At 43.8% G+C, this 72,089-nt stretch overlaps 1 protein-coding gene across 4 annotated transcripts; it reads right to left on the bottom strand.

Moving 5' to 3' along the window:
* Positions 1–29,634: 29,634 nt before the first annotated feature.
* Positions 29,635–65,402, bottom strand: ccdc9 (coiled-coil domain containing 9). 4 transcript variants are annotated; one of them, XM_068018853.1, is made up of 15 exons: positions 65,347–65,402; positions 60,270–60,323; positions 59,416–59,523; positions 58,865–59,008; positions 57,785–58,129; positions 54,984–55,067; positions 50,221–50,391; positions 49,075–49,262; positions 47,747–47,799; positions 43,572–43,677; positions 39,489–39,558; positions 37,744–38,275; positions 37,071–37,331; positions 34,939–35,010; positions 29,635–29,883 (listed from the first exon to the last, which is right to left on the bottom strand). In XM_068018853.1, the coding sequence occupies exons 2-15, from the start codon at positions 60,270–60,272 to the stop codon at positions 29,879–29,881; spliced, it is 2,142 nt and encodes a 713-aa protein (XP_067874954.1). In that variant the 5' UTR covers positions 60,273–60,323; positions 65,347–65,402; the 3' UTR covers positions 29,635–29,878. The 4 variants fall into 4 exon arrangements, with proteins under 4 accessions (XP_067874954.1, XP_067874952.1, XP_067874955.1 ...); XM_068018851.1 differs by lacking the exon at positions 65,347–65,402 and adding an exon at positions 64,942–65,213; XM_068018854.1 differs by lacking the exon at positions 65,347–65,402 and adding an exon at positions 64,942–65,213 and having other exon boundaries at positions 49,081–49,262.
* Between the last annotated feature and the right edge of the window lie 6,687 nt (positions 65,403–72,089).

The raw sequence follows: 72,089 nt of genomic DNA, 5'->3' as shown, positions 1-72,089 counted from the left end.
TGCAGGTGGTGGTGTTCCCATGTGTCTGCTGCCCTTGTCCTTCCAGGTGGTAGAGGTCGCGAGTTTTGGAAGCTGCTGTCGAAGGCTTGGTGAGTTGTTGCAATGCATCTTGTAGATGGTACACACTGCTGCGTCTGTGTGCCGTTGGAGATGGAAATAAAATTATTAAATAAAGGGAAGCGTCAGCTGATACTAAAAACTTCATCTGTGCTTTTGTTACCTCCAGACTCGACTATTTCAATGCTGTCCTGGTGGGTCTCCCTTGTTCTACTGTCTATAAACTTGAGCTCATCCAAAACTCTGCTGACTATATCCTAACTCATACCAAGTCCTGTTCATTCATTATCTCTGTACTTGCTGACCTACATTAGCTCCTCATCCAGCAATGCTTCAAATTTAAAATTCTCATTCTTGTGTTCAAATCCCTCCATGGCCCTCACCTCCCCTCCCTATCTCTGTTACCTCCTCCAGTCCTGCATCCCTCCGCGATCTCTCCACTCCTCCAATTCTGACCTCTTGTGTATCCTCCACTTTCTTCTCATGACCATTGGCAGCTGTGCCTTCAGCTGCCTGGGCCCTGAGCTCTGGAATTCCCTCCCTAAACCTCTCCACCTCTCTACCTCTCTCCTCCTCTAAGGCATTGTTAAAAACCTACCTTATTGATCAAGCTTTTGGTTACCTTAATATTTCCTTATCTGGCTTAGTACCAAATTTTGTCTGATTACTCTCCTGTGAAAAACCCTGGGAACTTTTTGTTACATTAAAGGTGCTATATAAATGCAAATTTTGGTTCTGAAATAGACGGAGCTTTGCATTCGTTACATGCAATCACTCCTTTCTAATGGAATCCTCACTTTCTCCGCAAAATTTGGTCCCGTTCACGTCACTTGTTATACTACAATCGTCACTGCAAACAGTCACAAATACTTACATCAGTTTATTTTATTTGAGGGCAAGAGAACAGGTTTGATCCTTAATTCGATTGGTCTCTTGATTTGAATTGTTAATGGTGACATCAATTGTAATGGGCAAAGGTTTCCTTCTATTCGCTACAAACACATTTTCCATTTTGAATTATTTTTTCACAATAAACAACAGGCCCACTAGTTAGGAAATTTGTCTTTTATATCTTTTACATCCACTTAAGAGAATAGACAGGGCCTCAGTTTGACATCTCATCCAAAAGACAGCACCCCTGACAGTGTTGCACTTCCTCAGTCCCACACTGGGAGTAAGTACCAACCTAGATTTTTGTGTTCAAATCTCTTGAGTGGGGCCTCTGAGTTACAGGAGCTGCTGTTGAGAGAGGAAGTGCCTCTATAAACACCATAAATTGCAGTAGGAGGTGTAATTAAATATGTCGGAATTTTTATTTGCTCTGAATGCACTTTCTGTTAAGGTGTTTGTGCTCTTTGCTTAACGTTTGTGATTTTAGAATTGTGAAAGTTGAATGGAAATTGTCCCCATCAACAGGAAGTACAGAGATTGTACAGAAGGACCCAAGGCTTTGGGGGTTGGTAGTATGATGGTAATGTTACTAGAGTAGTAGTTGAGATGCCTGGACTAATACTCCATGAGTTCAAACCCCACCATGAGAACTAGAGGAATTTAACTTCAATTGAAGTAAAAGTTTTGTTACCCAGCACGTTACCAACTGGCAAACTCTATCATCCAGAATTTCCAAAATCTCCCGAAACAAGTCTCAATCGTAGTAACTGGAATCATAGAAAGTTCATGACACAGAAAGAGGCCACTTGGCCCATCTTGTCTGTGCTGGCTGAAATACGATCCACACACTCTAATCCCACCTTCCAGCATTTGGTCTGTAGGATTTCTCCTAAAATTAAAACTATTGTATTGTATTGCCTTGCTAATTGGAATTTTTGATCATCTGACACGGCTCAGGTACCAACACTTGGCCAGTCTGGACTTAACAGAGGAAGCCTTTCCCATGCGCTTGTTGATTTCTGCATCGAGAGACAGGTTACTGGTGATAGTTGAGCCTATGTAGGTGAACTCTTGAACCACTTCCAGAGCGTGGTCGCCGATATTGATGGATGGAGCATTTCTGACGTCCTGTCCCATGATGTTCGTTTTCTTGAGGCTGATGGTTAGGCCAAATTCATTGCAGGCAGCCGCAAACCTGTCGATGAGATTCTGCAGACACTCTTCAGTGTGGGATGTTAATGCAGCATCGTCAGCAAAGAGGAGTTCCCTGATGAGGACTTTCCGTACTTTGGTCTTCGCTCTTAGACGGGCAAGGTTGAACAACCTGCCACCTGATCTTGTGTGGAGGAAAATTCCTTCTTCTGAAGACTTGAACGCATGTGAGAGCAGCAGTAAGAAGATCCCAAACAGTGTAGGTGCGAGAACACAGCCCTGTTTCACGCCACTCAGGATAGGAAAGGGGTCTGATGAGGCGCCGCTATGCTGAATTGTGCCTTTCATATTATCATGGAATGAGGTGATGATACTTAGTAGCTTTGGTGGACATCCGATCTTTTCTAGTAGTCTGAAGAGACCACGTCTGCTGACGAGGTCAATGGCTTTGGTGAGATCAATGAAAGCAACGTAGAGGGGCATCTGTTGTTCGCGGCATTTCTCCTGTATCTGACGAAGGGAGAACAGCATGTCAATGGTCGATCTCTCTGCTCGAAAGCCACACTGTGCCTCAGGATAGACACGCTCAGCCATCTTCTGGAGCCTGTTTAAAGCGACTCGAGCGAAGACTTTCCCCACTATGCTGAGCAGGGAGATTCCACGGTAGTTGTTGCAGTCATCGCGGTCACCTTTGTTTTTATAGAGGGTGATGATATTGGCATCGCGCATGTCCTGTGGTACTGCTCCCTCGTCCCAGCACAGGCATAGCAGTTCGTAGAGTGCTGAGAGTATAGCAGGCTTGGCACTCTTGATTATTTCAGGGGTAATGCCGTCCTTCCCAGAGGCTTTTCCGCTGGCTAGAGAATCAATGGCATCACTGAGTTCCGATTTTGTTGGCTGTATGTCCAGCTCATCCATGACTGGCAGAGGCTGGACTGCATTGAGGGCGGTCTCAGTGACAACATTTTCCCTGGAGTACAGTTCTAGGTAGTGCTCCACCCAGCGGTCCATTTGTTTGCATTGGTCAGTGATTATGTCCCCTGATTTAGATTTGAGGGGGGCGATCTTCTTGATGGTTGGCCCAAGAGCTCTCTTCATGCCATCATACATTCCTCTGATGTTTCCAGTGTCTGAGGCCAGCTGAATATGACTGCATAGGTGTTGCCAGTAGTCATTTGCGCAGCGCCTGGCTGTTCTTTGTGCAGCGCTTCTGGCTGTTTTAAGTGCTACGGATGTTAACTCGCTGGGGGCTTTCTTGTAGTTCAGCAGTGCAATGCTCTTAGCAGTTTGACAGTTTCCAGCTCTTCAAAGTGAGATTGAAACCAGTCTGCATTCTGCTTCACACGTTTGCCATAGGTGGTCATTGCTGAGTCATAGATGACGTCTCTGATGTGGGCCCACTTGGTCCCTGCATCCCCTGCAGGAGTATTTTGAAGGGCTTTTACAAGTGAATTTAGAAATTTTTGTAACCAAGACAGCATGGAGTGGGCTTCGCCATCAGAAACTCCTTGCTCAGCATGATAGAGCCACCCTCAAATGGCTCAGAACGCATACTGTCCATCCGACTGTTCACCGCCTCTGGTCCAGTACACCTACTCAGCATCTATGCTCCAACACTCTGCTCCCCACCTGAAGCTAAAGACCAGTTCTACGAGGAACTCCATAATATCATTAGTAGCATCCCCAATACCGAACATCTGTTCCTGCTGGGGGACTTTAATGCCAGGGTTGGGGCCGACCATGACTCATGGCCCTCCTGCGCTATGGCACTGGTAGGATGAATGAGAATGGACAGAGACTGCTGGAGTTGTGTACCTATCACAACCTCTGCATCACCAACTCGTTCTTTCACAATAAACCCTGTCACCAGGTTTCTTGGAGGCACCCAAGATCACATCATTGGCACCAGCTGGACCTCATCGTCACAAGGCGAGCCTCTTTAAACAGCGTTCAAACCACACGCAGCTTCCACAGTGCGGACTGCGACACCGACCACTCCCTGGTGTGCAGCAAGGTTAGACTCAAACCAAAGAAGTTGCATCATTCCAAGCAGAAGGGCCACCCGTGCATCAACACGAGCAGAATTCCTTATCCACAGCTGTTACAATAATTTCTAAATTCACTTGAAAAAGCCCTTCAAAAAGTCTCATTAATAATGATCATGAATTTATTTAAGGCTGAGTTAGGCACATTTTTGATCTACAAGGGAGTCAAGGGATATGGGGGGCCTGGCAGGAAAGTGGAATTGAGGCTGCATTCAACGTTCAGCCATTAACTCTCTCTCTGGACTAATGCTTTGTCTTTTATGACAACTATTTGCACTCCCTTTGTCTTTGTTCCATGACATCTTTGTCACTTTACCTCCCTGCCCTCTGCCCTATCACACACATTCCCTTATGTTCTTATTCCCCCTCCCTCTTTTCATTTACTCAAAGCCTATTGCATTTCTAACATTTGCCAGTTCTGATGAAAGGTCACAGACCTGAAATGTTAACTCTGTTTCTCTTTCCACAGATGCTGCCAGACCTGCTGAGTATTTCCAGCACTTTCTGTTTTTATTTCAGATTTCCAGTACCTGCAGTATTTTGCTTTTATTATATGAATCATAGACAGCTTGTCTGTAATGTGATCAGTCTTTGAAACAATGTGTTGGAGCTTAGACCACCTTAAATGATGCTGTGAGTTTTTAAGTCAGGACTATTGATTGGTGATTTAACAAGCTATTTGTGTTCAGCCTATGATGAAGTCATATTAAGATCTTGGGCCCCTGATTATGCAGGCTGAGCCTTTTAAACTCTCTTCATGACACGTGGCAAGATATGTCCCTTTGAAACAGACTCACAGCTGGTTACTAATCGCTTCAGGTCCGGTCTGTTCAGAATCTCCTTCCCTTACAGAACAATAATGTTAAAAATAATCATTGTTGATGCCCAACTTAATAGGCAGGCAATTAAAGTCAAGTAGAGTTCACTTAATGTGTTGCTGCAAGTTGCCTTTAGCAGGTTTTTATAAAAGCTTGGATTAATAAAACTCAGCCAATGTTTTGTTGACCTTTATTCTTGTTGTTCAGTTGTCTGGTTTGGCCACATTTTTTTTATCCTTCCCTCTCTTGTCCACTGAACACTTGCAGATATCTAACATCGTCCCCTCCTCCCCTCACTCACTGGCCTCCCCCCCTCCCCTCCCCACACAGGTTAGCCCTTGGGATAGGGGATGGGACAGGAGACCATCGGAGGGCAAAACATAACAAGCCATTCTGATAGATTCGTTAGCCAGTTAAAGTTAAAAAAGAAAGGCAGACTTAGAATATTACAGCACAGAAGGAGGCCATTTGACCCATCAAGTCCAGGCAGGCTCCTTTGAAGTGAATCCAGTTATTCCTACTCCTCCACTCTTTCCCCATAACCCTGCAACATTTCCCCTTCAAATATTTATCCAATTCCCTTTTGAAGGCTCCTATTGCATCTGGATCCACCACCCTATCAATCCTAACCACTCGGTGTATAAAAAGAGTTTTTCTCATGTCGCCTCTGATTCTTTCGTTAATCACCTCAAATCTATGTTCTCTGGTTTTATGAAACAGTTTCTTTTTATTTACTCTATCTAAACCCTTTTAAACACCTCTATCAACATCTCCTCCTAGCCTTTTTTGCTTTAAGGAGAACAACTGCAGCTTCTCCAGTCTCCCCATGTAACTGTAAACCACGCCCCCCCATCCCAGGAACCATTCTAGTAAATCTCTCTGCACCCTCTCCAAAGACTTCATGTCCTTCCCAAAGTGTGATGCCCAGAATTGGACACAATACTGCAGCTGGGGCTGGACTAATGTTTTTTGAAGATTTAGCATAACTTCCTGACTTTTGTACTCTATAGCTCTATAATCCCACATGCTTTAATAACTGCTTTGTTAAACATCCCTCCACCTTCAACAATTTGTGCCCAGTTCTCTCTCTTGTTACATCCTCTTTAAAATTGTATCATTTAGCTTGTATTGTCTCTCCTCAGTCTTCTTACCAAAATGTGTCACCCCATGCCTGCATTTCTACAACACCACCATGTTCCAAAACGTTTAACAGCCAATGAAATACTTTTCTGATGTACTTTATACTTCTACAGCGCCTTTGACATTGAGAAAAGTTTTGATACTTCACAGTGTAAGGAGTAATTGGACACTGAAGGTGAAAGTAGAGGGAGTGACCAAAAGCTAGGGTTTCAAGGAGGGTTAAAGAAGAAGAGGGAGGTTTACAGAGAGAGGCGGAAAGGCTTAGAGAAGGAATTACAGGGTAGGGTTTAGGCAGCTTGAAGGCAAGACCAGCAATAATGGTGAGGGGAATCTACACAGATCAAAGTGGCCTTTCACCGGTGAGGACTTGTATGGAATCATAGAAGCATAGAAAGTTATGGCACAGAAGGAGGCCATTCAGCCCATCGTGTCTGTGCCAGCCGAAAAAAGCTATCCACCCTAATCCTACTTTTCAGCTCTTGGTCTGTAGCCCTGTAGGTTACAGCACTTCAGGTGCACATCCAAGTAGTTTTTAAAATAAGTTGGGGGTTTCTGCCTCTACCACCTTTTCAGGCAGTGAGTTCTAGATCCCCCATCACCCTCTGGATGAAAAAAGTCCTCCCCAACTCCCCTCTAATTCTTCTACCAATTACTTTAAATCTCTGCCCCCTGGTTATTGACCTCTCTGCATCGGGAAATATGTTCTTCTTATCCTCTCTATCCAGGCCCCTTCCTAATTTTGTAATTTTGTAGAGTCGGTGAGAGAAAGAGAGAGAAATGAAGCTGGTACCATTTCTATGTGTGAGAAATTTTGGTTTCAATTTTGATGTGAAAGTCGATTTCTCCAATGCAACACTCCCCGCCTCTGACTGAAATAACTAACTTTTGAGTGAAGTCTGGAAAAAAAGGCCTAATGTGTAAATGATGAGCAGTCACGGTGTTTAAAACCCCATTATGTCTAGGATTAATGTTCCTTAATGGAACACTCCTGCTGCCTGACCTTCTCACAGAATGAACTCTGCCCTCTTTGCCAAAATTACTGCCATCACCATGACAACTTGTAATTCATGTCTCATTGTGACATTCTAAGAGTTTACATGAACAGATAAAAATAACAGCTCACTGCAGCGCTTTATCCAGTAATGGCGAAGAAAATATTAAGAGATGGAACTCTGAAACCTTCACAGATCTGTTTTTCAAACATTTCTCTTGGACTTGATTTTCCTCCTAATGTCCGGAAGGCACTAACTCTTCGCTCAGATACAAATCCACCAAACACTAGTGACCAATCTTTAGAAACAAGTATTTGGCCAAAGTATTCTTTTCTGTCTTTTTTTTTGTAAAAAGATCTCTGCAGAGAAAACTTCTTTATTTTTTCTTTAACTGGGTGTGTGTGTGTGTATTGGGCTAAGGTAGAAGGGCATTTTAATATTTCAATCTGTGTGTTAATGCTTTGCATCTTTACTGAATACGTCTTGTTTTATAATAAATTGATAATTTTGTTGTTTATTAAAGAAACCTGGTTGGTGGATTTTATTCTGAAATAAATAGAGTATATAATTGGCTGTATTGGTAACTGGGTAAACATTTAACTATATGTTGTGACCTGTGCAAAAGTGGAACTAGAGAAAGACAGTGCACTCCTCCCACCTCGATCGTAACAACCCGCTTATCATCGCACATACACACCCACACATAGCACACATGCACACGTATACACACCCCACGTACACACACACGCCCCCTCTGTACATACACCCACACTCCACCCCCACATTCACACATCACTGCGCACACGCACACACACACACATCCTCACCCCCACAGACGCACACACATGTACACACACACATACCCCCCTCCCCCCACATACCCATCCCAATCGCACACATTCTCATTCACACCCACATACCCAAACCTCCCAACTCATCAGTAATAGAACTTTCAGGCACAATTCTGGGCGATGAGGTGATGGCAGATGTAATGTGGGGGCTCCTCCCAATCGTCTCCCATAACCTCAATGGAAGGTCAGTGGAAACCCTGGAGAAACAGCATAAATCAGTTTTTATGGAGATTCTCCCCACCCCCCCCCCCCCCCCCCCCATTCTGCAGAAATCACACCCCACAAAATAAAGCCTGAAATCTTTGCCACTGATGGGGAGGTAACGCAGAGTCGGAAGAGCAGATATTTCATGGGGGGGTTCGCGGAGACTGAATGGAACCGAGTCATGCAGGGATTTGGAAACCAGGCTATTATGAAGCTGGGAGTCACCCTCTCTTCCCCCTCAGAAATTCTACTCCCTGAACCTCACCACTTCTCAACTTCTCTCTTCATTCCAAAGTTGCCACATCCTGCCCAATGCTTCCCCTTTTTTTGTGACGTAAAATGCTTGGTTTAAATGTTGTTGTTCAACTGAAAGGTTCAGTTGATTGTTTTGTTTTGAGTCTTTATGATGAACAACATGTACTGATCACTGACACTCTCCTCTCCATTGTGAAAGGTCACATGTGTGTAGGAGAGCTGCAGCCAAATAATTCCCTGGGTTAAGTTGCAGCAGAAGAGCTCTCCTGATTCTGGTTTCCCGGCAACGGGAATGTGCATGCTTTGTTTATCTTTTAGTAAATGCAGGAGGTGCTATGACTCAGTTATGTGTTGCTTTTGGGTACATGTTGACATCAGTGACTGAGGAACAACAGTCCTGGACTCCACATACAGAGACTCACTCTCAGCTCTCCTTGAATGAAGGCAAATAAAAATTAGGCTAAAACAACAGCATTAGTAGCACCATCAGGGAGGAGATGTCTCTGAGCAGTCGTCCTGCGGAGGAGATGGGAAAGAGTTAAAGGAAGAGAGGGGAGGCAGGTTTGTAGGAGAGAGGTTTGAAAGAAAGGGTATGATTTCTAAGAGCAGATGGTGTAGTGAGTGTAAACACCTATTGTGTCATCGTCAAACTCTGTTTTATGAATACAGCCCCATTGCCTTATGCCACTCACATTTATCACAGGCACCAAATGATGGAAAATAGTGCTAAACATTTGTTGTTATCATAAGAGTTCATTAAAAAGGCACCATTTAAAAAGTATTTTTAAAAATTCTTTCATGGTTTGTGGGTGTCGCTGGCAACACCAGAATTTGTTGCCCATCCCTAATTGCCCTTGAGAAGAAACACGCTGGCTATTTTGGACAGTTTAATGTGTTCCCTATATCTTGTTAATCCCCTCATACTCAACACCATCCAGGTCAAAACAGCCCATTTGATTGGCACCTTATATATTCACTGCCTTTACCAACAGTGCACAGTGGCAGCAGTGTGTACCATCTACAAGATGCACTGCAGCAACTTGCCAAGGCTCCTTCAACAGCATCTTCCAAACCCACGTACTCTACCACCTGTCTGGAGTTTGCAAGTTCTCCCTGTGTCTGCGTGGGTTTCCTCCGGGTGTTCCGGTTTCCTCCCACATGCCAAAGACTTGCAGGTTGATAGGTAAATTGGTCATTAGCAATTGCCCCTAGTATAGGTAGGTGGTAGGGAAATATAGGGACAGGTGGGGATGTGGTAGGAATATGGAATTAGTGTAGGGTTAGTATAAATGGGTGGTTGATGGTCAGCACAGACTCGGTGGGCCGAAGGGCCTGTTTCAGTGATGTATCTCTAAACTAAACTAAACTAGAAGGACAAGGGCAATAGGTGCATGGGAACATCACCACCTGCAAGTTCCCCTCCAAGTCATACACCATCCTGACTTGGAACTATATCGCTGTTCCTTCAGTGTCACTGGGTCAAAATCCTGGAACTCCCTTCCTAACAGCACTGTGGGTGTACCTACACCCCAAGGACTGCAGTGGTTCAAGAAGGCAGCTCACCACCACCTTCTCAAGGGCAATTAGGGATGGGCAATAAATGCTGTCCTGGCCAGTGACGCCCACATCCCATGAACAAATAAAAAAAACAGATACACAAAAAAGGAAGAATGTTCAAAGTAAATTAGTCACAGTAATAGTGAACTGAAATTAAAAACACACAGAGCAAGCATTTCAAACACAAAGGGCTGACAATGCCATTCAGTAAAAGACAGGGTAGGTTTGTTGACTCATTACTGACAATCACAAACCCTGGAGTAGTAACTTGCTCAGACACCATTGTCATGCAGGCCCCAACCAGCCAAGAATGAGGCATATGAATTTCACCACATGGACATTAAATTTCAAACTGTTGTTGAAGTGAAGAAAGGACTTGCTTTAAACAATTGCTAGATCGTGGCTGGAAAGACATTTTCATATTAACAGACAGTATTTGGAAAGACAAAGCAGCCATTCCCTGACATTCAACCCACAATGGACTTTTGATCACCAGACGTTGAAGGTGGGGGAGCTCATATTCCAGGTTGACTGCTAAGATGGCCGAATACACAAACGGACATGGTCAAACCAGCTAGTCACATGACTAACCTGCTGGGCAACCTGAGTTTTTTGAATTTGTACAAACAGTTTGGGCAGAAAGCAGAATGCTCCTGGACTGAGAAGATCTCTCCTGGCTGCCTGCTCCCATCTCTTTCTCACGCCTCTGAATCCACTGAAGACACATGAACCCCAAGAGAGAAAAGTCTCCTACAACGAACAAGGTTTAAGAAGAATACTGGGCCCCAACGAAAAGCAAGGTCTACCTACAATCAAGGACTCTACAGTGAGCGCGAAGAACCGTAACAAAAACTCTTCAGATATTGCCTCAAACTTTTCCGCTTTATTTTTCTTCTGCTCTTTGCTGTCTCTATTTGCATGTGAGTATCATGTATGCATACTAGCGTGGGCACGTCATGCGATAACTGAATTGAGTTTAAGTTAAAGTTTAATCAATTTCAACTTCTCTTCTTTAAACCTAAGAAAGCCTGTTTGTGCTGATTTCTTTGCCTTATAATTGGAAAGTGGTGAACAAGGATTCACCAAGGGGGAGCTAAAAATATAGTGTATTTAAAAATGAAACCCTGTTATGGTAAGACCAGGTGAAGGCTGAGAGGGAACCCGAGACCCCTTTCCCAACTGGTCGTAACATCTTTCTCATAAATTTACTAGAAAACAATACAGTGTGCTTTCCTTTTATATCACCCCTGTTTATACCAAAGCTGATGGGCTCTGGGTTCAGACCCAAAGATACATAAAATTCCAGGGCAGAAAAAGAGGCCATTCAGTCCATTAATTCTGTGATAGCTCTCTGGAAAAATTATCCCATTAATCCAATTCCCTTGCCCTTACCCCATAGCCTTCAATTCTTTTCACAAATACTTACCAACTTCCCTTAGCCAATTATGGATTCTGTTTCCTTCACTTTCAAAGGCCTAGTTTGTATCTAGAATACAGAAGCAGGTAAGTGATATTGAACTTGTGCAGGAAGATAGTTTGGCTGCAGTTAGAGGATTGCATACAGTCTTGGGCACCGCACCAGTAGAGCAAGAATATAAAAGCAATGGAAAAGGTGCAAGTTACCATGGAAGCATTACAGACAGGAAGAGGGACTTGAGGCTTTTTTTAGACTAAAGTTGGATAAGTTAAAGGATGGGTGATGTCTTCAAAATTGATGCAACAACAAGTTAAAATTATATAGCACCTTCAACATGGTAAAATAGCTAAATAGGCTTCACAGGAGCATTATGAAACAAAATTTGACACTGAGCCGCATCAGGAGATATTAGGACTAAAATGTTAAGGAGCGTCTTAAAGGAGGGGGCGAGAGGTAAAGAGGCAGAGAGGTTTAGGGAAGGAATTCTAGAGCTTAGGGCTTCAGCTGCTGAAGGCACGGCCACCAATAGTGGAGAGATTAAAAATGGGGTTGTGTAAGAGCCAGATTTGGAGGAGCGCAGAGATCTCAGAAGATTGTAGACATGATTACAGAGATAGTGAGGGGATGAGGCCATGGAGCAGTTTGAAAACAAGGATTTGAGATTTTTAAAATTGAGGTGTTGCCAGGGAGCTAATGTAGGTCAGTGAGCACAGTGGTGATGGCGCGGGCTAGTTGAACTCAGGTTTACGCATGGTGCAAGGTGAGAGGTGGGTCAGCAGAGGATTGGAATAGTCGATTCTGGAGGTAACAAAGGCACAGATAAAGGTAATGATAAGGTGACAAGTTATTTCCACTGGTCACTGCACAGATACAGGACCATTGCAAAAATAATTGAAGGCTATTAAAACGAAGAAAAGTTTTTTTGCACAGCGACTGATCAGAATGTGGAATTCTCAGCTACAAACTTGTTCATCGTCCATAAATTCTTTTGAAAGTAAATGGCTTGACAAAGAGGAATATTAAAGGTTATGGGGAGGGATCTGTAGAGTGGCATTAGACTAGGTAGTTCACACAGAGAAAGACATTGGTCAGATTGTGCTCTATCACTGCGTCATATATCTACAATATACCTGCTGTAGACTGGAGTTCAACAGTGCTCTTACAATACTCATTGCTGCCACAAGGTGGCAGTTGGAACTACACCTGCACAAATCTCCAAAGGGGTGAAAAGAGCAATTTCCATCGACACAGGTATGTGAGCTGGCTGAAACACTCCTGGGCATGAGATCATGGGGGGGAGTCACAGGCCATATGAATGCAGAAATTTGCTTTTCTATAGACCCTTTCACAACCACAGGATGTCCCAATGAAGTACTTTTGAAGTGCAGTCACTGTTGTAATGTGGGGATATGTCCTTGTGTTTCTTCACATTAATAACACAACATGGCCAAAAGGCGCTGAGCTGTTCCCATTCATTTCTGAGTGTGTTGGAATAACATCAGTGTTATGTGGGGAACTGGTCATATTTCTTTCAATAGAAAGACAAGCAAGCACACTCTATATATATATATATATATATATATTTGAATTTTAGCATCAAATTCTGTTAGACCAGGTGAACAGTTGTTGGGTTCCTGAGTGTTGAAGATTTCTCTGTTTAATTATTCATGAGATTCTTATGTGTTTCAAATATTACTAAATATTGCAGCTCTTTACTTTGACAAGCTGAGCATAGACTAGCACATTCTGACAGTGGTTAGATCTCAATGTCTGACTGCTCAGGCTGGTGACATGCAGCCTTATCATTCTGTCTTCATCTTTCTATCAGACATCCAGACATCGGCACCAAGACTATTCCTGCCCAACATTCATACCTCAACTAACACCAAATATGGTCTCTGTGGTTTGGGGGATCTTGCTGTGCCTAAGTCGGCTACATTACAAAGGTGGCAACACTTCAGAAAGTACTTAATTGGCTGTAAAGTACTTTGGGACCGCCCAAGCTTGAGAAAGACTCCAGTGCTTTACTTTGCTCGTGAAGGGAGTGTTTTCTTGTTTATTTTTCTCCTAAAATCCTTGACTACCAATTTTGGTTCTTCCTTTTCGTGGTGATCACTATCACAGTGCTGTAAAGGCATATGATTGAGTCTGTATAGGAAGCTGTGTCATCACATCTATCTTGTGAAATAATTGACTGTTCCTCAGCATGGTCTGTGACAATCAGTCTTACTGCCAGGATATGGAGATGAATCTAATTATGCACCAGAAACTGTCAAAGATGGAGTACACTGCCAGAACAAAGATCGAGAAATGTCACCTCCATTCAGGGTGACTTTCAGCAGTGTTAATGTACCATATTTATCCACCCAACATTGCCTTCCTCTGCTGAGGTGTGAAGCTACATGAGTCACGTGGACATGACTCAAAGAATAAATAAGGTACAACTGTTGACTCATGGGCCGAATCTGATGGTCATTGGAAATGGAGGGTAACACTATGGGGAGGATAAGCTTTATAGATAATTATAGATAGAAGGAAGCCACTGGGCTAGTGGTTGCCCTGAAACTGCTGCTGTCTCCTCTAATCCCATTTCTGTTAATCTGTTGGAGCACTTTCCTTGCCTTCTCTATCTCCATTTCTGGAGATCAGCTGACGTCCATTATCTACTGTAAGCCCACTGGCTCCAAGAGCTACCTTGATTACACTTCCTCTCATCCTGCTTCCTGTATGGACTCTATTCCACTCTCCTAGTTTCTCCGTCTTTGCCCGATCTGTACTGACGATGCCACCTTTTATTCCAACATTTTTTTCCTTTCTCCTCAATCAAGGATTTGCCTCCATTGTAGTTAACAGGGCCCTTGACTGTGTCCATCGCATTTCCATGCACTTCTGCTGTCACCCCTTAACCTCCCTCCCAGCAACATGATAGTGTCCCACTTATCCTCACCTTCCACCCACCCCCCTTGCATTCAATGAATCATCCGCCATCATTTCCGTCATCTCCAGTGTGATGCCGCTACCAAACGCATCTTCCCCTGTACCCCCAGCAGTCCGACACCCTGGGCCACTCCACAATCACCCCCAACATGCTCTATCCTTCCCACGGCACCTTCCTGTGCAAGAGCAGGAGCTGCAACATCTGCCATATTATCTCCTTCCTTCTCACTGTTCAGGGCTCAAAGTACTCCCTCCAAGTGAAACAGCAATTTCCATGTACTTCTTTCAATTTAGTATACTGTATTCTCTGCTCAAGATGTCACCCCCCACCCCCCACCCCCCCCACCCCTCTATATTGGGGAAACCAAGCGCAGATTGGGTGATCTCTTTGCTAAATACCTCTGCTCAGTCTAAGTGTGACCCCGAGTTTCCGGTCGCCTGTCATTTTAATTCTCCACCCCATTCCCACTCTGACCTCTCTGTCCTCGGCCTCCTACACTGTTCCAATAAAGCACGACATTAGCTCGAGGAACAACACCTCATCTTACAATTAGACACTTTACAGCCTTCCAGACACAACACTGAGCAAAACAAATTTAGATCTTAACCACCATTGCCATTTTCTTAGCTAGCAGATGCTGATAATGCAGAATGACTGCACCAGAGCTAGTGGGAGTGGAAGAGGTATGAGCTGGTGCTGGGGTACAGGGCCGCTGGGGGTAGGGATTTCTTTGCCACATTCCTGGCCACAGAAGTCCTCTCCTTTGCCTAATTTTCTGTGCTTCTCTCCCCCCCCTCCTCTTCTGTGACCATTCACGCCTCCTCTGGCCGCATCCTTTTTTTTCTTTACCTGTCCTATACCATCATTCCTGCTCTCCACTCTATCACAGACCTTCCCTTTTGCTCTTCCCACACCCACCACCCTTTTCCCTGCCTCTCTATTTGCTGAAAAACTTCCATCTCTCACATTTTTGAGTCACAAACCTGAAACATTAACTCTGTTTCTCTCTCTAAAGGGGGTGCAGGAGCAGAGGGACCTGGATGTCTATGTTGTTACGACTGAGGTGGGAGGAGTGCACTCACTTTCTTTAGTTCCACTTTTCCACAGATCACAACATATATTTGGATTGTACCCAGTTACCGATGTGGTTAATTATATATTCTATCTATTTTAGTTTCAGAATAAAATCCACCAACCAGGTTTCTTTAATAAACAACAAAAGTATTAATTTATTATAAAACAAGACTTAGTCAATAAAGGTGCAAAGCTTTAACACACAGTTTGAAATATGACAGTAAATATATATATATATATATAATTCCCTTCTAAATATCTAACATACACACACAAGTTAAAGGAAAAATAAAGATGCTGTAGCCAAAGTGCTTGTTAATTCTTGAAGAAAAAAGAAACAAGATAAGATAGGTCATGTTCCAGATGGTATACAGTCTGGCATCCGAGTACACGTAGATGGGTCACTGGGATCTTTTCAGAAGCAGTTCGCTCAGAAGATGTTAAGAAGATGTCTTCCAAATGCTTCTCAGGCGAAGTGCAGCATCAGACGTTACAGCTATCACACACTGGATTTTTTTGCAGGGTTTCTCAGAGAGGTGGAGAGAATATGAGCTGGGTGTTTCTTTCAGCAGGCTTCAAACCCAACCCACTCAAAACAGTATTCAAAAATAAAACCCACTCTTGAGCACCTTAAATCTTGACATGTTACTTCCCTTGTAAACAACCCCCATAGTCAGTAGGTACCTGTACTTAGCTGAAGGTACTTAGCTGAAGACATGTGACATCCAGTAAATGGTTTTAAACAGAGTCCTTCTAGTGACCCTTTTAAAAAAAAAGTCCAGCATCTATGGAATCACTTCAGTCCATAATGAATTCATCTCCACAATTCTAAAACACAAGTCCTCAAAATTAATTTAAAAATAGAAGCACTTTGATAACTATCTGCATAAGTCATTGAAGGTGGCATGATAGGTTGAGAGAGTGGTTAATAAAGCATACAATATGCTGAATTAATAGGGGTATAGTGTACAAAGGAAAGGAGGTTATGTTGAACTTGTATAAGACACTAGTTCGGCCTCAGCTGGAGTATTGCGTCCAGTTCTGGGCACCGCACTTTAGGGCAGATGTGAAAGTATTGGGGAGAGTGCAGAAAGGATTCACGAGAATAGTTCGAGGAATGAGGAACTTCAGTTATGAAGATAGATTGGAAAAGTTGGGACTGTTTTCCTTGGAGAAGAGAAGGCTGAGAGGAGATTTGATAGAGGTATTCAAAATCGTGAGGGGATCTGGACAGAGTGGTTAGGGGAAAAGTGTTCCCACTCATGAAATGATCAAGAGTGAGAGAGCACAGATTTAAATGCAGCGAGTGGTTAAGGTCTGGAATGCACTGCCTGAGAGTGTGGTGAAGGCAGGTTTAAAAGGTTATCAGACAGTTATCTGAAAAGGAAGAATGATTAAGGTTACGGGGAGAAGGCGGGGGAATGGCACTGTGAATTGCTCACTTGGAGAGCTGGTGTGGACTTGATGGGCTGAATGGCCTCCTTCTATGCTGTAACAATTCTGTGATTCAGACGCTGCCTGACCTGCTGAGCATTTCTGGCAATTTCTGTTATCACTTCAGATTTCCAACCTCTGTAGTATTTTGATTCGGTACTTTCTTCTGAGTAGTGGTTGTTTTTCAGACTGGAGGAAGGTAAACAGTGGGTCTCCCCAGGGGTTAGTATAACTGCTTGGGTGTGCAGGATTCAAAATTTGCGAATGACAAAATGCAAGTATTGTGAACTGTGAGGAGGATAGCAATAGAACAAAGAACAAAGAACAAAGATAATTACAGCACAGGAACAGGCCCTTCGGCCCTCCAAGCCTGCGCCGATCCAGAGCCTCTCTCTAAACATGTCGCCTATTTTCTAAGCTTCTGTATCTCTTTTCTTCCTGCCCATTCATGTATCTGTCTAGATACATCTTAAAAGGCTCCATCGTGCCCGCATCTACCACCTCCGCTGGCAATGCGTTCCAGGTGCCCACCACCCTCTGCGTAAAGAACTTTCCGCGCATATCCCCCCTAAACTTTTCCCCTTTCACTTTGAACTCGTGTCCTCTAGTAATTGAAACCCCCACTCTGGGAAAAAGCTTCTTGCTATCCACCCTGTCTATACCTCTCATGATTTTGTACACCTCAATCAGGTCCCCCCTCAACCTCCGTCTTTCTAATGAAAATAATCCTAATCTACTCAACCTCTCTTCATAGCTAGCGCCCTCCATACCAGGCAACATCCTGGTGAACCTCCTCTGCACCCTCTCCAAAGCATCCACATCCTTTTGATAATGTGGCGACCAGAACTGTATGCAGTATTCCAAATGTGGCCGAACCAAAGTCCTATACAACTGTAACATGACCTGCCAACTCTTGTACTCAATGCCCCGTCCGATGAAGGAAAGCATGCCGTATGCCTTCTTGACCACTCTATTTACCTGCGTTGCCACCTTCAGGGAACAGTGGACCTGAACACCCAAATCTCTCTGGACATCAATTTTCCCCAGGACTTTTCCATTTACTGTATAGTTCACTCTTGAATTGGATCTTCCAAAATGCATCACCTCGCATTTGCCCTGATTGAACTCCATCTGCCATTTCTCTGCCCAACTCTCCAATCTATCTATATTCTGCTGTATTCTCTGACAGTCCCCTTCACGATCTGCTACTCCACCAATCTTAGTGTCGTCTGCAAATTTGCTAATCAGTCCACCTATACTTTCCTCCAAATCATTAATGTATATCACAAACAACAGTGGTCCCAGCACGGATCCCTGTGGAACACCACTGGTCACACGTCTCCATTTTGAGAAACTCCCTTCTACTGCTACTCTCTGTCTCCTGTTGCCCAGACAGTTCTTTATCCATCTAGCTAGTACACCTTGGACCCCAAGCGCCTTCACTTTCTCCATCAGCCTGCCATGGGGAACCTTATCAAACGCCTTACTGAAGTCCATGTATATGACATCTACAGCCCTTCCGTCATCAATCAACTTTGTCACTTCCTCAAAGAATTCTATTAATTTGGTAAGACATGACCTTCCCTGCACAAAACCATGTTGCCTATCACTGATAAGCCCATTTTCTTCCAGATGGGAATAGATCCTATCCCTCAGTATCTTCTCCAGCAGCTTCCCTACCACTGACGTCAGGCTCACCGGTCTATAATTACCTGGATTATCCCTGCTACCCTTCTTAAACAAGGGGACAACATTAGCAATTCTCCAGTCCTCCGGGACCTCACCCGTGTTTAAGGATGCTGCAAAGATATCTGTTAAGGCCCCAGCTATTTCCTCTCTCGCTTCCCTCAGTAACCTGGGATAGATCCCATCCGGACCTGGGGACTTGTCCACCTTAATGCCCTTTAGAATACCCAACACTTCCTCCCTCCTTATGCCGACTTGACCTAGAGTAATCAAACATCTGTTCCTAACCTCAACATCCGTCATGTCCCTCTCCTCGGTGAATACCGATGCAAAGTACTCGTTTAGAATCTCACCCATTTTCTCTGAGTCCAAGCATAACATTCCTCCTTTGTCCTTTAGTGGGCCAATCCTTTCTCTAGATACCCTCTTTCTCCTTATATATGAATAAAAGGCTTTGGGATTTTCCTTAACCCTGTTTGCTAAAGATATTTCATGACCCCTTTTAGCCCTCTTAATTCCTCGTTTCAGATTGGTCCTACATTCCCGATATTCTTTCAAAGCTTCGTCTTTCATCAGCCGCCTAGACCTTATGTATGCTTCCTTTTTCCTCTTAGCTAGTCTCACAATTTCACCTGTCATCCATGGTTCCCTAATCTTGCCATTTCTATCCCTCATTTTCACAGGAACATGTCTCTCCTGCACGCTAATCAACCTCTCTTTAAAAGCCTCCCACATATCACATGTGGATTTACCTTCAAACAGCTGCTCCCAATCTACATTTCCCAGCTCCTGCCGAATTTTGGTATAGTTGGCCTTCCCCCAATTTAGCACTCTTCCTTTAGGACCACTCTCGTCTTTGTCCATGAGTATTTTAAAGCTTACGGAATTGTGATCACTATTCCCAAAGTAGTCCCCTACTGAAACTTCAACAACCTGGCCGGGCTCATTCCCCAACACCAGGTCCAGTATGGCCCCTTCCCGAGTTGGACTATTTACATACTGCTCTAGAAAACCCTCCTGGATGCTCCTTACAAATTCTGCTCCATCTGGACCTCTAACATTAAGCGAATCCCAGTCAATGTTGGGAAAATTAAAATCTCCTATCACCACCACCCTGTTGCTCCTACATCTTTCCATAATCTGTTTACATATTTGTACCTCTATCTCACGCTCGCTGTTGGGAGGCCTGTAGTACAGCACCAACATTGTTACCGCACCCTTCCTATTTCTGAGTTCTGTCCATATTGCCTCACTGCTCGAGTCCTCCATAGTGCCCTCCTTCAGCACAGCTGTGATATCCTCTTTGACCAGTAATGCAACTCCTCCACCCCTTTTACCTCCCTCTCTATCCCGCCTGAAGCATCGATATCCTGGGATATTTAGTTGCCAATCATGCCCTTCCCTCAACCAAGTCTCAGTAATAGCAATAATATCATACTCCCAGGTACTAATCCAAGCCCTAAGTTCATCTGCCTTACCAACCACACTTCTTGCATTAAAACAAATGCACCTCAGACCACCAGTCCCTTGAGATTCATCATCTGCTCCCTGCCTGCTCTTCCCCTTAGTCACACTGACTTCATTATCTAGTTTCTTACAGGCTTTTGTTACTACCTCCTCACTGTCAACTGACCTCAATTGGTTCCCATCCCCCTGCCACATTAGTTTAAACCCTCCCCAACAGCGTTAGCAAAAGCACCTCCAAGGACATTGGTTCCAGTCCGGCCCAGGTGTCGACCGTCCAATTTGTAATAGTCCCACCTCCCCCAGAACCGGTCCCAATGTCCCAAAAATCTGAACCCCTCCTTCCTGCACCATCTCTAAAGCCACGCATTCATCCTGACTATTCTTTCATTTTTACTCTGACTATCACGTGGCACTGGTAGTAATCCTGAGATTACTACCTCTGAGGTCCTACTTTTTAACTTGGCTCCTAACTCCCTAAACTCTGCTTGTAGGACCTCATCCCTTTTTTTACCTATATCATTGGTGCCTATGTGCACAATGACAACTGGCTGTTCACCCTCCCCCTTTAGAATGTTCTGCAGCCGATCTGAGATGTCCCTGACCCGTGCACCTGGGAGGCAACATACCATTCGGGAGCCTCGTTTTCGACCACAGAACCGCCTATCTACTCCCCTTACAATCGAATCCCCTACTACTATAGCCCTTCCACTCTTTTTCCCGCCCTTCTGAGCAGCAGAGCCAGCCACGGTGCCATGGACCTGGCTACTGACTTCAAGAGGACGGAAACAGGCTGGTGGAACGGGCGGACACATGGAAGATGAAATTAAATGCAGAGAAATGTGAAGTGATGCACTTCGGTAGGAAGAATGAGGAGAGGTAATATAAATTAAAGGATACAATTCTAAAAGGGCTGCAGGAGCAGAGGAACCTGAGGGCTATATATGCACAAATCGTTGAAGGTGGCAGGGCAGGTTGAAAAAGAGTTAATAAAGTTTATGCCTTATAAATAGGGTATAGAGTACAAAAGCAAGGAGGTTATGGTGTACCTATATAAAACACTTGTTTGGCCTCAAACTGGAATATTGTGCCCAATTCTGGGCACCAAACCTTAGGAAGGATGTGAAGACATTAGAGAAGGTGCAGAAAAAAATTATGAGAATAGTTCCAGGGATGAGGAACTTCAGTTACATGGATAGATTGGAGAAGCTGGGTCTGTTCTCCTTGGAGAGGAGAAAGTTGAGAGGAGATTTGATAGAAATATTCAAAATCATGATGGGAGGAGTCTGGACAGAATGGATAAGGAGAAGCTGTTCCCATTGGCAGAAGGGTCAAGAACCAGAGGACACTGATTTAAGATGATTGGCAAAAGAACCAAAGGCGACTTGAGAAAAAACCTTTTTACGCATTGAGTGGTTAGGATCTGGAATGCACTGACTGAGAGTGTGGTAGAGGCAGATTCAATGGTGGCTTTCAAAAGGGAATTGGAGAAAAAATTTGCAGGGCTATGGGGAAAAGGCAGGAGAGTGGGACGAGCTGATTTGCTCTTGCTGAGAGCTAGTATGGACACAACAGGCCAAATGGCCTCCTTCTGTACAGTAACCATTCTCTGATTTGATCTTCCCTTCTTGTCTTCTTGTGGAGTACATTCCACAAGCATCATCTTGTCCAAGCTAATGCACAATCATAGCCAAGTCTGATCCAGTCCTCACCCAATATTCATACATGGATGCAGGGGATGGGGGTCAATGGATAGTAATTAGGAGCAAAAACCCTGTCTCTAATCCCAGACTGCGGTAATCAACAGATGGCAGCTGTTCATGATTTGTTCACACCTCCTCTGGACAGATCTTTACTTGTCCCATTACCACTTCCTTTCACCTTGCATCATCAACTCCTTTGTCATTTACTGTCTCTTGCTTCACCCTATCACAGACCTTCCCATTTGTTCTTTTTCCTTGTTTAAAACCATTTACATTTATTTTATTTAGAGATACAGCACTGAAACAGGCCCTTCAGCCCACTGAGTCTGTGCTGACCAACAACCACCCATTTATACTAACCCTGCAGTAATCCCATATTCCCTACCACCTACCTACACTAGGAGCAACTTACAATGGCCAATTTACCTATCAACCTGCAAGTCTTTGGCTGTGGGAGGAAACTGGAGCACCCGGAGGAAACCCACGCGGTCACAGGGAGAACTTGCAAACTCCACACAGGCAGTACCCAGAATTGAACCCAGGTGCCTGGAGCTGTGAGGCTGCGGTGCTAACCACTGCGCCACTGTGCCGCCCAACATGTCTAACTGTTCCCAGTTCCGATAAAAGGTTATCGAGCTGAAAAGTCAAATCTGTTTCTTGCTCCACTTCTGGACCTGCTGAGTGTTTGCAGCATCTTCTGTTTTTATTTCAGATTTCCAGCAATCCACAATATGTTTCTTTGGTGTTGCTGTGATCAACCTACTGCCACAACTTTTCTGACCTGTACTGAAACTGAATTAAATGTAAAATGTAACTCAGAGAAACAATACAAATCTTGTCAGAATTTCTCTTGTAATTGGTCAATTGTCTTCTTATTTTTTCATGACTAAAAACCCTTCCCTATTTTTCTAACTTTCTCATGATAATGAGATGGTGTCATTTTAATAGCTCATCCACTAAGAATCTTTTACAGATTCTAGACTTTGGGTCTTTTTATTTTGTGTTTTTCAATGTACCATTTAATTTATCCAATTATTTTGTTTATTTCTTATTTTAATTACTGCAACATAAAATAACAAAACACTAAAACAATGTTTAATCCTGGAATATTAAGACCTTGAAATTACACTGAATGAGTATTAATGTCCAAGTAGTCAATATATTTGTATGAAATCCCTTGCCTGCTATTGTGACAGAGGCATTACACAATCGGGTAACACTTTCACTGAAATACCAGAAAACAAAATTTGATAATAAAGCGTTAAACAACCAAATGTTATTATTCACACAACCTCATTTTAAAGACCTTACTCTGATTTCAAAATTTTCAACAGCCCAATAACTGGAATATCAATTAGGCCACTGAATTCCCTATTGATGCATTAGACACTTTAACCTGGAAATTATATGTATGAATATTTATTGTATTAAACTCCTCCTCTTCACTATTAACTGGGGACATTAATTTAATGCCTCCTTTAAAATAATGGGCAAAAAGATTTGATAGCAATGTGTTGCATATTCTTGTGGTAATTTTACACTGAGATCTTCAGTTTTTTGTCTGTGTTCCCTTTCCATCTTTCTTACAGTTTTTAGTCAAAATCTGGATGACAGACATAATGGGCTGATTCTGTTTAACTGTGATACTGTCAATGAAACAGAAGCACCAATAGGAGGAGGGAGATTTACTCTGGTTTCTACACAACAGGAAGATTTCTGAGGTTCACTGTTTCTTGAGAAATTAGAAAAATGTTATAAAAATATACTGTTCTTTCCCACTATGTCTACAGTGTTTCTAATCCACAGCAATAGGAGAAATCTCTCCCCCAAAAATATTACTGGTAATGAAGAACAGCAGTCACATGTCTGGCAGTATTTCATCTCATTCAAACATATTTAAACACACATTATAATTGTTTAAGAACATCGTATGTTTAATACATTTTAAACCAGTCAACAAAAGAGGAAGATGCAGTTTAGAAATCTTTCCATATATGTTATCTTAAAAGGTATTGCAGCTGAATTATTTTGAACACTTACTATTGCACACTGCATGATTAGAAAATGTTTATATTCTTGCAAAATGTACTTTTTCATATATTCTACTCTGCTGTGATTATGGGGAGAGTTGCTATGTGTAACTACATTGTAAATGTGTTTGTCAATATTTTTGATGAAATAGTAAGGCCAAATATGTTCATCATAGGGTCAAAATGGTACAGAAGGCGGCCATTCGGCCCATCAAGTCCATGCTAGCTCTCTGTAGAGCAATCTAATTAGTCCTATTACCCTGCTCTATCCCTATATCCAGCAATCATCCAATTTCCTTTTGAAAGCATTGATCATCTCCACTTCCATCACCCTCATAGGCAGCAAGTTCCAGGTCATTACCACTCGCTGCGTAAAATAAGTTTTTCCTCACATTCACCCCCCCCCAACATGTCTTGCCCAAAACCTTAAATCTGTGTCCCCTAGTCCTTGTACCGTCAACTAATGGGAACAGTTTTTCTTTGTTACCTTATCTCTATCAAATCTCCCCTCCATCTCCTTTGCTCCGAGGAGAACAACCCCAGCTTCTCCAACCTAATCTTGTAGCTAATATCCCTCAACCCTGGAACCATTCTGGTAAATCTCCTCTGCATCCACTCAAGGACCCTCACATCATCTCTAAGGTGTGGTGACCAGAACTGGAAGGAATACTCTAGTTGTGGCTCAGCCAGAGTCTTATAGAGGTTCAGCATAACTTTCCTGCTTTTGTACTCAATACCTGTATTTATGAAGCCCAAGGTCACATATGCTTTGCTAACCGCTCTCCCAATATATCCTGCCACCATCAAAGATCTATTCACAAGAATCTCTAGGTCCCTCTGTTCCTGAACGCTCTTTAGAACTGTGCCACTAAGTCTATACTGCCTGTCCCTATTCCGTCTGCCAAAATGCATTACCAGAAATATTGACCAGAGGAAGATTTCAGGCATGCAATTGCAATATCATTATACATAGAGATCAAAGCAATTCTTCCTTTGATCTCTGGCATTAGTCATGAGGAATCCAGACAAATTGCAGTCTTTGGATGGAGTGGAGTTAGAGGATGACGAAGATAATTGGACCTGAGTATGTAAACAGACTGCAGTTCCCATTTTAAAGCCATAATTCTGTCCTCATGTTTATATATTTTCACTATAAATGACAATGCTCATATTTATAATGGAAATTGACTATTCAAACTTGTCATGCTGTAATTACAGCCTCCTGCAAGAGTGGTGCTGCACTGCCTCCACTGTTGAAGGGTGTAATTACAATATGACATGTTGACATAGATAATTTCGATTATAAAGGTGGACACCGAAGTTTAAAATGGAAAAGATTGACAGGAAGCAGAGACAGATAAGTTGTTTAATGTCTTATAGATCTGTAATACAAAATATTTTAAATGTGTGATATTCTTCTTAAATTACACTAAAAGCATGTAAAATGATACATTTGAAGCATAATAGTGTATCAGAAAATATTTCAGTTAAATAAACGCTATTGTGTTTTCCAGTTTTGTAACCTATAACTTTTCTTTAAATTCTATTTTGACACAAAAGGGGAACATACCACCAAGATTATTATAAATTAAAATATATTGCAATATATATTTTATAGTTAATTAAAATATATTGCAAAGTATCTTTCTCCTAAGATAAAAAATATTTTAAGTGCAAAGCTATGTTATTGGGAGTGTTGGCAAAGAATTAGTTACATTATTTGTATATGTGTCCTCTGCATCGGCCTGGCTTTCCTTCCAAGTGGGAGATGGCTGTGTCTTGTCCTTATTGAGGCTTTGTCGGACGTGATGGGCTTCACGGTCAGATGTCCCGGTGTGACCCGACTGCCTGTTAGCCCAGACCTCTGTTGGATTTGTAGGGTCAGATGATGATAGCTTTGGCGTGGGAGTAACGGTCCTTGCTGGGTTTCTGGTGGGCAATCGATCTAAACTTTCGCCGTCTAACCCAATGGAATTTTCCCTTTCTCGGTTCTTAGGCGTTGTGTCCAAAAACCTTAGCCGAGCGAATATATTTTGTATCTCTGTCAGATTGTTGGTGCTGGTTTTGTAAGAGCGCTGATGGTCCAACTCGCTATTACTCACCCGAGTGGGGGTAGCCTTAAGTACGCCTGGGTCTGTTGTCGGTTTGGAAGTAACCAGAATGTTCTTAATTCCTTTGGATCTGCTGGAATAGTGTACAATCGACCCTGCATCATCGTCTTCATCCATTTTACTTCTGGTTATCTCATCCTGCAAGTCATTATGAGCTGCATCTGTTGACATGGTCATAGCATGGCTGGTCTCCCTGTCGCTTCTGCCAGAAAAGCCATGTCTCGATCTCACCGTTACTATTCTATCCATTTTAATGTCCTTCAATTTACTGTCAGTATCATTTTTTAAATGTTCATTCAGCCCTAGCAAACCCGGTGCAGTTCCTAAATCCTCTGAATTGGAGGGACTGATTATCCAGCGGTTGGATCCCACGTTTGCTACATTATCCTTGTCAGCTTGATTCAGGTCAAGAGAGGCAGAGTTTGTTGCCTGATTTTGTCCGGCTCCCTGGGGCATTTGCAGCGTGGGGATCACCGGAGTGCTGATGCTGATGTCGCTGTCCGCGGTGCTGAGGTTTCCTCTGTCTGCAGCCGTGCTCTCCCCATTGCTGCTGTTCGTAGCCCTGAGATTGTCGCTGTCCGTGGTGCTGAACTCCCCACTCTCGGTGGCCGCTCTCTCGCTGCCGGTAGCCCCGAGGTCGCTGCTGCTGCTCTCCGTGGTGCTGAAGCCGATGATAGCGCCGTCCACGATCCCGGAGCTCCCCCTCCGACTCTCCAGCTTCAGGAAATCGCCAGCCTCACCGCCTGTGATTCCCAAATGGCTCCTCTCGTACCGCTGGCTGCTGAGAGCTTTTGGTTTGCCTCTTACAGCGTTGAATGCGCTTCTCCGCCTGTGCCCGGAGCTGAAGTTGCCGGTTTCTGTACTTATTACGGTCAAGTTGCTGTTGGACGGTCCTGGTTTCGTCCGGACCGGCTCCCAAATTAAAGTGTAATAGATCACCAGAATCACAGCAGTCAAAGATACACAGAGCAAATAAGCAAAAACCGTTCCCAGTCTCATCCACATCTTTTGGGTCTTAGCTGCAATTTTTGCTTTCTTGTCTCCCGTGAAGCTGGGACCACTGCTCTGCTTCCCAATCCCATCAGATGCCCGGTTTTTCATTTCGGCCTTCGAGCTTTCCACAGCAAAACAAAGTAATAACCACTTTATTGCTCGGAGAAAAATGCCGGGCTAATTCATCATTTCTAGCATGTTCTCAAACCGAATAGCCTATTTTATCTTTTCAGTCTCTCCAGCGACACTGATATAGAAACATGCTTTTGTTTACAGCGCCAGCCGGAGAAATTGTCCCGCCCCCTAACTCCACCAGTTGGCTAGCATCAAAATGAGGAGTCTTTCACTAGCTCGGCAGCATGTAATTTAAGAAGTTTCAACCCACCTCTGCTTGCTAAAACTAAAATGCAGTGATTTATTTTAAAGGGCAACTAACTCTCCGACTATTTTTCCCCCACAAATGGCGGACAATCTATATTTGTTGCCTCTAGTAATTAATATACAGAATGACGCAGGACAGCAGGTGGGCATTCGGCCCATTGTGCCTCTACTAGTTCTTTCCAATCTTTCCCAGAGCTCTGCCTATTTTCCTGTTCAAGATTTATCTAATTACCTTTGGAAAGTTATTGCTGAACCTGCTTCCACCACTCTTGCAGGCAGTTTATTCCAGATCCTAACAACCCGCTATATAAAAAGTGATTTCCTTCAGTCGCCTCTGCTTTTTGTGCTAATCACCTTAAATCTATCCCCTCTAGTTACTACCACTTTTGCCACTAGAAACGGTTTTTTATTTACTCTATCAAATCTCTTCAAGCTTTTGAACGTTTCTATCAAATCTTCCCTTAACCTTCTCTGCTCTAATGGAAAACAACTCCAGTTTCTCTAATCTCTCCCTCTAACTGAAACAGCGCAGGCTTGGTACCATTCTAGTAAATCTCCTCTGCACCACCTCGAAGGTCTTGACATCTTTCTAAAGTATGCAGCCTAGAATTGACCACAATATTCCAGCCGGGTCCTAACAAGTATATTAGAGGATTAGTATAACCTCCTTGTTACTGTACTTTGTCTCTATTTATAGAGCCAGGCTTGGGCTGATAAATGACAACAGTCATGTGACAAATACCAGGCAACAACCATCTCCAACAATAGTCATCCCAACTGCACTTCAGAAGCTTGACATCATCCAGGCCAAAGCAGTCCACATGCTCAGCACTTCAGTCACTGGCATAAATCTCTCCCTCTACCACTGGCACCCTGCAACATTCAGTTAAACATCCACTCCCTCCATCAACAGCATACCACAGCTGCAGTGTGACCAGCTACAAAGCAAGCTTACTCAAAGAATAAGAGAAGGGAGACAAAAATAAATTAAATAACTAGGCTTGTGCATTTGTTATCAAACTAATACTCTTACAAACTAATTTTTTTTTTTTAAAACCTTGCCCCAAGTTTACTTTAATAGGTTTCATTCTACACCTGGAGCCTAATAGGAATGCATTTGCGAAATTTTAATGCATCAGAAATTCCTAACAATAAGCTGACCCTCAGGAATCTTGTACCAGACTGACTGTTTATTTAGTGGTATGAGCTGGCATGACAGGACGATGAATACAGAGTGCTCACGACACTAGTCCGTGTTGTCATTGATGAATCCACTTCTTTCGAGCAGAAAACACTTCCAGTGAGAGGACACTTTAAAATAGCTCAAAACAGTGTGAAGGTGATCGGATCCTGAACCAGCTCTTGGTGGGTTTAATAGAATGACAGGACGGGGATGTGGAGCAAACGGTTACACATTGGATGAATATTTTTAATGACGTCAAGCTGGAATAGCTCTAGTGCAGACATTTCATGTCATTCCCCATCTGATGCTGCCAGAAGCCAACCCGATTTCACAAGGAAGAGGAGGAGAAATCAGAGCAAGGCTCAGTCAGCCTGATTGGTTACAGGTGCGGATACTTGCACAATGTTAATCTGTCCTGCATACAATGCAAAACTAGTAAAAAAAAAAACTATACCATTGGATTTATTGGTATGAAACAAAGCAGGTGGATGAAATTAAGATACAGATCAGCCAGGATCTCACACTGACCTACTCCTGTTCCCATTTCAGGATTGGAAGGTGATAGAAGACACATATACTGCAATAGTTCTGGCATCAGACAGTGCAAATAAGCTACATAGATTTCTGTGCATTGGAGTTTTCCTGAGAAGTGGCCTATTGCAGTACTATTGATTGAGGCAAAGTAGAAGACAGTGAAATAATGGCCAACATTGGAAAAGAAATATTGCAATATACAACAGTTTTTTGGTGAAAACACCTCATTAACCTCCAAAACCTAGAAGGACAAGGACAGCAGATGCATTGGAACATCTCTTCCAAGTCACATACCATCCCGAGTTGGAGATATAAAAATCACCATTTCATCCTTGCTGGGTCAAAATCCTAGAACTCTGTACTGGACACAGACTGCAACGATTCAATATGGTGGCTCACCATCACCTTCTCAAGGGCAATTAGGTATAAACAATAAATGTGAACATTTGCAACAAAATATTTGTGCAAGTAGCAAATTAGATGCTTAATTTTTTAAAGGAATATCTTCAAAAATGTGTTCAGTAAATCTTTTCCATTGCCAAGCATTCAAAAGAATGTAATTTGGTCCAGAGCATTTTTATTGTTGCAAAAATAATGTACAACTTACCGTTCCCCTCTCCCACAGCAAAAGACACAACTCTAAATCTAATTTGTTAAATTGTGTGTGGTTGGGGGAGGTTGCAGTTTAATTTGCAACCAATTGAAAAAAAAAAGAGTTCTCAAATCCTTTGGTGCAAATTTTATAGCCATTATAGCCATTCCTGATGTCAAGGAATTGCTGATTTGACACTTCAACCCTCGGCCCACTAATTTCTTGCACTGTACAATGCACCAGATTCCCACAGCCTCTGCTCTGAAAAGAGCTGAACTCATTAAGTGATAGATTTCGATAAGTTGTCAATTGTCTTTCATGTATGGATTGTTGGAATTTTCCTCCTGGGCTGAAAGTCTTCATTCTGGGGCCTCAGTCAACCTGCAAGTAACACGGACACTGGTCAGTAGGAAATGCAACAAAATCGATAACCTGTTTGCTTTCAGAGTAAATCATTTGCTGCAAAAAATTCAAACTCTGCTTAAAAGATTTCCATCTCTTATCTCACCATCCCCAATACCAATGGGCTGGAGACTGATACATTTCAGGAAAGCTATTTGGCTTATTGCAAGCCATCCTTCCTGAACGAACAGACACAGTACTAACATATGAATTAGGAGCAGGAGTAGGCCACTCGACCCTTCGAGCCTGCTCCGCCAATGTTAATAGCTGAACTGATTACTCCACATTTTCACCTCTGCCTTAAAAATATTCAAAGGATCTGCTTCCACTGCCATTTGAGAAAGAGAATTCCAAAGACTCAACCCTCAGAAAAAAAAATTCTCATCTGTCTTAAATGAGCAACCCCTTATTTTTAAAACAGTGACCCCTAGTTTGAGATTCTGCCACAAGGGGAAATATCTTGTCCACATCCACCCTGTCAAGACCCCTCAGGATCTTATATGTTTCAATCAAATCATCTCTTAGCCTTCTAAATTCCAGCAGATACAAGCCTAGCCTGTCCAATCTTTCCTCATATGATAGCCTGCCCATTCCAGGTATTAGTCTAGTAAACCTTCTTTGTACTCCCTCCAATGCATTTACATCCTTCCTAAAATAAAGGAGACCAGTACTATACACAGTACTCCAGATGTGGTCTCACCAATTCCCTGTACAGCTAAAGCATAACCTCCCTACTTTTGTATTAAATTCCCATCATTGTGTTTGCTTCTTAGAAGGATTTCAGGATTTGTGTAGATCTTTCTAACTCACTCCAAATACAAGTACACAAGAAATAGGAGTAGTAGAGCATTCAGCCCCTTGAGCCTGTTCCATCACTCAATATCATGGCTGAATTTTTCTGCCTCAACTCCACTGTTCCAGCCACTCCCCATATCTCTTGATTCCCCCATCAGGCTCAACTGTGATGTCACACCAAGGTAGACAAGCCTGCAGATATTCAACATCAAGCCTCACACTTGAAATAACAGCCACTTAGGCAAGATGGCAAAGGGTCCCCGTAGAATGCAATTCCACACAAGTCAACTGGATACAGAAAACTGGCAGGGTGTGGGGGAATAAAATAAAATAAGTGGATTTGACGGAGAACCTCCTCAAGCAGCTCGAGGGCATTTTGGAACAAGCAGATTTTTAACATCCTTGCCCATTTGTTCAGAAAATACAAAACCACTTTTGGTCAGGTGAAATAAATATCCCTCACAAAAAAAAGTTCAACAGCAATCATTTAAACATGATACAATAAGTAGAAGCCCACAGAGGCCTGGATTTCATGGTTGTTTGCTGAGCGGATTCATTTGCACTAATATAGCAGAGAGAAATGTCACACAGGCATGTTAAAGCATTTGTTTAATACCCAGGTTATAGAAGGCCTTTAATAGAAAAAGTATCTTCAATAAAATAGCTACCATGTGTTATGGGGCCCACAACACTGACCTATAGGTGTCAGCAATTTGTTTTTAAAAAGTTACTACACGGGTCCATCTAAAACAATTAGCATTTATACATCCAACGGTTGGAATGTTTGAAAAAGTTCCCTCAAGAGTCACAAGTATTTAAAAAGTTCTTTGAAAAAATTTGTCAACAGGTTCACAATGTGCCAGAGAACCTCCACATAGCAACCAGTGCAGCTCGGCTTCCCTTCCCTCTCAATATTTGAAATAGTGTCTATTATATTCTGATTAAAAGCTCATGAAAAATATCTCAAGTTTTACAAGTAGGTCATTACCTGTGGCTGTTCAGTTAATAATGATTCTGGTTAAACTATGACAAACTTCTGTACAAACAAACATTCACTCAAGTACTAATGAGGTGATATCTAGCAGCATTTCATTGAGTAATACTTTCCATAAATGCAATTAGGAGGAAGCAGATGTACATCTAAAAAAAAAGGAAAAATTTGCATGGCTATAAGGGGGGGAAAAAAAAAAAAAAAAAAGAGGGTGGGGCTAATTGGATAGCTCTTTCAAAGAGCCAGCAGAGACACGATGGGCTGAATGGCCTTTTGTAGTTATATTATTCTATGATTCTATGAAATAACTAAACCGGTTATTTAAAAACTGCTCTCCCCTTCCTCAAATTTAGCTCCCCTTCTCCTGAGGGCACCACTTTCCACAGCTCTCCAAGTGCTGTCAGCTCCCGTTAGTACACTGAACAGTCTTTTTAAAAAAAAACACAACTATCTTGGAGAGCAAGCTCTGCCAGGCTAATCAACTCTAGAGGGGTATTTATAGTTGAGCCCCAATCTGGTCCCCATTCAGAGTCCTAATACACCTGTTAATAGTCACTGGATTGGAATCAGTAACAGGAATGCTGTACATGCATGGACTAGCTTTCCTGCATCTTGATTTATCTGCGAGATGGTAATCTCCTGCCTTCCTGTTGAAGCGTGATGACGACTCACGTGCGTGCATTGCATGGATAAATCTTAAGCACTGCCTCGCACTGCATCAGCCATGGCTCAGGTGGTCACGGGTTCAAGTCCCACTCAAGACTCAAGCATAGAATCTAGGCTGACAATCCAGTGCAGTACTGAGGGAGTGCTGCACTGTTGGAGATGGCATCTTTTGGATGAGATGCTAAACTGAGGCCCTTTCTACCCTCTAGGAAGATGTAAAACAGCCATGGCACTATTTTGAAGAGCCCTGGTGGCCTGGCCAATATTTAATTTTTTTTAAATTTAGAGATACAGCACTGAAACAGGCCCTTCGGCCCACTGAGTCTGTGCCGACCATCAACCATCCATTTATACTAATCTTACATTAATCCCATATTCCTACCCCATCCCCAATTCCCCTACCTGTACTACGGGCAATTTACCTATCAACCTGCAAGTCTTTGGCTGTGGGAGGAAACCGGAGCACCCGGCGAAAACCCACGCGGTCACAGGGAGAACTTGCAAACTCCGCACAGGCAGCACCCAGAATTGAACCCGGGTCGCTGGAGCCGAGAGGCTGCGGTGCTAACCACTGCGCCACCCTTAACTAACAAACATCACTAAAATAAACAGATAAACTGGATCTTGCCGTGCATAAATTGGCAGTTCTTACATTATCATAACTACACCAAAAAAGTGCTTTGTTGGCTATAAAGTATTTTGGGAAGACCCAAGGTCATGAAAGGTGCTATAAAATGCACACATTATCCTTTCCCGGCCTCTCTCAGGAAAAAGCAAAAGAACACTATGGAGATGGGGGTTTCCAGGCATTCATAGTAGAAGTGAAAGTCTATTAAAACCATTTGGTGCCTGGCCAAATCCCACAGCCAAAGCTATTAAGGTTGGATGGGAGTAGGGAAGATACCCCTTGGGCATCTCCTGAGGGCTATCTGATGGATTCAAGTTGCCAAGTCTGGTAAACACTACACTATGGTAAATTCCAACACAAAACACAGCCATTGCACCATCAATACTTTTGTGCTCATAAAGGGTTGTATAAATAGAACACAAATATGTATAAAGTCCAGTTGTGTACACAACTGAAAGTTATGTAAAGTGAACTTCCTAGACACATCTCAAATGAAAAAAAAACTGCAACCAAGATGTAACCAGAACAACTTAATGACAAATACCACAAAGCTTACAAATCAAAGAACAAGAACAAAGAACAAAGATAATTACAGCACAGGAACAGGCCCTTCGGCCCTCCAAGCCTGCGCCGATCCAGATCCTCTCTCTAAACATGTCGCCTATTTTCTAAGGTTCTGTATCTCTTTTCTTCCTGCCCATTCATGTATCTGTCTAGATACATCTTAAAAGAATCCATCGTGCCCGCATCTACCACCTCCGCTGGCAATGCGTTCCAGGTGCCCACCACCCTCTGCGTAAAGAACTTTCCACGCATATCCCCCCTAAACTTTTCCCCTTTCACTTTGAACTCGTGTCCTCTAGTAATTGAAACCCCCACTCTGGGAAAAAGCCTCTTGCTATCCACCCTGTCTATACCTCTCATGATTTTGTACACCTCAATCAGGTCCCCCCTCAACCTCCGTCTTTCTAATGAAAATAATCCTAATCTGCTCAACCTCTCTTCACAGCTAGCGCCCTCCATACCCTCCATATCAATAGGGGAGAAAAAAAAAACACATGGACATGATCTTAATCAAATATTCCAAGCATGTGCATATGGCCCTAATAAAAAGGGGTCCAATTAATTTACAAGTTTCTTTTATTCTCTATGGTCACTGTGGCTCCATTGCTTAATTTGTTACGAATATTGGCTTTAAGTGCTGCTTCTCACATGCCAATTAGACCTTTCAGCAGGGCCTAGCCTCCTTAGATATGATCAAATCCTGTCTCCTGTCAAGACAAGGTCAGGTTAAAGAGGATCATGATTCGAATTGCATGTTTGCTTTGGTGATGAGCACCTCACTATATAACATCTTGCACATAAAAGTCAAACAATTAGTAAAACACAAATGTCGTTTTCTTCTTTTAAAAAGAAATACAAATCAGACATTTGACGCCCAGTTTGCATTCTATAACCTTCCAGACAGCCCATTGGAAGTCCAAACTATCCAATCCAAAACAAAAGCACATGGCAGTTAAATGTAACACAAGAAATGAGCGATTTCTTCAGAAAGTTTCCATTGTTCAGACATGAGAAGAAAACCAGATGCGTAGAATGCAGAAGTGCAGAAAAGGGAAGAGACGTGCAGCCATGCTTTCTCAAGGTGCAGAAAGAGAACGGAGTTGGACAAGAAGTTTGGAGAGCAGGAAATTGCAGTTCAGAGTGAACAGTTGTGGGTGCTGTCCCAGGTCTCGGCCTAATGGTTCAGATGCCAAGATGTTAATGTTATGAGTATCCTGGAGCTGGTCAACGTTTGCCTTTTGGTCTGGGCTGTAGGAGGTTAGAGATGTTAGATGCATTGCCTAGTTTGGTTAAAGTTTGGTTAAGCAGAGACTTGAGGTTAGACAGCATGCTTAACCCAGAGGAGTCTTACAAAAACAAACAGTCTCGTAGCTAGTGATTCGAACTGCACCTGAGCTGGGCTCGTTTTCTTCCACACAATCTGTGCTTGGTGTTGTCCTGGTGGTGGGTTCTAAGACATCACCTTTAATAGAGAAAAATATATATTTTTTAAAAGAGGCAACAAAATTTGCAATGTCCATTTTGCAAGCAACATTACTTTCCAAGAACTAAAGGTGACTGAGAATAAGGTGTCCTGTTCTGGGTGCTTTGCTTCAAGGAGGATATTCAAGGCCACGGAGAGGGAAAAGAGGAGATTTACCAAGCTGATAACCAAAGGCTCTTCCTGATATGAATGGGACTCTTGATTAAAACAAAAAAGTGGAAATCTGCCAGAGGTGTGCAAAAAAAAAAAAAGCTAGGTTTTAAAGTAAATCAGGAAAAACTGGAGGGCATCATTTTAAAGTCAGCATGAACGAGGGGAAAAAGGAGAAGTTAGAATATTTTTAAAATATAAAGTGCAAGAGTTGTTAGTACAACAGTGGTGGAATCAATCTATAGAAAGTTTAAAAAAAAAGTAAATTAGTATTTGAAAAATAAACATTTAAAAAGGCATCTGGGGGAAGGGTACAGTAAAGGGATTAAGTTGATCTGCTTTTCTGCTGGGCGGAGAAAAAGTTAATAGGTGATGGACTAAATTACCTCCTTCTGTGATGTTCTTTATACACAGTAGAATGGGAGGGAAAAGACTGTGTATATTTGGCATATGGTAAGATTATAGCTTCTAGATATCAATGAAGTAAATCCTAATATCAAATGATACAGCATTGCCACAGATAAACAATGTCCCCACTGAATTTAAAATAAAAAATGAACCAATTAAAATTACCAACTCTGAATAGAAAGGCAAATTATCTAAATGAAGAGACACTTCAGATTGCTTCGGTGTAGAGGGATCTGGGTGTCCTCGTGCATGAATCGCAGAAAACTATTTTGCAAATGCAGCAGGTAATAAGGAAGGCAAATGGAATTTTGGCATTTATTGCTAAAGGAAGAGTCCAAAAGTAGGGAAGTGTTGCTGCAACTGTACAAGGCATTAGTGAGACCACACCTGGAGCATTGTATAAGTTTTTGTCCCCTTACTTGAGGGATGTAGTTGCATTGGAGGCAGCTCAGGAGGTTCACTAGATTCATTCCAGAGATGAAGGCTTTGTCTTATGAAGAGAGATTGAGCAGTTTAGGCCTTTACTCTCTAGAGTTTAGAAGAACGAGAGGAAATATAATTGAGGTGCATATGATGATTAAGGGGATTGACAAAGTAGACATAGAGAGGATGTTTCCTCTGGTGGGGCAATCTAGAACAAGAGGTCATAGTTTTAGGATAAGGGGTAGCAGATTTAAAACAGAGATGAGGAGAAATTACTTCTCTCAAAAGGGTTGCGAGTCTGTGGAATTCACTACCCCAGAGTGTGGTGGATGCCAGGACAGTGAGTAAATTTGAGGAGATGGACAGATTTTTAATTAGTAAAGGGTTGAAGGGTTATGGAGAACGGGTAGGAAAGCGGAGTTGAGGCAGAGATGAGATCAGCCATGATCGTATTGAATAGTGGAGCAGGCTCGAGGGGCTGAATTGACTACTCCTGCTCCTAGGTCTTAGATAAGATTTCATAGTAAAAACAGAACATCTGAAAATACAGCAATGCCAACTGACCTATTGCATATTTCCAGCTATTTCCCTATTTATTTCAGATTTTTAGCTCTTGCCAATACAGGGTTGAGATAATTACTCAAATCATACTGCATGTATTGGATATTTGATAAATTGCAGTGACAGCATAATCAATGCTTTGCAAGGTGTAGAACAGCCCCTCCATTATATACATCTCACCTTTAAACTGAATAGCATGGATTAGATGCCTCAGCAGAAACTGGGAAGTGTTTACAATGGAGAAAGGAGACTTCACTAGGGAATTTTATTGGGGTATTCTGAATTTTAAAGGGGTTTATATGAATTAAATCCAAACTGCATGTTTGACAGAATCACAATGGGGCATGGGGTCCAGAAAGCTCATCCTGTAGTCAATTATTCCCAGATCCCAAAGTGGAAAAGCAGGAACTACCCTCATCCTGTACATAAAAGGAAAATTGACCAGGGATTGTAAATTTTGATTAAAGATGTACTTACAGTGCACAGATATCACCCACCTGCTCCCTCATGAATCTCTTGTTGTTTAAGCCCCTCTTCTGTTGCCATTGGTGCAGCCATGATGGTGGCAGTGTCACTGGTCTGATCATCATCGCCAGTCTCAGCTTCCGCTCTTTCTTCCAATATTTCATTAGCAGGATCACTGCTTCTACTCTTGTTTTGTGGAGATGATCGGTCCATTATAGGTAACGGATCCTGTCCAGTCTGTACATCCAAGGTATGTGATTCACTGTTGGTGGTGTCCTTAGGCTTGATCTCCACTGCAAACAAAAGCATAGCTCATTAACTCAAACTGCTGAGCTACTGACATCCAGGAACACAAAAGGGAATCCCTAGAGTGGCTAAAAGCCTTGCCCCAGAAATTGCAATAAGTTTTAACTCAAGAGTCAGGCATGCAGAAACATGGGAAAAGGACTGGGTACAATGGGGAAATGTAAGGCATGTAAAAATAAAGCATGGTGGAGTAATTATGAAATGATCTCCAGGCAGTTTCTCTCCCACTTTGAACAGTTGACACAATGTGTTGCCTGAGATTTGGGAGCTGGTCACTTGGTTTGGGGAAAGCTTTAAAAAAAGACAAACAGGTAGGGGAAAAAAAAAAAAGGAGGGTTAAATAAAAAGATTCTATTTATTTCTCCACACGACGAGTTATCTCCCCCTGCCAATTCCTACCTTTAACTTTACACTCCTCCAGAGACTCCTTCATGGCATTAGCTGTTTGCAAGGGATTCTGCTCCATGTTGCTTCTTGGTGAAGCTGTTTCCATCTCCTCTGCCCAGTCTTTGACTGGGTGATACTCATCGAGTGAGAAAGGGCTCAGGGGCTTCGATTCTGTTTCTTTAGGCTGCACAGCCGCATCCTTTGGAGGAATGTGAAGTTTGGGAGTCTCCCAGGACCTCCTGGCTCTTTGCTCTTTGGCAGCCATCTCTGGGCTTCTGCTGGCACACTGCACGACTTCTGCCCTCATCACCTCTTCTTTTGTTCCTCCAGCATCTTTCTTCTCCTCTGCCTCGTTGAGCTCCTTTGTTTCCTCTGACTCGTCCTCACTGTCTGACACATCTTCTCCCACTATTTCCTCTTCACCATCACTAGCATCTTCCCATTGATCTTCATCATCTGCCTCATCTACTGGTGACTCTTCCACATTGGCCTTGCCCTCATTGAGTTTCAGATCTTGAACAGGCTTTTCTTTAAACCCCTTTTCCTGTAATGAAGAGGACGACATTCAGCTTAACAGAGCTTCACAGATTGACCACAAGCACGAGAAGTCCCTCAAACCTTTCCACCACTGTTGGGATGTATTTAATTCAGATTAATGCTGAGCTCTTCATTGAAGCATCTCTTGATCAAGAGCTTGTAGTTATAAGATAAATATTAAACTCTTAACTGGGAAACTGGAGTTCAAATCCCACCAACATCTGCACACAGACCAATTCTGGTATAACAAACCCACCATCCTTAACCAGGTCATTGGTGAAGGTCAGAGTAAGACAATGGATATCCTTTCACTTTGATAGATCCCTGGTCCTATTGAACAAATAAAACATTGGCTACAAGTTTGAATGTTGTACAAAGCCACAAAGATGACTCCTGTGCCACATGGTCATTTACATAGTAGGCCAGGTTTCCATCCTTGGCATCCTACTCGCCATTTACCAGTAATTCCTTGGTAGCATCCTCTAGAAATATGGGGGTCAGTTTCCACATGCACACAAGGTGATGCTCAGTTCCTCCTCACCACTGATGAGAAGATTAGTCCTCCTCTCTCCAAATACTTGTTATTAAGAACTGGGTGTTGGCAAAACTAAAACCATCCCCTAGTGCTCCTGGCAAACACCTGCGCACCACTGGCCTTGACTGCAGCAAGCTCCCTAGCACTTCTCTTACCATCAGATCCATCATCCAAGACAGCCATCACCTCAAAAATCACAATCTGTTGCCAGAAATTCCTTACCCACATCATTACCTCAAAGCTCAATTTCACCAACAATCTTATCAGTGACACCCGAAATGCAGTAGCTCGCAACCTCACCCGCATCCCCGACCCAAAGTTCGACTGGTTTACTGTGCCCTGTGATTTGACTGATATCCACATCCTCACCTTCAAATCTCTCCACGTTCCACCTACCCCAGTGAGATCCTTCAACATGGAGCCTGCTCCTTGTTCCTCCAGTGTTTCTTTTCAGCCCCTGCCCAGTCACCTCCCACCCTTACTGTTCACCTTTCTGTCATGTGCCCAGCGTATACTAGATGTCCGTCCGCCACCATATAAATTTCTCAGACATCTCTTTCCATGAAGAGCACAGCACAAACCTAATTTATCAACCCCCAACAAAATTTAGCTTAATGGTGTTCGGCCTTTGCTGCACTGCAACATCTTTGTGCAATGGCACGGTAAGAGTTGCCCACTAGCTCACCTGCGGCTGTTCACTCATTTGCTTCTGCTGGTGTTCTGTCTCGCTTGTTTCCCATCGATTGTCATGCATGCTACAGAGAAAGAATGGAAACACATTTCAGCACTGGAGAATTAAACATACAAAGCCAATACACAGAGACCTGCTTAAAAATATACATTCCCATGTCCCTCTCCAGGCAGTTATACACCAAAGGAACATTTCACTTTCAATCTCCTCTCAAGTCACTGAATAGCAGTGGACAGGATGTGGAATATTCAACAGGATAAGCTTTTAGAAAGTGCATTGGGGCAATTTTATTTATATCTACATATTAAAAACATCAAGGGATTCAGAGATAGTGCAGGAAAAGAGCGTTGAAGTAGATCAGCTGTGATCTCATTGAATGGTGGAGCAGGTTCGTAGGGCTGAATGGCCTACTCCTGTTCCTATTTATGTTCTTAATTGTTAGTCAAAAAGTTTTACATTTTTCCCCTTCCAGGATATCTCTTCCCTCCAGGACTTCCCCTGCACTGCCCCCACCTCACATACATATAATCTAGCAAAGTATAGCTCACTGCCACTGCAGGTCGAGAACCAGGACTGAAATTCCTTCTTCCTCCTTCAGGGCACCAAAAGCCCGAAACCATGAGATGCTGACCCTGACCAGACCAGCGATTAAACCAGAGACCTGTCAAATGGGCCATTGGGGGAGCATCGTCTTCCCCCCCACCACACCTCCCCTATTTTGAAAAAAAAAAAAGGGACCAGAGTAAGAATACCTGCCTTTTCATCAGCTTCTTAGTCCTCCTTCACAAGCCAGGTGACCAGTTCAGATGATAGATGGTAACTTGACCATAAATCACTCAAATGAACCAAGTGAAGCTAAATAATGAATTTTGGGAGGGGTAGCTAGAACTCATCACCGTTATATCATGGCCACAGAATAGATACATTTCAACAAGAAAGAAAACTTCTAAGGGTGGGACCCACCATCTGTGATTAACTAAAACAGTTAAAGATAGTATCAAAATTAAAGAAAAAGCATATAATTGCACAAAGATGGGCGGCAGGTCAGAAGATTGCACAGAATATAAAAAACAGCAAAGAATGAGTAAAAGATTGATAAGGAAGGTAAAACGAGAGAAAGCTAGCTAGAAATAAAGACAGATAGTAAGCATTTTTATATAAAAGCAAAATACTGCGGATGCTGGAAATCTGAAACAAAAACAAGAAATGCTGGATTCACTCAGCAGGTCTGGCAGCATCTGTGGAAAGAGAAGCAGAGTTAACGTTTCGGGTCAGCGACCCTTCTTCGGAACTGACAAATATTAGAAAAGTCACAGATTATAAACAAGTGAGGTGGGGGTTGGGCAAGAGATAACAAAGGAGAAGGTGCAGATTTACTTCTACTTCTTTCAATGTAGTATACTGTATTCGCTGCTCACAGTGTGGTCTCCTCTACATTGGGGAGACCAAGCGCAGACTGGGTGACCGCTTTGCAGAACATCTCCGCTCAGTCCGCAAGCAGGACCCTGAGCTTCCGGTTGCTTGCCATTTCAACACTCCCCCCTGCTCTCATGCTCACATCTCTGTCCTGGGATTGCTGCAGTGTTCCAGTGAACATCAACGCAAGCTCAAGGAACAGCATCTCATCTACCGATTAGGCATACTAGTGCCTGCCGGACTGAACATTGAGTTCAATAATTTCAGAGCATGACAGCCCCCCACTTTACTTTCATTTTTAGTCATTTTTTCTTCCTTTTTTTTTTACATTCCTTTTTACATTTTTTTACATTTATTTCATTTCATCTTAGTTTGTTCAGTTTGCTTACCCACTTTTTTTCAGGTTGTTTTTCTTCAGGTTTGCACTTGCTGCTGTTCAATATTCAGTATATTCACACCTAATCTGTACTAATGCTTTGTCTTTCAACACACCATTAACATTGTTTGCCTTTGCTCCGTGACCTTTTGGTCAGCTATGTGGCCTGGTCCAATCTGCACCTTCTCCTTTGTTATCTCTTGCCCCACCCCCACCTCACTTGTTTATAATCTGTGACTTTTCTAATATTTGTCAGTTCCGAAGAAGGGTCACTGACCCGAAACGTTAACTCTGCTTCTCTTTCCACAGATGCTGCCAGACCTGCTGAGTGAATCCAGCATTTTTATATAGATATTTAAGGAAAAAAAAGTGTTAACAAAGTGAGCGTTTGTCTTATAGAAAGTGAGTCTGGGAAATTAATAATGGATAATAAAAGGAGATGGCAGATGAATTGAACAGACATTGAACATCCCAGTATGAGCTGTAAGTCGGGAAGGAACTGAAAAAAATTACAATCACCAGGGAAGTGGTACTGAATAAATTGTTGGAGCTGTGGGCTGACAAGTCCCTGGATCCTGATGGACTTCATCTTAGGGTGTTAAAAGAAGTGGCTACTGAGATAGTTGATGCATTAGTTTTAATTTTCCAAAATTCTAGATTTGGGGGAAGGTTCCGTTAGATTGGAAAATAGCCAATGTAACTATTCAACAAGGGAGGGAGACAGAAAGCAGGAAACTACAGGCCAGTTAGCTTAACATCTGTCTTAGGGAAAATATTAGAAGCTATTATTAAAGATGTTATAGCAGGGCATTTAGAAACAACCAAGGTAATCAGGCAGAGTCAACATGATTTTGTGAAATGGAAAATCATGTTTCACCAATTTATTGGAGTTCTTTGAGGGAGTTACATGTGCTGTGGATAAAGGGGAACTGGTGGATGTACTGTACTTAGATTTCCAGAAGGCATTTGATAAGGTGCCACATCAAAAGGTTATTGCAGAAAATAAAAGCTCATGGTATGGTTGGGTGTGGGGGAGAGGGGGGTGGTGGTAAACATATTGGCATGGATAGAAGATTATATAGCTAACAGGAAACAGAGTAGGCATAAATGGGTCATTTTCCAGTTAGCAAGATGTAACGAGTGGTGTGCCACAGGGATCTGTGCTGGGGCCTCAACTTTTTACAAATTTATATAAATGACTTCGATGAAGGGACCGAAGGTATGGTTGCTAAATTTGCTGATGACACAGAGGGAGGAAAGTAACTTGTGCAGAGGACATAAGGGGGCTACAAAGGGATGTAGATAAATTAAGTGAGTGGGCAAAGACCTGGCAAATGAAGTATAATGTGGGAAAGTGGGAAATTGTCCACTTTGGCAGGAAGATAAAAAAGAACCATATTATCTAAATGGTGAGAGATTGCAGAGCTCTGAGATGCAGAGGGATCTGAGTGTCCTCGTGCATGAATCACAAAAGGTTAGTGTGCAGGTACAGAATGTAATTATAAAATCTAATAGCATGTTATGTTTATTGCGAGGGCAACTTATTTGAAACATAAGATCCTGAGGAGTCTTGACAGGGTGGATGTGGAAAGGATGTTTCCCCTTGTGGGAGAATCTAGAACTAGGGGACACTGTTTAAAAATAAAAGGAGTCGCCCATTTAAGACAGATGAGGAGAATTTTTTTCTCTGAGGGTCGTGAGTTTTTGGAATTCTCTTCCTCAAAAGGCAGTGGAAGCAGAGTCTTTGACTATTTTTTAAGGGAGAGGTAGATAAATTCTTGATAAGTGAGGGGGGTGAAAGGTTATTGGGGCAGGTGGAAATGTGGAGTAATCAGTTCAGCTATGAACTTACTGAATAGCAGAGCAGGCTCAAGGGGCCGAGTGGCCTACTCCTGCTCCTAATTCATATGTTCGTTATTGTTCTGGTGAAGGACTCCTCAAAACTATCTGGTAATCAGTTTCAGAGACTCGGGGAACTCCATAAACTTGGAACTGAAGACTGAAGTGAAACAGAAACTACAGCACTGTCTTGTTGAGCCAAATGGCCTGTTTCTGTTGTGAATTCCATCAATACCTGCGAACACTTCACAACAGGAGTCAAGGTGGGGACCCAGGCTCTGTTTTGCTTTCCTGTTCCCTAGTCCAGGGACACTAATGCCACTTTAATGGAACTCAGTTAAATCAGCTCCAATCAGGGATTGAGGGAGACCCTCTCAGTCTAAGCAGTCCAGCAAAGAACAACGCAATAGCGAGCAACTAATTTGACAAGAAAATGCCTCTTCGACCTGTAATTTTTATCTCCGCGTTTGCGTCTCTCTCTCCTGGAATCCTTACTTCTGGATTGAGAAACAAAGTCTGAAATTGTTGGTGGTTTGGGAGGGCGGTGGTCATCTGAAAAAGAAGAGGACGTTACTGGTCATCTGAAAAAGAAGAGGACGTTACTGCAGGCCCCTCCACTGCCCCCTACCCTCCACCCCGAACAGTTAACAAGGAATGCACCCCCCCCACCCCCTCCCATCTCCTGACGGGAGAAGCCTTGCTGAACAGATTCTTATTTTGTTTCTCAACCTGCTCCATAGCAAGTTTTAGTTGCTCAGCAACGGCTCGTTACACTCAGAATTCCCTGAAAAACATTCCCATTATCTACAATACTAGTGTGCTTAAAGACAGGAGGCAACACTTTCAGAAAGAAAGGGAACAAAGGAGTTGTACATTTTGTCACATTAAAGCAACTAATTTTCAGCTTGACTCAGGTGATGGAAATCTTGCAATGGTCGGAAGGTCAAGGGTTCACATTCATAACCCAGGCTGGTATTCTAGTGTAAAGATACAGACTTGCATTTCTGTAGCACCTTTCACGACCACAGGACACCCCAAAGTGCTTTAGTCAATGAAGTTAGTTTAGTCACTGTTGCAGCATAGGCATCATGGTAATAAATTTGTCCACAGCAAGCTCCTACCAACAGCAATGTGATAACGACGAGACCATCTGCTGTAGTGATGTTGTTTGTGGGATGAATATTGGGCCAGGACACCAGAAAAGAACTCCCTCACTCTTCTTTAGAAGAGAGTGTGTCATGAAGGCAGATGGGAACTGTTTAACATCCACTTCTCCAACAGTGCGGCACACCCTCAGTACTGCATTGAGGTGTCAGCTTAGATTTTGTGCTCAAGTCTCTGGAGCGGGACTTGAACTCACAGCTGTGGGATGCAAGATGCAAGAGTGCTACCCACTGAGCCACAACTGATTAAAAAAAAACAGTAGAGAGATGTCAGAATTCACACTCACAAACCAAACACATGCAGAAAAGTGACACAGCAAACCTGCATGCCTGGCACTCAGATTTGATTTCTTAAAGTTCTTCAGTCCTACAGATGGAAAGATAGTCATAAGAAGATAGAAATAGAAAGAAGAAACAGCAAGATAATGAACACAAATATGTGAAATGATAATACAAAAAAAAGTGTGTAAACTAATCTGGGAGCAGTCAAAATGATCAGCTGATTTGCAGCCAATTAGTTGTCTAATATAAATGCAAAAGGCATACAAATATGACACTTAAAATTGGTTTTAAAAAAATAGTAAGAGAGAACAGATTAAGACCATCGGCTGCACTGTGCCTGGATTCACGCAGACTCGAGGTAGGAGAGTCCCTCAGTTCTTCGCCTGATTTGCTGAGATACTTCATCTTGTCAGGAAGCACTTCTCCACACAAAGGGTACTGGAATTTAGGAATCCTTTCCCCAAAAAGGCTGTTGAGGCTGGGAGTCAATTGAAAATTTCAAAAGATAGATAGATTTTTGCAAAGTAATGAATGTGGAACCAAGGTGGGTAGATGGGTGCTTGGGTACAGATCAGCCCTGATTGAATTGATGGTAGAACAGGTTAGAGGGGCTGAACGGCCTCCTCTTGTATCTATATTCCATTATCTCACTCTCAGTACTATTTCTATATTTTAAATTTGTAATGGTCTAAACAGCAGAAATAACACCGTAAATTATAAAGAGTGTGGGAAAATGCTTCCTATTTGCATCAGGCATTCTTTTATTCAATGGCAACACATGCTTAATGCCACTGAGGCATTAAAACCTTGCTGGAGAGAGACAGGTGTTGTTGGGTACCTCTGATGGCTGGGTTGGGGAGAAGCAGCTTAGTTGAACTGTCACCCTCTTTCTCTTGCCCACAACCCCCACCCACCCCCCTCCCTCAAACTCCCTCATCTTGAGCACTGGGGGCCCAGCTCCACCATTTGGGTCTTATCTGGGGAGGCCATCTGTACTATTCCAGATCGGCGGGTGGGCAGACCTGACCAGACTTGGGAATGTGACTCTATACTCACTTCTTATAATGCACTTAACTTGCATTTTTATAGCACCTTTCGCAAGCCCAGGATATTCCAAAGCACTTTATAGCCAATGAAGTATTTTTTGAAGTCTAGTCACTGTTGTAATGTAGGAAATGCTGTAAATGGAACAGCTTGCAGTTTCCAGAGCTGCTGCAGTTTGGGCAACAAGCAGAATGAACAGGTTTTAACCTGGAAGACTTTCCATTGACTCGAGAGCAACCAGAGAGCATAAGAGATGGTTCAATGACCTTTAAAATCACTAGGCTTGGAGGTCACACAAAGTTCCAAACATAAAAATGGCCTGAGATTTAGCACTCGAAGTGAAAAAACAGTTTGGAATTTATTTTGACCCTGCAACAGTGGGTGACGTTGCACATTGTTTTGTCATTTCTGGGCCCCGAGTTTGAACCCAACCCAGGCTGCTCACTACACAGTTCCTACGTGAAACATGTCTGGGGAAGAGTCTGCACTTAGCTTCCAATGGATACAGAACTTATGACACAAAGCTAGTAGCTGCACTGGTAGAAGCCACACAGGGCAGCAGAGAAACCAAAAGGTCAATCAAATCATTGCAGTGTCAGGGACAACCTTGGTTGGAGCTTAGGCATATTAATACTCACCAACATCGCACAGAGAGGAGGAAATACTTAGATCCACTACCACTATCAGTGCTTCAAGTTCAGAATCTTACAGGACAGATGACGACATTCAGCCTCTCATGCCCTGGAAGAGCTGTCCAATTAAACCCATTCCGCCTCCCCCTCCCACTTCCCCAAAATCCTGCATGATTTTCCTTTGCAAGTATTTATTTAATTCCCTTTTGAAAGTTACTATTGAATCTGCTTCCATCACTTTCAGGCAGTTCCAGATCATAACGTGCTATGTTAAAAAAAACACATTTCTCATCTACCCCTGCCCATCTGGTTCTTTTGCCAATGATCTTCAATCTGGATGTTGAAAGGATGCTTCCCTTTGTGGGAGAGACTAAAACTAAGGGGCGCAGTTTAAAAATAAGGGGTCTCCCATTTAAGACAGAGATGAGGAGAAATGTTTTTCTGTTAGAGGGTCGTGAGTCTGTGGAACTCTGCGCCCCGGAGAGCAGTGGAGGCAGGGCCATTGAATGTTTAAGGCAGAGGTAGACAGATTCTTGACAAATAAAGGGAATCAAGTGGTCTTGGGGGTAAGCAGGAAAGCGGTGTTGAGTCCACAAACAGATCAGCCATGATCTTATTGAATGGCGAAGCAGGCTGGAGGGGCTGAATAGCCTACTCCTAGTTCTTATGTTCGTATTTGCCCTCTGGTTACTGACCCTTCTGCCACTGGCAGCACCTTCTCCCTATTTACTCTATCAAGACCTTTCGTGATTTTAACACCTCATCTCCCCTCAATCTTCACTGCTCTAGGAGATTAGTCAGTACCTCCAGACACTCCACATTCTGGTAAATCTCATCAAGGCCTTGGAGAGGCCTTGACATCCTTCCTAAAGTATGGCCCAGAATTGAACACGATACTCCAGCTGAGCCCTAACCAGGGATTCATAAAGGTCTAGCACAACTTCCTTGTTGTCAGGCAGAACTGAATCCATAGTTCTGGGATCCTCCAGTCAGCAGAGACAACTCCCACCCCTCAACTCAAATCTTTGACGTGTGTGTCATTGCATCTTTGTGCAGAGTGTCAGCCCATTATAGATAGCGATGCTGGTAAATTCTCAACATTTCTTCTCAATTTGGGCTCAAACATGCTAACAAAAAAAAATAATAAAAAAAAAAAAATAGAAAAACCTGCACAAGGAGAGAGAAGTGCAGGCCTCACATTCAAACAACCACAATCTTGGTGCTCAACCTACATACTGGATCCAGCGCACACGTTAATCCCAAAAAGGCGGCTGATGGGCAGAATTAAACTTGTTAGAAATTGTAAATTCTAAAGTGAGAGAGCAGGTATAGAGGAAGTTACCTTTCATTTAAAGAAAATGCCAAAAGGTAAGAGTCTAAACTTAGAGGTGAATTTTAATGGGAAAAAAAATAAATCAAACATTTCTTGGTTATGTGCAGAATTCCTCCCCCTTTGCCACACAAAGCTCATGACCCTTCAGTCCCTGATAGGTAACTTACCTCTCCTGCTGCCTCCTTCAAAACTCCCAGTGGGACCTGGACTATCTTTGAACCTTAGGGGTGAGGGGAGGAAGAGAAAATTTTTTTATTTTTTTTTTTAAAAATCAACAGATAAATCCTCATCTTTTCTCTGTTTCAGCAGAGCAAAAAAAAAAAATAGACAGAGTAAAATCAAGTCAAGAACTTCACATATAAACTTTAACGCCCGTCAGAATTGCAGTGAAGCCAACTGGAAAGACAGCCCCCTTTAAAGAGATGAATAATTAGACGTCTGCCTAGGATTGAGGGAGAAACGATCAGTAATAAATTTCTCAGTTGACTTTGGTTGATCTGGCTGGATGAGAGAGAGAACAAGTTGTTGCTGGTGGGAGGATGCAATGCGAACTGCAGCTTGTTCACACTCCCTCCAACACTGGAGCACAGTAGCCACAGTGTACCATCTACAAGATGCACTGCAGCAACTCACCAAGGCTCCTTCAATAACACCTTCCAGACCCATGATCTCTACTATCTAGGAGAAGGGCAGATGCATGGGAGCACCACCACCTGCAAGTTCCCCTCCAAGCCACACACCATCCTGGCTTGGAAATAGATCGCTGTTTCTTCACTGTCACTGGGTCAAACTCCTGGAACTCCCTCCACATCAGCGTGGGTATACCTACACCACATGGACTGCAGCAGTTCAAGGTGGCTCACCACCACCTTCTCAAGGGCAATTAGGGATGGGCAATAAATGCTGGCCTTGCCAGCGATGCTCACAGCTGATGGAGTATACAATACAAACAGATCATTCAGCCCAACTAGTCCATGCCAACGGTTTATGCTCCACTTGAATCTCCTCTCAGCCTTCCTCTAACTATTAGTATAACCCCCAGTCCCTTCTCTCATGCTATTCTGCCCTCCCTTTTGCTTCATGAATAAATTAACAGTAGCTCAGTTGGTAGAAGCAGTATGTAAGTGGATTGTAGACTAGATGGTCTCAAGTTCTCTGTCAGCCTTAAAACTGACTTCAGTTATCTGTAATTTAGGGAGAAAAAGTGGGAAAAATCTAAACCTTTTGAAATAGATTTCTAACATTAATAAGTTTTATAATTGTCTCTGATAAACAAAAAGTCACAATTACAGCAGCATAAAGGCTAAGCTCGAGTAAACGACCAGAAATGCAAAGAGCACTTTGACAAGAGGAATTAACACAGCAACGCTCTTGGAATGTGCAAATAAAGCATATTCCTGGGGGAATAAAAGTGGTGTGAAAATTAATGTTGGGGCTTAATTAGAGATATGAAAAAGTAATAGCTTGGCAGTGCCCCGAATCTCTCAACACTCACACATACATGGATTCAGTCTTCTCAGCATCCCATTCCCGCTTCCACTGTCCAGTTGCGTTGCGATGCCGAGCGAGCCTCTCTTGGTCGATCTGTTCCCGCTCTTTCTTCCAGCGCATATACTCCGCCCTCTCCCGACCAGTCATCGACATGGTCATGTCGACAGAGCCCTTGGAACTCGACTGTCTGCCCTGTGGGAACAGACAAGCCGGATTATTCACTGGAGGAATCGCAATGGGCAAGGGTGAATCATCTCAATTGAACATGGTATATAATGCCTGGGGTGGAGTCTGCTCAATTAAATCCCAGATATGGGCTCTCAGCAAGAAGTTGGGGACACTGGTTGCTTCACTTACCCATTGGGTTGAGCGTCCCTCATTGCCCTCACAGCAGACATCTCAAAAAAAAATTGTTTGCAAAATGCTCTCGCTCATGTTCTTTGACGTGCACAGTACCTTGGCATAAATGTCACTGAATATCCAAAATGTTGCTTTTCCATAATGCAGTGACAGACCACACTCCTCTTACACCTCAACTAACAGCAGTGGCTCCCTTTAAATCTAAAAAAAAAAAACACCATGCTACAACGATGCAGATCGGGATCCGGAGAGGGAACACGGATCAGAATGACAGGCTGAATCTCTTGTTGGAAACTGAAAGAAGGGAGGCAAAGTCTTTCTGAATTTGATGAAGCTTCTCATCTCAGCATTAATCTGCATTTTCTCTTCACGGATCCTCGGGACCCTGCCAAGTACTTCCAGCAGTTTTTTGTCTTTAAGCATTTGTACATTTTTGTTCCCATCTCCCTTCAAATTCCACTTATAAATCCTTACAGGTAAGCAAGCCCCTTTAAATCCAAAGGGACAAACACAGAACACCCACCCCCCCCACCCCGACCTTTTCACTCATAGGTGAGCATAATGCTCCTCAAAGCTGAAGAACGGGCCCCCTTTAAATCCTCATCCTAACCAGGCCCACTTAAGTCTCCCTTAGTGGAGAAAGCGCACGGTGGTCCATCTTTTAGCAGAGGATGGGGCTTTCATTGTGACCAGGGAAGAATGGAACCTGTTTCATTTCTTTGTGCATGCATTGGACCAGTCAGAAAGTGAAGCTACATAGAGAGTTTTACAACATCTCTCACAGCCTTACCTGCCAGTCCTTGTCGCGATCCAATCCAGTCTTCACCTTGTCGAAGTCGGGACCACCCCAATTCCGTATGTGCCGCCGGCTGCCATCTTTACGGTCACTGTCAGGAAGGGACCCCAAGCGCCTTGGGTCATCTAGAAAGTTCCGCACAGGGTTTTTCTCACCAGAACCGCCCTTGAAACAAGAACCAAGCCAACTTTTGTTTTTGAACACGGTCATCAAAAAACTTTATGATGTGAAGCCAAACCTCACATTGTTTAGTGTCGGCATAAGAAGCCCTAGTGTGTCAGCCGTGGCTCACCTCTGAGTCAGAGGTTGCGAGTTCAAGACCCACCCCAGGGACTGAACACAAAATCTGGACCAACACTCCCAGGGGGAAGGGAATGAAAAAGGGATGGCCAAGCAAATTCCACTTCTTGATTTGCTAATGTACCATCTACAAGATGCACTGCAGCAATTTGCCAAGACTTCTACACAAGCACCTTCCAAACCCACAAACTACCACCTCGAAGGACAAGGGCAGATGATGCACGGGAACACCATCTGCAAGTTCCCCTCCAAGACACACTCCATCCTGACTTGGAATTATATTGCTGTTCCTCCACTGTCACTTGTGCCAAAGCATTGCCCATCCCTTGTTGCCTTTTGGGCATCCAGGGTCAACCACATGGGGCAAGACTAGTCTCAGACTGGTTAGAGGGAGATACATGCCCCTTCAGGAATGGGTATCAACCAACCAGTTGGGTTTGTTGGCGAAATGACAATCCAACAACTTTCATGCTCCAGTTTTCCTAGTGTAGGTCCACAAAACCAGATTTATTCAGCTCAATTCCACAACTTGGAGCAGACCCGAGAACTAAAATCTCCACCATAATGGTTCCATAATAAGGGCCAGTGATCTGATCACTGAGGTATGCTCACGCACTGACATTTGGGGTCCCCCCCCACCACCCCGAAGCTCTTTATGCCAAGTACACAGATTCCTGGGTATGTACGGCTACATCAGATCACTTGCCCTAGATAGAATACCTTATTGACAGAAATGTGCCTTTAACACAGGGTCACAAATTATTTGGTGCTAATCCAGAGGTTATTGTACAGAATGGAAAAGCGGACAAGATCTCCTTGTGCAGGCCGACCTCAGTCTCATGCAGACAGCTCATTTCTCCAACAATCCCCATCCTGTTCGAAGAGATAACTTCCTGGACAATTATTCCAACCTTCAGACACCTAGAGCAATGGTTTAGACTAGTGCACAATATCTACCCCAAAAAGAGAGCTTATGGAGGTCTCCAAGGCACAAGAAGGAGTCCTTAAGCTCTAAACAGAAAACAGAGTTTGGGTCAAAATATCCTGGGGGCTGAAGCTCGAAATCACTTATTGAAGGAGCAGCAGAAACTCTAGTACATTAACAGCCCCAGACCCTGCTCTGGAGTTATTTTGCCTTCATTGATGCAAAGCTATTTCCTTCTTATATAAAAAGGGAGGTAATCAAATCTAAATGATGCATTCACTGACAGAAGTATTACACACACACAGACACAGTCCCAACCCTGCCATTCAACTGGGGCTATTAGCCAAAGAGCTTATCCATATGGAATAGGGCTCATTAAACACAGCTGTGTGTTTGTTAATAAAGAGACAAGACCTTCTCCCAGGAGATATTTCACTATTGCACAGGAAACAAGAGGCAGTAATCTAGGACAACATGTGTGTTAAAAAGCCAGGAGACACACAGTGCCTCTGCCCCATTATTCTAATCAAGTTGTCCAATCTTGTCAATGTATTAATCCTTGCAGGAATACAGTCCAACTGGCTCCTACCACTATGATTAACAGCAACAATGTACAAGCCTAAACAAAGAATGGCAGGAGGCTATTTTAACTACAAACATAGGGACAGGAGGAGCCTATTTAGTCCTTTGAGCCTGTTCCATTATGCAGTTACATCATGACAAATCTGTGTCTTAACTGCTTTCACCCGCTTGAACTCAATAACCCTCGACAACTGCATCCAACAAAAATCTCTGTCGCGGTGTTGATAGCTCAGTTGACCCCATCATTTTTTGGGGGCAAGAGATATCCAGGCTTGGGCTAAGTGGCAAGTAACATTACCCTCACACAAGTGCCAGACAATGACCATCTTCAACAAGAGAGAATCTAACCATCTCCCCTTAACATTCAATGGCTTTACCATCGCTGAATCCCCCACTATCAATATCCTAGGGGCTACCATTGACCAGAAACTGAACTGGAGTAGCCATATAAATACTGTGGGTACAAGAGCAGGTCAGAAGCTAGGAATCCTGCGGCGAGTAACTCACCTCCTGACTCCCTGAAGCCTGTCCACCATCTACAAGCATAAGTCAGGAGTGTGATGGAATACTCTCCACTTGCCTGGATGGGTGCAGCTCCAACAACACTCAAGAAGCTCAACACCATCCAGGACAAAGCAGCCCGCTTGATTGGCACCCCATCTACTAACATTCACTCCCTCCACCACCGACGCACAGTGGCAGCAGTGTGTACCATCTACAAGATGCACTGCAGCAATGCACCAGGGCTCCTTAGACAGCACCTTCCAAACTTGCGACCTCTACCAGCTAGAAGGATAAGGGCAGCAAATGCATGGGAACACCACCACCTGCAAGTTCCCCTCCAAGTCACACCATCCTGACTTGGAACTATATCGCCGTTCCTTCACTGTCACTGCGTCAAAATCCTGGAACTCCCTTACTAACAGGACTGTGGGTATACCTACCCCAAATGGACAGCAGCAGTTCAAGGCAGCAGCTCACCACCACCTTCTCAAGGGCAATTAGGGATGGGCAATAAATGCTGGCATAGCCAGCAACACCCATCCCATGAATGAATAAAAAAAAAAATTCCTGCAATATCACCCCTGAATGGCCTGGCTCTAATTTTAAGATTGCTCTGGTGTGGAAGCTCAAAACAAAGTTTCTTTGGCTTAACCTGATCAAATAATTTTACCATTGCAAAGACCTCAACTCAATCATTTATCAATCTTCTAAAATCTAGGGAGCACAAACTATGTTTATGAAACTTGGACACATGCATACCTACCAGAGTATAGATTGGCTCCCGTATCACCCTTGACCAACTAGAATACAAGACCTCCCACACCTGCGACCTTCACCACCTAGCAGGGCAAGGGCAGCAGGTGTCTGGGACCACCACCATGACCTCCTAGCTCCACTCCCAAGTTACATCCTATCCTGACTTGGAACCATATCATCCAATCTTACATGGTGTCAAAATTCTGGAACTGTCTCCTTAATAGGGCTGTAGGGAAACTCCCACCACATAGACTGCAGCAGTTCAAGAGGACACTTCACCACAACCTTTCCAAGGGAAACTAGGATGGGCAATAAAATGCTGGTCTTACCAGCAATGCACATGTCCATAGGATAAGAAAGTTTCCAGTATTTGTTGTTCCCAGTTGAGACTCCCAGTGATGGATTTAGCATTTCCTTCTCCACCAGCATTGGTCTTTGGTCTGAAGGTGTTCAGTGTCCATGGGGTTAATCGAAATGGCAACCCTTGTAGGTCACTGCACGAGTACGAGTGGATTGTTAATTTTTTCCCTTCTCAACGTTCAGCTCTAGCTGGGCTAGACGTCCTTAGGCACAGAGACCCCTTTCGTATCCTGCAGTATCTGCTAGTCTTGATATCAGAGTCTAGACGGTAAGCATCAGCAGCCACAAAGGCAGCACAGGCCAACCCAATCTTTCCTGCACTCATATGTTATCAAATATCTTGCAGCATGTAAGTAAGCCCTGTCCACACTTTTTGGTCACGTTATTCGGTCAGCATTTTCCATTCAATTTTGCAATGTCAACTGTCACAGTGTAGTTGCAGGCTCTAACCATTAAGTGGCTCTCTGGAATGAGTTTCTGAAGTCTCTTTCGTAACTCATTCATCACCTTTATACATAAAGATTTGTATCCAACAACTAACTATGGACAATTGAGGTCAATATCTATAATGTTATAAAATTCTTGAGTTGATAAATGCTCATGTTTCATCAAAATCAATGGGCATCATGGCAAAGGGAATTCCTGTTATTCATACTTGCACCAGGGATGGAAGAATACCCTCTCACTGCCTGCTATGATAAACAGCAATCTGCAGCAGGAACCCTGGCTGATTTTCCATCTACCCAACACCATGGAGACCATTAATAATAGGTTCCGAAGAAGGGTCACTGACCCGAAACGTTAACTCTGCTTCTCTTTTCACAGATGCTGCCAGACCTGCTGAGTGGTTCCAGCATTTCTTGTTTTTATTTCAGATTCCCAGCATCCGCAGTATTTTGCTTTTATTATACCATGGAGACCATTATAGGACTGATCATCCTGATTTCAGCCAACGGATCACAAACCCAGGACCTCTTTGGTTTTTATGCTTCAGTACATTTAACCGAGCCCCAGGAGCTAATTAAAACACAGACTATGGATGACAGATATAAACCGGTACAATGGGCCAAATGGCCTAATGTGCTGTATTATTCTATGATAATCCCACTGACTGATTTTGACTGATTGTTTGACTCTCTTCATTCTCCACCTAGCCTATGAAATTTTACTTCTTTCCTTCCATGTAATCTGGACTATCCCTTTCTCTCCAATTCCTGAAAAAGTTTACCATTTTAAAAAGTTAATTGCCACAAACCAGCTGCTGGTCGGAGCAAAATGGAAGTTTTAGGGTTAAACCGCAGACTCTGTCTGGTTAACTGCACAAACTAACCATAAAGCTCCTTTCATATTCGGCAATCTTTTCCATTTCTTCATTCATTTTCTCAATGTTCTGTCTTCGTTTTTCTTCCCATTCCTGTGAAAGTAAAGAAGTTACTTTGAATCTTTGCCCATTTTCCCCCATGTTCTTCCTCCCAACATTGCTGTACGAATCTAAACCTGGAAGATCCTGGACTCCACCCTTTGTCTGTGCCGAGTTCGGATGTGGGTATTAAAACAAAACAGCAACAAGAGCAGGAACCCAGTAATTTTCCACCCACCTGTCCAATGCCAGAGGGCCATTGTAGAGGTCCCTGAAGTCAGAAATCAGCTATAGGTCCCATTTAGTGTCACTATGCAATGGCCCCCTGTTGACAAAACTGTAAGATTGTTGAGATTGGTAAAGATAGGATTAGAATTACTTCTGATGCTCTGATCCACCAAATAAGCTGCCAACACTCAGTGTTGAGTTGGTCATTTGGTGCATTAAGACCTGTACACTGTTTTCACCTTAGCTTGAAAGCACCGTCATCGGAGAGAGAATGAAATCCCACTAAAGAACTCTCATAATTCTGCTAGCATCAGAAAAAGACAGGATTACATCCCACCTTTGCCCGCTCTGAAAACACTCATCTTTCTGATAAAAGGTCTACGCCACAAACACTAACCTGCCCTCTCTTTCCAGATGCTAACTCAACTGTTCAGTAGTTGAAACATTTTTAATGCTATTGTTCAAAAGTTAGTGCATACTAAACTTTGAAGAGTCTGAACAAGAGTATTGGAGGTCGACAGAGAGAAAGAGTGTTCTACAGTTCCAATGGTTATGTCATGCCGCTCTCTGAGGTCCAATCAATAAATGCACATATTCACTCTAGAGCCCCAAGCCTGTGGGAGCTCCCAGTTCACTGCAAAAAGCAGCAAATTAATCACCAGAGAATTCTTAGCTTCCTTTTCAACCTGTAATATTTAGACAGTTCAAGTCCTGGCTTTGGTCAAAGTTTCCAAAACAGATTCCAACACAGAAACACAAACTGTACAGGGAGAGTTACTACACAGACAATGCCTACAGTGCAGCAGGCATGAGATCCACTGCAGAACAAGGCAGTTGCTGCAGGGGTAGGTACTTAAATAAAAGAACATTTTTTTGTCGGAACTTGCCTGATCAATGATGGATGGATTATATCACGGTTCACTACGGTACCAGATCACCTGTGCCCTTAGTAACCAGGGAGAACAGATTTAAAAAGGTATTTGGCAGTGGTTAGCACCACAGCTCCAGCGACATGTGTTCAATTCTGTGTACTGAATGTGTGGAGTTTGCAAGTTCTCCGTGTCTGCGTGGGTTTCCTCCCACATGCCAAAGACTTGCAGGTTGATAGGTTAATTGGCCATTATAAATTGACCCTAGTATAGGTAGGTGGTAGGGAAATATAGGGACAGGTGGGGATGTGGTAGGAATATGGAATTAGTGTAGGATTAGTATAAACGGGTGGTTTGATAGTCGGCACATACTCGGTGGGCCGAAGTGCCTGTTTCAGTGCTGTATCTCTAAACTAAACCTAAAAGAACCATTGGATTATGATTATCTGAAATGTGCTGCCTGAAAGGGTGCTAATTGCAGATTCCTTAGTTACTTTCAAACCCTTTTGTTAAAGATACTGAACAAAAAAAACTACAGGACTATGGGGAAAAAGCAGAGGAAGTGGGACTAATTATATAACACTTTCAAAGGGCCAGCACAGACACGATGAGCTGAATGATCTCGTTTGTGCTGTATCATTCTATGACTCGCAAGACATCTGGGAGAAATGGAGAAAACTCTTGTGTGGGACAAGGGAGTTTGTGAATTTAACGAGTTCTGGGGTTCAGCAAAATTAGTTGAAATATATTTGCATACAGCAACTGAGCCTACAAACTCCACCTTGCAGTGAAGACTGTGGAGTGTGCTTCAAATGGTTGTTAAATTAACACTTTTAAGACACATTAACGAGGCATTTTCCTACTCAAAAATAAGGATTAAAAGTCAAGAGTGTCAGTACTTTTAGAATCTCAACTGATCCCAGTTTTAGTTTCACCAAGCAACACTGGCTTCATGAAACTTTTGGCCCATTTTATTCCTGCTGTCCCCTCTCACCAATTTCCTGCACTTCTCAAGATGTTCCCACAAACATTAACAGCACCTCAGTACTTCCCCACGTGACCACACTTTGTGCGAGTATAGATAGTAAGCTATGGTAGGCGGATTGACTGTGATGGCCCTCCACAGTCAAGCTCAGTCCCACCCTCTGCCCACATCAGTGCACTTACACATGGGCTTCCCAGCAGTAGTCCCTTGAATGGCAATTAGGTAAGGCAGAGAGCATGTTCCTCTCTCTTTTCCAACATCCAGGAAGGGAGAAGGGGAATATAACATCTTCAAAAGGTTGAGGCTTTCTGCTCTGTACCACACAGTGATTCATTCACCAACCAAGCCATCACATGCTCAAGGTGCCTTCTTATAGCATTTACAACCAACCTTTCACATCAACACTCCTCAGGTGGAGTTTCGGGCATGGGGGTCCAATAAATCCGATAAGGAATTCAGGAGAAACTTCTTTATTCAGAGAGTGGTGAGAACGTGGAACTCGCTACCACAGGGAGTGGTTGAGGCGAATAGCATAGATACATATAAGGGGAAGTTAGATAAACACACAAGGAAGAAAAAGCACAAACATCAGGATGGACCAGATGGGCTAAAATGATCTGTTTCAGTGCAATTTTAAGTTATCCATTTGTGCATCTTTTTCAATTAAGCCATATCCCAGTCTTACTGACCTTTACTTTTCTATCCTGCGGTGATGCATTGCCTATTCCGCAGCCTCCTCCATCACTTCCTCCTCCGCCGCGGCCCCTTCTAGTACGACCTCCTCGTTCGCCCCAGTTAGCTTTCTCCCTGCCCGGGCTCTCAAGTCCTTGAGGGCTCAGTGGGCACCTGTTCGGGTAATCTGCCCGCATCATCCGGTCAGGCCTATTGGCAGGAGAGCAGTGATGGCTGCCCCTGTCTGCTGACTGCCTGGGGCCTGAGGAATGAGCGCTCGGTGCCCACGATCGTCTCGCTGGTGACTCCAGATTGCTGCGGGGGGAGTTCAATGGCTTTTTGTCATTCACCTTTCGCTTCTCCTGCGGGTAATAAAGGGAAAACATTTAGGTAGTGTACAGGTAGACCTTCTTGAAACTTCAATACCATCACCCAGTTAATGATTATTGTTCAGAAATACAACTTGTGATGGGTTTTAGAGCCAGGAAGGTCCACAGTGTTTCTTTAATCTTCATAACTCAGCAGTTCCGCCCCAGAGACTGGAGCCCAAAGTCTAGGCTGACCTTCCTAGTGTAATACTGAGGGAGGGCTGCACTGGAGGGGGCAGGACAGTGATGTAATGGTAATCTCTCTGGACTAATAATCCAAAGTCCCAGGTTAATGCTCTGGGGACATGGGTTCAAATCCCACCATGGCAGCTGGTGGAATTTAAATTCAAATTCATTAATTTTAAAAATCTAGAATTAAAAGCTAGTCTCAGTAATAGTGGCAAGAAATTATCGACTGTCGTAAAAACCCAGCCTGTGCACTAATGTCCTTTAAGGAAGGAAATCTGCCGTCCTTACCTGGTCTGGCCTATATGTGACTCCAGACCCACAGCAATGTGGCTGATTCTTAACTGTGCTCTAAAATGGCCTAGCAAGCCACTTGGTTCAAGGGCAACTAGGGAAGGGCAACAAATGTTGGTTTTGCCAGCAACACCCAAATCCCAAGAAAGAACAAAAGAAAAGTACTGAGGGAGTGCTAGCTGCACTGTCAGAAGGCCCTTCTTTCAGATGAGCCAGGGCCCTATCAGCCCTTTTGAAGACTTTACTCACAGTTGGGGATTTACTAAGATCAACAGTGACTGACAGGATCTCCTTTTCATTCCATTTGCGCTCGTGTTCTACTTCATGTTTGGGTTTCCGAGTGGTCACAGAGATGCCATCCTCTTCCGCCTTCTTCCGATCTTCTTCAATTTCCTATTTTAAAAAAGAAAATTTATTCCATCTGATCAGTTCTAGAAAATAGAACTTGAGAAAAAAACTACCGCCAAACAAACATTATTTGCGCTCGTCAGGAGTCAAGACATTCTTTGTAGATCTTTGAGATGCGATCTGAGGGAGGAGTGGGAACCCAGGTCAATTAGCTTTCCTTCACCATCCTTGAGCTAGGGGGAAGGGATAATCCGATGAGGTTTCCATGCATTGTTATGCAATGACCCTATTGACAGTGCACAGGTGAGGACAAGATCCATCACTGCTTTGATGACTACTGATTGGCTTCCTGCTCGTGTCCATTCAGTTCTGATGCCCTGCAAGTTCGATAATTACCAATACTCATTACAAAGGCTCCCACATTACACAGATACAAGTGTGTTCCACCTCACCTGATATCTCTTCACCAGCGCCTCATTCTTCTTTCGTAATGCTTCGATTCTCCTGTCCAACTCTGCATCTTTCTCTTCTTGTGTCTTCAAATTGAGATCTGTCATTGACTGAAGAGAAAAGAAGGGATGCCTTATTCTCAGTTCAGTACTCCTGCAGAGCCTAATCTTCAGGTGCCCTCTCCCCCACCCCAGTCTGTCACCGGGAGGCTACCTTGAGCAGTAGGCCTGTTCCCGCTAAGGGCCACAGACCAACTGCAAAATTCCAGTCAGCCTCTGATAATTGCTATTAACCTCTTAATTGGCAACCCACCATCCCTGAACCCACTTCTGGGAAAATAGCCCAGGAGTAGGATGGTGCTGGTAAACAGTACACTAGCCAGCAGTTCAAAATTACACACCCACCCACCTCCGCCCCCAATCAGGGTGAAAATCCTGCCCAAAAATATTAACCTGCTCTCCTGGTGTCTTAACCCAGTATTATACCAAGCAGGAAGCTCTTAGATTTCATTCTGGTCTCAAGTTACCACTCTCAACCAGGCCTGTCCCTCCCAAAACAACCATTAACGTTGGTGTCTCTGGGTTATTTGAGGAGGGGAACAGTCAACCAGGATTCCCAATCGGTGAACTCTTCTGGAATGTGTATAGACTTAGAATTGACTGTGATGCACCCCAAGGTCAAATAGCCTGCCAATATTCATACAAGAGGAGGGAATAGAAAGCTAGAACAGGCAAGGTCTTGGAGCAAATTGAAAACGAACATAAAAGATTAAGTCACACAGGAGAAATATGCTTAAAGCATTTATTCTCAGGCAAAACTGGAGACAAATTAGTTTTATGAAATTCTGTGCACTCACCATTGTGGCTTGCTGTGCATTAGCAACAACACTATGCTCTCTTCTCTAAAAATCCTGCAGAATGTAAAAACAGAATTAGAAATTTATCAAGAGCTTTCAGTAACAATTACACAAACAAACAGGCACGTAAGCTCTGTGTGTTCTGTTAGAGGGAGACAGATTGTTAAGCTCTGTGGGGCTGTGATGAGTTAGTTGATGCCAGCTGGCAGTGAGAGAGAGCAGCTGAGATAGATATTAATGAGGCCACCTTGTTCAGCTCACATGATTAGTGAAGTCTGTCAGTTTAAAGGGGCATCGCACCCCCAATAGTTTAGCGGTGGTCCGGGGTTTAATCTGATCTCAGCACTCCCAGGTTAGCAAGGAAGAGTGCAGCAACAGGTTCAGGGTCCTTGTCTGATGGTAATGTGTATGCATATGGTCAAGACTGTGGTTAGCTGAAATGTCCTCGGTGGCCGCAGAGTCCAGGTTAAAAAAATTTCACTTGGGCTAGGGGCACCCATGGGCCTATACCCCAAATGCCTAATGGGGAGCAACCAGGCCTACCCAGGATTTTGACCCAGCAATGACGATCTGTCAAAGATGGTCAGGGAATTAGACGTATACTTGAAGAAAAGCAAAAAAAAATGTAGGGCTTATGGGGAAAGAGCAGAGGGATTGGGGGTAATTCGATCGCTCTTTCAAAGAGGCCAGCCCCAGACTGATGGGACGAATGGCCTCTTTCTGTGCTGTAAGACTCTCTGATCAGCAAGCTTAGAGCCAGCGGTGCCAAGTTGCATAATCCTGTATTAACGGTCACAGCTCCTGATGAACGGGGCCTTGTACAAACTAAACTTTCCAGATTTGTGAAAAGGCAAGTTGCTCATGACAACCACATTATTTTCCTTTAAAAAGCACAGCAGTGGCACTGCACTTAACTCAATATAACTGAAGATTTCAACATCATTAAACAAATGCAGCTGCCGATCTCTGGATTGATCAATCAGCATATCAAAGCCCCTTAATCAAACACTACATCAAACGATGGTCTTTACTGGGACACTCAGCAGGAAATAGGGGTGGGTTAAAGCATTAGTTTTAGATTTCAAACATGATACAGCTCACTGACTGCTCTGAATAATCAGAACAGGAGCATATTTATTTATACACAAATCATATACAAAAATTATATTATTTCCTGGGAATCATAGTTATATTACCCTTACTCACATGTGGTCTGGTTCATACACCAGCCCTGTGCTCGCTGGCCTACATTGGCTCCCAGTTCAGCAGCACCTCATCATCTTTGATTTGAAATCCCACCCTCTGTAACCTCCTCCAGCCCCACATCCCTCTGAGATCTCTGCCTTCCTGCAATTCCGGCCTCTTGCACATCCCCAAATTAAATCACTCCACCTTTGGAGTCGAGCCTCCAGGTGCCTGGGGCCTTAAGCTTTGGAATTCCCTCCCTAAACCTCTCTGCCCCTCTCTCTCTCCTCCTTTAAGACACTCCTTGAAACCTACCTCTTTGACCAAGCTTTTGGTCATCAGTCCTAATATCTCCTTATGTGGCTTAGTGGCAAATTTAGTTTGATAACGCTCCTGTGAAGCACCTTGGGATGTTTTACTATGGTAAAAGGTGCTATATAAATGCAATTTGATGTTGCCAGACGTCTTACTTGGTTCCTCGTGCCCAGAAGCAGCTCTGAGTGCTTCGTAAAAGGGAAAAAGTGGTGGTTGATCTGGTCTGAAAACCGGAGTTATTTCCACTCCCATTAACATAGTCAAGGCCCGACTCCCAGCTGAACCAGTCGGGAATGCCGAGGAAGCCAGGTGGTGGGGGGAGGGTCGAGTGGGAAGGGTCCCTGCCAGTCAGGTCAGAGGATTAGAGGGGCTCTGGGTAGATAGAGACGTAATCTTTCCTGGAGGAAGACCCAGGTCCTCAGCGCCTGATCTTCCTGGTGAGATGAATAGCAGGTGCCAAATATGTGATGTGTATAAATAGTGCTGGAGTCCTAGTGATGTCAGTGAGGTTCTTACTGGTTTGGGATTGAGGGCTTCAACATCAGACCAAAACACACCTGTTAAAATAGTGCTAGGTTCAGAAGGTGACTCTAATTAGCTCATTGCTGCAATTTTAAACCACATCCCTGCCCAACCCGCATGCCCTGTTCTCGCTGTGCGAGGGGAGTTAAAATACGGCCTCAATTCAACATTCAGCTGAATCTTTATACACACCGGGAGCGAAATTAGTCTCCTGGGCAGTGCAGAAACAGACACTAGTCTGCGTCACACGCTGAATCTCGACTCCATCGGCCAAAACTGATCTAACCCCCAGTAAGGAACAATTCAGAAGAGAAAAGCTGTGAAACTGAGTAAACCTCAAAGCTCCTTCACCCGAAGGAAATCTCTACTCAGGAGATTAACTGCTTGATCCAGTCAGAGTGCAATGATCAGCAAAACACTACACCTGCCCAGGATTATCCAGTCAGCATATTCTCAAACTTGCACCCCATCCCATCACCCGAGTTACCTCAAACATGATCAGATTCCTTAAGAAAAATTAAACCGAATAGGCTGATTTACACATGATAAATGGGCAACTGGGAAAGATTACAGGGCTGCCCAGCACCTGCGAATGACAGAGAATTTACAGCACAGAAACAGGCCATTCGGCCCATCTGCTCCATGCTGGCGTTTATGCTCCACATGAGCCTCCTTCCACCCCTCTTTATCTCACCCTATCAGCATCTCCCATCTATTCCTTTCTCCCTCATGTGTTTATCCAGTTTCCCTTAAATGTATCGATACTATTCACCTCAACCTCTCCCTGTGGTAGTGAGTTCCACATTCCCACCACTCTCTGGGTAAAGAGGCTTTTCCTGGATTCCCGATTGGATTTATTGGTGACTGTCTTATATTGATGGCCCCCAGTCCTGGCCTTGCCCACAAGTGGAGACATCTTCTCTACATCTCCCTATCAAACCCTTTCATAATTTTAAGTTACCTGTCAACCTTTCCTTTTCTAGAGAAGTGTCCCAGCCAGTTCACTCTTTCCTGATAGTTATAAACTCTCATTCCAGTATCATTCACATAAAATCTTTTTTGCACCTTATCCAGTGCCTTGACATTTATTTTTAGGAAATGCTACTCCCCTCCCCACCAGTGTTCACACCTTTGGAGAGGGGGTGGGATTGCGACGCTTTAAAGAAAACACAAACACAGGTGATATATTGAATGAAAAAATAAAATGGGACCAAAGCCAGAATTGGTCTGTTTATGGACAGATCAAAACGCAGCAAGTTGAGATCTGAGCCTCCACTTTTACCCCTCAGTCCTCATCAAGGTTCACACCCTGTTGATACAGAGTGGAGGGTCAGTGTGAGAACTGGAGCTGTTCAAGAATACAACTCTACCTCACCATACTCCTCACCCAACCCCTCACCCTCTCCAACCCTAACCCCCCATCTCTCTGACCCTAAACCCCACCCTCTCCGACCCTAAACCCCCATCTCTCCGACCCTAAACCCCACCCTCTCCGACCCTAAACTCCACCCTCTCCGACCCTAAACCCCCATCTCTCTGACCCTAAATCCCACCCTCTCCAACCTTAAACCCCACCCTCTCCGACCCTAAACCCCCATCTCTCTGAGCCTAAACCCCACCCTCTCCGACCCTAAACCCCACCCTCTCCGACCCTAACCCACCACCTCCCTGACCCTAAACCCCACCCTCTCCGACCCTAACCCCCCACCTCCCTGACCCTAAACCCCACCCTCTCTGACCCTAACCCCCCACCTCCCTGACCCTAAACCCCATCCTCTCTGACCCTAAACCCCACCCTCTCTGACCCTAAACCCCCACCTCCGACCCTAACCCTTCATCTCTCTGACCCTAAACCATCTCTGACCCTAACCCCTCATCTTCCCTGACCCTAAACCCCACCCTCTCTGACCCTACCACCCACCCCACCCTCCCCGACCCTACCCCCCCCCACTCCTCCTCCCCACCCTCCCTGACCCTGCACCCCACCTCACCTAACTCTAACCCCTGCCGACCCTACATCCACACCCTCCCAGACCCTACCCTTCACCCAACTTGACCCTAGCCCCCCCCACCCTCACCGACCTACACCCCCATCCCCCTGATTCTACCCCTTACTCGCCTCTCCCCAACCCTACCACCCATCCCCTGGACTCCATCCCCACCCCACCACAACCCCTCTCTACACTCTATTCAACCTCCACTCACACCTCTCCCACCTCCCTCTCCACCCAAAACAATCATGTGACCCAAGTGCTCGGTTTGTTCGTCAGGTATGACAGCATCTGGAATACTGTTCCCATTTGGCCTGGCCCTTGGACCAGCCTCTGATAGGTTTGACTTGAGAGCAGAACTTAAAACCCACTTAAAGAAATGGAGGGCAACGCACAGAGCTCGATCGCTACCCCCAGACTGCGTCCCCTGAAGGGTTGGGTACGTGAATGACACTTAACTTGGTAAAAGGCAGTCAGTTTGATATACACACGTAAACAAAGTACATGCAAGGGTTAGATTACAGGCCTAAACGCTGTCTGCTTCACAATATGTATCAGTTGCCTTTAAAGCCCCTTAGCAAATCATGCCAAAAAGTTAGTCTTCTCTCCCCACACCCTTCAAACATCTTTCATGACAGAAGGTTGCTTGAACTGCTTACTGCCTTAAACTGGACGTCTCTCCAGCATGGATTGTGGCCTTGTCCCTGCTGCTAACTGCACTCTTGTGCCAGCCACAGGGTTGCTCAAACCTATTGAATTGAAAGGACTCAGCAGCTGGTCCGTCATCACTTAATGAGCTCCCACTCGCCACTCTGCTCTACGCCACTCTCCAATACCTCACGGTGCCTTGGCGTTCTCAGCTTTTCCACATTCTCCACAGGAGCCAGTGTGTGACTTCAGAGCTGCAAAATCCTGCTCCGCACACACTCACTTCCTGTGGATAGAGGCTCACGTTTCCTGCCAAATACTGAACACACTTCCCTTAAAGGGGTCAGAAGTGTCTCTAATGCTGTGCTGAAGAAGCCAGATTAAAAAACCCTTGTGAAAGGAACATACTGACCAACCTCCTTTAGCTCTAGTTCTGTCTTTTCTTGAAGCTCGAGCCACTTGCTTCAGTGTAGCCAAGCAAGAGCACAAAAATTATTGCATGAAGAAGGATAGCTGGCAGGATTAAAGGGAAAACTGTCTTAAAGGCAAAGTCCTTGCACTGAATTAGTGTCTGCACAGAAAATAATGTGTAAAGAAAAATACCCACGAATTTCTTTCTTCCTTGAAAAGTTTTTCTGTTTCTAACATTGATTCTTGAAAATTGTTAATCAAAAGCTCCTCATTCATTAATTTAGGGAAAGGGCCACTTGTTAAGGATTTTTGTTTATTTTGTCTCATAGTTTTCATCCCTTCCTTTCTCAAAGGTGATGATACACGCTCAGGCACAAATTCATCACAAATTAAACCTCACGCTCTGGAATTCTGCAGTATTTTGTTGTGTGGGGATGTATGGACATTCTAGCCAAGATGTGATCTGTCCTCTCCTGGTGTCCACACACCGTGGTTCAATAGGCAGCACTCTCGCTTCTGTCTCAGACAGTCATAGTTGCAAGACCCACTCCAGTGACACAAGCACATCATCTCGGCTGGCATGTGCAGTACTGAGGGAGTGCTGCACTGTCAGAGGTGCTGTCTCTCAGATGAGAGGTCAAACTGAGGCCCTGTCTGCTCTCTCAGGTGGATGTAAAAGATCCTGTGGCACTAGGTCAACGAAAAGCAGGATAGATCTCTCTGATGTCCTGACAAGACTAACATTTGTCAATCATGAGTGTGTGTATAAGAGGGAAGTGTTCAAACAAATCCAGTTTGATCATTCCTTGGCATTCACCCACTCATACACTCCAGAGATCGCTGCATAGGGATCATTGTGAGGGTTCAAGAAATTATTATTATTGATTTAAACTCAGAGTTTAATTTCAGTCTCCTTGGAGCATTGTCATTCCCAGCAGACAAACTGTGTAGGCCACCAGATAGCTTGGTTGTGAGCTTATTTCAACAATGAGAGCCCTTTAACTTAGTAAAACACCCCAATGCGCTTTACAGGAGTGTTATCAAACAAAATTTGACACTGAGACACATAGGAGATATTAGAGCAGGTGACCAAAAGACTGGTCAAAGAGGTAGGTTTTAAGGAGCATCTTAAAGGAGGAAAGAGAGGTGGAGAGATTTAAGGAGGGAATTCCAGAACTTAAGGCCTCAGTAGCTGAAGACGGGGCCGCTGATGTTGGAGCAATTAAAATTGGGATGCACAGGAGGCCAGAATTAGACGAGTGCAGTTATCACGGAGAGTTGTGGGGCTGGAGGAGGTTACAGAGGTAGGGCGGGTGAGGCCATGGACAGATTGAAAACAGGGATGAAAATGTTTAAATTGAGATGTTGCTCAACCATGTGCCAATGTAGGTCAGTCAGCACAGGGGTGATGGATGAACGGGACCTGGGTATAAGGACACAGCAGCAGAGTTTTGGATGACCTCAAATTTACAGATTGTAGGAGACCAGTCAAAAGTGATTTGAAATAGTCAAGTCTAGAGGCAACAAACGCATGGATACAGGTTTCATTAGTAGACGAGCTGAATATAACTGTTCAGGCTTCACTCTTCATCTCCACAAGGGGAGGGGGGAAACTCACGGGAATCGGGAGAGGTTGACCATATTGAGAGTTGGTGGATGGAAGTAATCAGAGTGAAATGGCAACATGATTTTGTCACAAAGTCTATTCACAATTACTGCTACAAGATCTGAACGAGGAAGATGTGGAGGATTGCAGAGAACTGGCAACAATTGAAGGGGAACGGGGCACATTGTGTCTGACATATGACACATAGTAGTGCAGAATTGAGTATCCACCAGCTTAGTGCTAAGTGAGCCCAGATGGGAGAGCAGTATTCCTCAACAGGATGAGCCTAAAGTAGGGATGGGGTGGGAGAGGGGAGTCAGGCTATTTTAACAAGAGACAAACCATTGATGGTATATTGCCTCCTTCTCTTGCGAACTTGGCATAAAATATACAGATATAGATCAAAATATCGCTGGGCAGGCTCAGTTAGTAATTCACACCAGAACATAGTTCCAGGCTCACTCTCACCTGGCTGAAGCAAAGCAAAATCAAAAAAGAGAAACTTGCATTTCTGTAGAACCTTTCACAACCTCATGATGTCCCAAAGGACTTTACAGTCAATGAAGCGCAGTTGCTGTTGTAATGCAGGAAACACAATAGCCAAATTGCACACAGCAAGATCCCATAATCAGCAATGTGAAAATGAGAAGATAATCTGTTTTTTGTGGTGTTGGTTGAAGGATAAATATTGGCCAGGTCCCCGGGGAGAACTCCCCTACTCTTCTACGAAACAGTACCATGGGATCTTTTACATCCAACTGACAGGGCAGACAGTGCCTCTATTTATTGTCTCATCCAATAGGTGGTACCTCTGGCAATGCAGCACTCCATTGGGAGTATCAGCTTAGATTTTAGGACCTGAACCCACAACTTTCTGAGGCAGAGGTCGTGAATTGCTACCAGCCCTGGTTAACAAGCAGGATTTTGATTCCTGATGCTAAGCCTGGTCTCACACATCTTCCAGCATCCAATGAAGAGTATTTATGACAGAGCCCTCAGGAAAGGTCAGAGAACATTGCACTTTAAGGAAAGCCTGAGGAAAGAGTTTCATCATCAAGCCTTACTACTGTTAGACAATGATTCACAAGTTAGAGCCGTTGATTGTTTGATGCTACTACTTATAACCACGAGGTGGCGACAATTACTGCATTTGGCTCCTAAACAGAGTCATTCAGCTCAGTGTAAACTGCCAGACAGTGATAATCTAATAAAATCTGTGTTTATACAGCGCCTTGTTCCAGACTCAAGCCATTCACGCAATGAATTACTCTTTGAAGTGTTATGACTGTTGTTAATTAGGCAAATGCAGCAGCCATTCTGACCAGCGACGCTTCACAAACAGCAGACGACCGACCAAATCATAGAATCATACAGCACAGGAAGAGGCCATTCGGCCCATCGTGTCTGTGCTGGCTCTTTGAAAGAGCTATCTAATTAGTCCCTCTCCCCCGCTCTTTCCCCACAGCCCTACAAATTTTTTCTTTTTTTAAGTCTTTATCCAATTCCCTTTTGAAAGTTACTATCGAATCTGCTTCCACCGCCCTTTCAGGCAGCGCGTTCCAGATCACAACAACTCGCTGTGTAAAAAACAAAAGCTTCCCCACGTCACCTCTTTTGCAATCTGTGACCTCTGGTTACTAACCCTTCTGCCCCGGAAACAGTTTCTTTTCATTTACTCCATGAAAATCCTTCATGATTTTGAACCCCACTATCAAATCTCCCCTTAACTTTCTCTGCTCCAAGGAGAACAACACCAGCTTCTCTACTGTTCTTGCTGGTACTGGGTGGGGAGAGACATGGGAGTGGGGGGGTGGGGGGGAGGTGGGGGGGATTGACCAGGACCTCAGGACAACTCCCTGCTATACTTCAAAGGTTGCTGTGTGATCTCTGACATCCGCCTGAACCATTTGAACAGGTTAATGATTCATTCAGGTGATAAGGAGAAGAGTGAGGATTGGATAGAGTTCTGTAACATTAACGGCAAGCGCAGGGTCACAAGGTCACACCCACATTCCCTCACCTCATCCAGACGATTCTTGCATGGCTTACCAGTCGACAGGTGCTGATGATAGTATTGTAATATCCACCCCTGTCCTTGCCTCTGGGATTTTTGAAAAATTCGTTTTTGGGATGTGGGCGTTGCTGGCCAGGCCAGCATTTATTACCCATCCCTAACTGCCCTTGAGAAGGTGGCGGTGGGCTGCCTTCTTGAACTGCTGTAGTCCATGGGGTGTAGGTGCACCCACAGTGCTGTTAAGAAACATAGAAACTAGGAGCAGGAGTAGGCCCTTCGGCCCTTCGACCCTGCTCCGCCATTCATTATGATCATGGCTAATCATCCAACTCAGTAACCTGTTCCCACTTTCGCCCCATACCCTTTGATCCCTTTAGACCCAAGAGCTATATCTAACTCCTTCTTGAAAACATACAATGTTTTGGCCTCAACTGCTTTCTGTGGTAGCAAATTCCACAGGCTCACCACTCTCTGGGTGAAGAAATTTCTCCCCATCTCAGTCCTGAAAGGTTTACCCTGTATCCTTAGACTATGACCCCTGGTTCTGGACTCCCCCACCATCGGGAACATCCTTCCTGCATCTACCCTGTCAAGTCCTGTTCGAATTTTACAGATTTCTATGAGATCCCCCCTCACTCTTCTGAACTCCAGCGAATATAATCGTAACTGACTCAATCTCTCCTCATACATCTGTCCCGCCATCCCAGGAATGGAAGGGAGTTCCAGGATTTTGACCCAGCGACAGTGAAGGAATAGCCGATATAGTTCCAAGTCAGGATGGTATCTGACTTGGAGGGGAACTTGTAGGTGGTGGTGTTCCCATGTGCCTGCTGCCCTTGTCCTTCTAGGTGGTAGAGGTTGCGGGTTTAGAAGGTGCTGTCGAAGGAGCCTTGGTGAGTTGCTGCAGTACATCTTGTAGATGGTACACACTGCTGCCACTGTGAGTCGGTGGTGGAGAGAGTGATGTTTAAGGTGGTGGATGTGGTGCCAATCAAGTGGGCTGCTTTGTCCTGGATGGTGTCGGGCTTTTTGAGTGTTGTTGGAGCTGCACCCATCCAGGCAAGTAATATAAGGGATATTGTGAGACTATGTGCTAGGATCCGATGCTCAGATAATAAGGTAAACACAGGGGTACTAATGACTTCAACATAACTATGAGGGACGAGCAGTGGTCTCAAGGAAGTATTGAATTTTCAACATTTCATCACATTCTCCTACTCTAACTCATTGTTGTTCCGCTCTAGACTTAGAGCTCCACCTCCTCAGTCATTCCTGCCTTGGTCAAGGTGTCAACCAAGACCCATCTGCCCTCTCAGGTGGATGTCAAAGATCGCATGGCACTATTTGGAAGAAGAGCAGGGGGGAGTTCTCCCTGAAATCTTGGCCCAATATTTATCCCTCAATCAACATCACCAAAATAAAAAAACAGATTATCTGGTCATTATCATATCGCTGTTTGTGGGATCTTGCTGTGTGCAAATTGGCTGCAGTGTTTTCCGACATTACGACAGTGACTACTCTTCAAAAAGTATTTCATTGTCTGTAGAGTGCTTTGGGATGTCCTGAGGTTGTGAAATGCTATAGAAAGTCTTCACACAAAAGCTCCTGGGAGTCTGGAAGTCTCTGCAGAATCTGGAATAACCAATAAACAGCGACCATTTTAAACTCATTGTCAAACATAATGGAAATCTGGAACTCTCTCCCCCAAAAAGCTGTTGAGGCAGGGGGTCAATTGAAAATTTCAAAACAGAGATTGGTAGATTTTGATTGGACAAGGGTATAAAGGGTTGTGGAACTATGGTGAGTAAATGGGGTTAAGACCTAATGATGGTGGGACAGGCTCAAGGGGCTGAATTAAGACCTAATGATGGTGGGACAGGCTCATGGGGCTGAATGGCCTTCTCCCATTCCTATCTTGATTTGTAAAGTTCTTTGCGTTCTGCTTCCTGCAATCCAAAGGCTTTTGAACCCAATCTTACTGTCATCCAATCACTATCCATTGCTCCTTGTCAATCTTGACATCCAGGAATGTAACTCTTCGATCTAGAATCCTCAACTTTAGTAAATAACCTGAAATTAACTTCACTAAACCCTATTCATCACATTCCTCCCTGTTTGGTCCCTGTCTCTCCTGAAGGGACTGCCTCCTCGCTGGAGTGTGTCTTTGATTCCAGTGGCACCAGGAACCGTCCAGTTCCTAGACAGTGAGTGTTATGTGGGGTGGGCTATTTGACCATGAAGGGCGTCACGGCCGAGCCTGATTCTGTGCTCATCCCAACACCAAACCAACTTGCACACTTTTTGCCTGGAGTTGCTGGGGGGAAGAGTGACCATCCCAGGATGTGTTGGGGCTAGTTCTGGCCAGTTCTAATGAAAGGTCACAGACCTGTAACGTTAACTCTGCTTCTCTTTCCACAGATGCTGCCAGACCTGCTGAGTATTTCCAGCACTTTCTGTTTTTATTCCTAATAAAAGGTTGTTTACTCCACTGTCCACTTTGTTCACACTTAACCATTTCCTCAAGCTGTATTTCACATCAGAAGCAGCTGATAGTGTGCACAAAGGAAAGACTCCGCTTGTGTTTGCTGTCTGTCCCAAATCCTTCAAAGAAATTCCACATCCCGATTATCAATCTTAATTTCTCCAGATATAGCAACAAGTAAGACTCCCAGACACACCAGTGCAGCTGCGAGTCAGTTGTAGACTGAGCTCAGGGTTGTTGTCAGTGAGGTCTCACATTCACTGCGTAACTGTGGTCGGAGCCGCCTTTACTCAGAGAGACCGGCCTTGGCATTTCAGGCAAAGGCTGCCAACCTTTCAATAAGTTCCATCATTTCATACATTCCTTATAAGAGCAAGAAGGGAGCCTGTTTTAGATTTACTCTCTAAATCCGCCCATTCTCTCTCTGCCTTCCCCCTAAGGCACTGACTCTTGCTGTGATGGCCGAGTTGGGGTTACAGTTCCAACAACACTGGGTGACCCTGACAGGAACAACCCAGAGTCGCTAACCTTCATTATGCAAATACAGTGAGTGCCACCCAGCTATTCAACTGTGGGGGCATAACAGCTGAACCCAATCCTGTTCTCACCCAATATCAAGAGGGAGAGACACTGGATAGATATATCC

This window comes from Heterodontus francisci, chromosome 40 (genome assembly GCF_036365525.1).
Source record: "Heterodontus francisci isolate sHetFra1 chromosome 40, sHetFra1.hap1, whole genome shotgun sequence".
Taxonomy (NCBI): Eukaryota; Metazoa; Chordata; class Chondrichthyes; order Heterodontiformes; family Heterodontidae; genus Heterodontus; species Heterodontus francisci.
Note: the sequence above shows the minus strand (reverse complement) of the source record. Positions and strands in the feature narration are given on the sequence as shown.

Excerpts from the sequence above, each read along its gene's own strand:
- ccdc9 (XM_068018853.1), bottom strand. Across the intron at positions 43,678-47,746 it reads TGAAGGAGGCAGCAGGAGAG|ATGACCACCGCCCTCCCAAA; the intron begins GTAAGTTACCTA and ends CTTCTTTTTCAG. Across the intron at positions 38,276-39,488 it reads AAATGAGTGAACAGCCGCAG|GAAAAGGGGTTTAAAGAAAA; the intron begins GTGAGCTAGTGG and ends TCTTCATTACAG.